General features: G+C 39.3%; 1 protein-coding gene and 1 long non-coding RNA gene across 3 annotated transcripts; one reads left to right on the forward strand and one right to left on the reverse strand.

Moving 5' to 3' along the window:
* Positions 1–3,568: 3,568 nt before the first annotated feature.
* On the reverse strand, positions 3,569–41,396 carry LOC307121536. Of its 2 annotated transcripts, none has more exons than XR_013815952.1 (6): positions 41,134–41,396; positions 24,529–24,670; positions 20,303–20,735; positions 8,660–8,696; positions 8,258–8,443; positions 3,569–5,326 (listed from the first exon to the last, which is right to left on the reverse strand). It is a non-coding gene; the product is annotated as an uncharacterized lncRNA (long non-coding RNA). The 2 variants fall into 2 exon arrangements; XR_013815953.1 differs by having other exon boundaries at positions 41,164–41,193.
* An 11,808-nt stretch (positions 41,397–53,204) lies between these two features.
* Positions 53,205–66,858, forward strand: dnajc24 (DnaJ (Hsp40) homolog, subfamily C, member 24). The gene is made up of 5 exons (XM_079809016.1): positions 53,205–53,297; positions 53,533–53,644; positions 60,287–60,425; positions 65,271–65,339; positions 65,425–66,858. Exons 2-5 carry the CDS (start codon positions 53,537–53,539, stop codon positions 65,556–65,558), a joined length of 450 nt encoding a protein of 149 aa, XP_079665142.1. The 5' UTR covers positions 53,205–53,297; positions 53,533–53,536; the 3' UTR covers positions 65,559–66,858.
* Positions 66,859–72,089: the final 5,231 nt, after the last annotated feature.

The following is a 72,089-nucleotide window of genomic DNA, read 5'->3' on the forward strand; positions in this document are numbered from 1 at the left end:
TTGAAAATAAGACGTGTTCTTCTTAAGGGGGAGTAGTTTTATTTAATTGTTACATAATATTTGTTTATATGTCACAGCAGTTAAATCTGTGTCTGTATTGCATGTTTAAACTTTAATATCATTTATATTAATAGGTTAATACAGTAGATGTTTTCTCCAGGAGTATAAGGGGTTTGTACATTTTAGAGAAATTCTTAATGCTTTACAATTTAACTAAACCCATAAAATTTTGTTTGTGAGTGTGTGCGTCTGAGTGTAGTGTAGAGAACAAGTTCTAACATCCTGTTAAGTTTTCTGATTAGTATTTTTCTTTATAAAAAAAAAAAAGATTTATAGATTTATTGTAGCAACCTGTGCATTTTCTGAAGATTTTTTACACTGAATTTGCACTGTCAGTTCTGTTTTTGAATAAAGGATTGGAAATGAATGCGAAAAATAATCGACAGATTAATCGATTATTAAAATAATCGTTAGTTGCAGCCCTAATCCAAAATCGCATGCATCCCAAAAAACAATACGATCTCATGAGAATGCGTATCAATAGTATCAATAGTACGAGGGTGCAATGTCGTGGAATGTATACGCCAAAATGAGTTTTTCGCGTGCATTTGATACGCACTTTTTGGCGTGTATATGACACGCTCTTGGGTAGGATGGGGGTGTGGGGTTCATGCTTATAATACGCCATAAAGTGCGTATCATATGCACGCGAAAAACTGCGTAGCATATGCATGCTAAAACTCATTTTGGCGTATACATTCCACGACATTGCACACTCGTATAATTTATACGCATTTTCAAAAGAAGTATGTCCGAATTCACAGTATACTCATAAACAGAGTTAGTAGATTACTTACAAATTGTAATCGGATACTGGTTACAAATGACATGACAAAAATTGTAGTTAGTAACGTAATCCATTACATTAGATATTTAAGATAATATAATCTGACTACTTTTGGATTACTTTAAGATTACTTTTGACCTAACTTGTTTAACACATTGATTTTAGTAGAACTAATCTTTTACCATATTGATATAAAAATACAAAGAGAAGGAAAATATATTCCATTCTTTGTTATCAACAACATGAAGTGCATTAAATATTAGAGAGATTATGCGATTTCGGATGCAGCCTATAAGAAAATTCGTACATATTATTATATTAAACTAGTAAAAATATTTGGAGTAACATGAATTGAATCATTTAAAAGAAAGTAAATAAAGTAAACAGAAATGTTGAAATCTAAAAGTCTTTTTTAAACAAAGTGAGCTCATGTGCCATGATTGTTTATACTCTCACAGTGAGCAAAATAACTTGCTATGTTACTTTAAGCCAGTGCAAAGAAGGATCCCTGGTCAGCGCAGTACTGCACGCTGGGTCCCTCGTGTCCCGGCTAATCCTCTTGTGATGAGAGCATCTTCTCCCCCTTTGGCGCTGATGTAAAGGGGAAAGAGACAGTGACAGGGGTCACCTCAAACTGAGATCAGGGCTGGCAGCTTATTAAGTCCCACAAACACTGAGCCCTGTCCTGCCGGAGAGGTGTCCCTCGTTCGGGTCTAGTAATTCCTTTCTTTCCAGCTGTGGTAGTTCTCTCCATCACTGTAGTGTGCTTAGCTTGAAACAAGAGGCCTACGAGGTAAGCGAGATGAGAACATGCATTAGATTGAGGATGTTTAGAGCCAGCTTTTGAAGGAAGTACAACCCCATCTTTTGAACATTTGTTTCAGTAGTACACAACAACAAGATTATGACTTAGATATTAGTACAAAAAATACAGAATTTTGCAAACAATAAATGTGAAGCACCAAAAAGTACAGTTTTTTTATGTAAACCCTTATTTTTCATGTAACCCATCTATAATTTTGAAATGACACAAAATAGCACATGCACCACGTACATGAGATAATATTTTCATCTAATTATCAATTGGACAAGTGTTCTCCTAGAAAGATAATTAATCAAATTAACAAACCCAAAGCAGAAATAGACTAATTAGCAAATGTTAAGACATTCACACTCTCTTACGAGACTAATTTGATTAATGCCACGTTTTCTTCTCAGATTTAGACAAAACATCAGATCAATTAACTGCTTGAAAAGACACTCAACATCTGTCCTAAATTAGCTTTGATTTCAAAGCAGTCAACCTTGAAATTTTCAACATTTGATCAAGAGTCTTTCAGAGCTTAGAGCAAGAGTGAAGTAATCTCGGAGTGCAGTGAATTACTGTTATTTTAAAGATAATTCCTCTGTACAAACTCTCTTTTCATTCGTAGTCCAAGCGGACTTCATGACAACTTCACAATTGTTGCCACCACTTTATTCATGAGTTCCAGGCTTCATTTGGCCTAAAAATTAAATGCATTAACATGTCAATTTAAAACAAATGCTGAAGCCTTAGTGACTGCATACATTGAATTTAATGTTACTACATGGATCACCCACAAACAGGGACTTATTGATCCTGACTTAATGCAGAGATCATTGTTAATGCAGAGAAATTAATCTTGACTTCATAAATCCGATCTGAGGGGTCTGTTAAGCTTGTGCAGCACAATAGAGGTTATAGAGATCAGGGCTAATATCAGTGAAGGTCTGGAGTAAAGATTAAACCTTCCTATTAATGTCACAGTCCAACAGCTCATGTTTAAACAGAAATATCTTCTAAACTCAACACAACCCTTTACATTCTCATATAAGGTTTGTTATGTTGTAATTATTGCAGGTCCACCGTATGATCTAAAGTTTAAAGTCTATTTTTGCTAGTTTAACGACGGGAAAAAGGGTTGGCCCTATTCTCTTAATGAGTCATGGGTGTGTTTTGGGCGTAACGTGCAGTAAACCAATAAGTGTCTCATCTCCCATTCCCTTTAAAAGCCAATTGTTCTTGCACCATGCCGGATTCGCTATGTACATGGCGGAATTTGTGAGCGGAAAGACTGAACGCTTCTCCAGAGAGGAATCTTTTTATTTTGAATATTTAAAAATGTTAATGTGCTGCTGCATCCCTGTGTGTGTAATAAGCAAAGTGTATGCACGTTGTGGACCCACCTATAGGTGCATATTACTAATACGCTCTTTAAATAACAAAAAAAATACATCAATATTGCGCCATTGACCAACTGAAACCTGGTGTAAAATGTCAATGGTTAGTAATATGCGCAGTCTATTTCAGTTGCCTATAAATATCAACGTGACAATGCGACTGAACACACCTCCTTTTCAGACCAGCACACCCATGGGCACACAAAATGGCCGCAAATGCATTTAAAACAACATGACGCAGGACGTGAAAATGATAACTGCGTTGGGCTGAAACTAGCAAAAAACACTTGCGTCGAGTGTATGATAGCGCCCAAGGTGTCATCCAGAAAAAAGTATAGCTTATGTAAATTACGTACAAGAACCATTGAATAAATAGTTTAAATGCGGATCACAACAAATGAATGTAAAATCAGATATGTGTTAATGTAAGATAAACAATATCTAAATAGCATAAATACATAAAGAACATAGGCTACTAATTTGCAAACACTGCACTGTAAAAAATCCAACTTATGTTTTGTATGACAAATTCAGCTTTTAAAGTTTATTCAAGTATTTAACATGAAAAAAGTTTGTGCAACTAATTGACCCTAAGTTGAGAAAACTCAAAAATGTTCTGCAGCTGGTTGCCTTAAACTTTTAAGTTTTCTCTACTTTTTTTTTTTTTTTTTACAGTGTGGGTGTTTCTTCTACTATGGGTATAAAAAGAAAAATATCACTTGAATATCTCTGTTAAATGTGAATCCACTTAGTGGAGAATAGTGATAATCTTACCAAATAGTGAGAGTGACAAGGTCAAAAGAGCCCATAGTTGAAGCAACACCTTGAGATACATCATTATTATTTTGCATATCTGTAACAGGTCAGTACATCTCTTCACTCATTTTCCATCATATTCAAAACAAAGATGTACAGTCAGAAGAAAGTGAAGAGAGTCCAGGCTTGAGCAACAGCATTAGGGGACAAAACCAAATTGTTTCTGGTTGGATGCTCAGCTCAACCTAAGGTGATGTACCAGGCAAGATGGAGGCCAGACTCCACACAGCTGCTTGCTGCTCCCTGTGGCCCCTCACTTGGGAACACTAACCCTCATCTCAGGGGCCATAAGCAAAGCCTGAGGGTCCCCTGAGACCAATTCCTGCCATCCTGTGGCCCATTTCCGGCCGTCATTCAAATTAGCAACTAAAAGAGTAGCAGTGTCTACGTCTGAAGTCATCAGATGAAAGCAATGTGATGTTTTAAGAGCGCAACAAAAAACATCTCCAGACCAAACAAAATATTGTTATGTCTGGAGCGTAACATGCATAACATGCATTCCTCACATCTAAACTTTAAAAACAGGAGGATCAAAGACTTTTTGTTGATATACGTCAGTCAAAATAGCAGGTGTTTTGCAATGACAAACATAATGTCAAAGTGCGACATTAATTCAAGTCAATAAGCAGATCATCATTAATCCTTCTAACATCCCAGGGGAAGACCATCACCGTTTCAGTGTTGCTGTCAAATTATAAACAATCAAATACGTGAATGTTGTGGAGATCCATTGCAACTTCTGGAAGTGCTTTCTCTTATTTTTTTGTGAATAAATACATGCCGGTTCGGACAAATTGCGTCCTCGGATATAAGCAATTTGCTTTAGCATACTTTTCAATTACTGCTCAGCGTCAGAAGGCAGAAGAGGATGAGAGGAGTGGGTCAGGGCGGCCCCAAAACAATGACAGGGCCCCGGAGCCTCGGGCCCCCCGCAGCTCTCCCATCTGCAGTCATTACAGTGACTAGTCAGACATGAAGGAAAAAGCCCACTCTCCACTCTCTCTGTCACACAGCCGTCAGGCAGGACAGCAGAGACAGACAGAGAGAGAGGAAAATGCCACTATGATTTCATATGCCACTCTGTGGGCCTTGCCCCAAACCATCCATTACCAAAGTATTATTGGCAGAGCGGTGCTCTGTGCCTGTTGGAAGAAACGCCAGTACACGGACAGTAGGACTCCCATCAATGAGCGATTATTCAGCAATATTACAAAAATGGTCGGCCCATGTGCCTCCCTCTAAGTTGCATAAACCTTGTACCCTTTCCGAGGGGGGCCAAGGGCCACTCATCAAACAAATAGTCAGGGGCCCGTTGAACTGTAGCCTGCCTGTGACCCCAGCCTCTGAAGGATTATCTGTGGAAGCTGGGAGGACCACATGACTCATCCGAGAGAGGAAATAGACTTTTCATAAGCATAGGGAGAAGTCACTCAACTCCAGCTCCAGGAAGAGCTCTTGAACCTATAGGAGACAGACACAGAGAATTATCATGTCAGAAAAACAGGCACTGTGACAAACCCGTGCTACACGAATTGAATGCATCTGACCAGTAGGGGGCCATAGAGGATTAGTATTGGGCTCAGCGAGGCTCTGACCTCATATATAATTTTATGAGCCTGCAGAGTCTAATGACACAAAAAGCTGCAAAATGGACCTTTACAGAAAACAGGCAGCTATAACTGTTGTATTTTCACATGACATTGAAAGCATTTTATTTATTTTGGATATGCTTTTTGCAATATCTCTCAGATGGGCATTTCATTAACATAATTTTACCAGTTTATTTAATATAGTTTGTATGTATATTGTATAATACACCCACATAAATGTTAAAATATACACATTATCATAGCAAATTTACCTGAAAGGGCCTGTTTAAATCCATCCACAGATAAATTGGTAACCCATAACCAGAAGTTAATCCTAGAAAAGTAGTTCTCCTCCTAACAAGACAATTTCGACCAGAGTTTCTCTAACTATATGTCATGCTTTGCAATTATCTTATTTATATTTATACATCAATAATCAAAAATGAATTTTTGAAAATACTTTTTTCTAGTGTTTTACTGTAATAACATACTTAACTCTTAAAAATAAAGATTCCAAATACGAGTTTTCACTGCAATGCCATAGAAGAACCATTTTTGGTTGAACAATTTGGTTACACTTTATTTTAAGGTGTCATTGTTACTGTGTAAAGCTATATTTAAGTACTGAGTAATATTAATGAACTGCATGTGGGTTACGGTAGGATTAGGGTTTGGTTGAGGGTTAGTTGCATGTAATAATGCATACTGTTATTACTATGGTAAGTACTGTAACACATGTAACAAGGACACTGTAAAATATAGTGTTTCTAAAACAATTTATTTTCCCCCTTGTGTGAATAACATAATCTAAAAGATTTTTATCCCACTATAAAGAACCTTTTGTGCAATAAATGTTTTAAACATGGATGCTAAAGATTCTTAATTAAATATGCCAATAAAGAACCTTATTTGTTGGAGTGTACACACAACCTTGGCGTGAAGCCAGTTTTATAGTGAATTGTCACTGATGACTTAATTGGCTTTATATATATTTTTTGTAAAAAACATTTTCATAGACCTCAGCCATTTTAAAATGCAGCAGGACGCTTTTTTGGAAAAAGGCTGAAACAGGCAACTTTGCAGCTTGAATAAAGCACATTTTTTGATGGAAGAATTATTACAAGTGCTTTAAAAAAAAGAACTGCACATTTCTGATTTTAAGCCCTCCAGAATGCTTTGCCCCATTGATCATTTTAAATGGATTATGCACAATATTTTTTTAACCCATAATACTCAGAAAAAAGAAGACCTGCTTGCTGATATTAATGCAGTTATAAATAACCAATTGCAGTGGTAAAATTACTGTTATCTGGCCATGCAATACTGTTAAATACAGTTTGAAAGAGGGCTGTTTTATTGCGGAAACTCTATGGCCCTCATCACTGCACCATCTCGGCGCTCAACACAAAGCAGCATCTGAAATCTCCAGCTGCCCACGGAGACAGTGAGTGAAACTAATACAAGCCCTCACGGCACTCATCAAACCACACGAAGGCAGAAAGAGACAGGGCTCCGCTTCCCACACACAGGCGACGGGAATCGTCCCCGCTCTGCTTCTAATTGAGAGGTGAGTGGCAAATGAAGCCGGACATACAGCTCTCTCCTTGGAGACCCAGCGGCACAGGTCAACGCCTACTTCACACCCTCTGAGCCCAGAAGAACAGAGGGAGAATGAGAAAAAGATGGAGAATCTTGCCTGGCATGGGTATGGATGTGGGAGTTGGGTCACACCCAAGCCGCCCGCCCAGCTGGCTGCTCTTATCGACTGTCAGGGCACATAAGGGTGTGCAGGAGAGGTTGGGGGTTGCAGGGGTGTTTGTGGGCCACCAGGGACAGTATGACACCCTCTGCGAACTTGTTTGACCATCTTTCACTTCGGTTCTGTGTTTTTCTGTTACACTAAGCTTCTTTCTCATTGGTGTTTCAAGGGATTATGGGTGTTTGATTGACTTTATGGTGGCAGGGAAAAAACTGGTAGGGCTAAAACCACACCTGGATCATAAGCATGAATTTAAAATACTTTTAGAATACTTTAAAAGAAATGACACACTTTTAAACAAATACTATTTCATTTCATACAGATGTGGATTTAACAATTGTGAATAAAATATAATATTTAAATATTTGCAAAAACTTTGAACCTAATAATGCTTAATGACGGTTTAGTTATTTCCTGCAACTGTTCAAGATCAGATCAATACAGTTTTTTAAATGAGTATCATTTTTATTTTCAGATAATTTTGTCAGTAAACAATTACTTGAAATACAAGAAGAAATATGACAAATCAGACGGATTGCAACCATAATAAAGGTTACAAAGTTAGTCAATTAAAAAAAAAAAAAATTATATATATATATATATATATATATATATATATATATACATATTTTTTTAAATTTTAGATTATTAATTCATAAAATAAACAGTTAAGTACCTAATTGGAATAAACATTAAATGGATAGAAATTTGAACACATGGCCACAGGAATACCATTCGATTTTTTGTATAAGATGTTTTACAATCTCAATTTGATCTGTTTTTCTTTGAGCAGCGTGGTTTGTTGATTTATTTGCCTGCTCATAAACAGCTCTCACCCTCTGTGTACTTTCTTTAATCCACTCACTGTCGCGGTCGGGGTACGTAGATCTGCTGGGCCACTTGTGGCTGACAAACTCGGCACTAGCAATTCGGTGATGCCCCAGTGCGAGGATGAGGCCTGCTAGCTTTGATCAACTCTAAAGTTGAGTGCTCTGTTCATACACACACACACACGCAGAGAGAGAGACATGCACATGTACACACCACCCCAGCAGTGTTTGAAGACAGTAGGAGAAGGAGCCTGCAGGAAAATGGCATTGCACAGCATGACGGTCTTGCTGTTGTCCAATATGCTCATAGTTTATTTCTACCGCAGCTTAAGACACCAGCGGTTGCCTGAAAGGTTCGTTCTCCTCCAGTTGTTGTTGTCATGAGCGCTCACCCTGACATCTGGAGCCAGAGAGGAGAGATACAAAAGCATTCAGATGTTGGACAGCTTCAAGATATGACTTAGGTTATAGGTAAGTGAAGTCCTGAGATGAAATTGGCCTCAAAAGTGTATGAAAAGGTTCACATGCAATTTTTTAAATGCAAACTTACATTTTTATCAGTTTAGTTACAACCTAAATTCAATACATTTTAGGCAATATTTCACCATTTACTCACCCTCATTTTATTCCAAACCAGTATGAGTTTCTTTCTGCTGTGGAACACAAAAAGAGAAGTTCTGAAGAATGTTTATGCTGCTCTCTTCACACAATGAAAGTAGATGGAGACCACAGAACTTATGCGCTATACTCCAAGTCTTCTAATCAGCAGACACACTGTGTCTGTGTGTGTGAAAGCGGGTGAAGTCAATAGATGATCGCTAGATATACAGACAGACAATGTGAATAATAGATAGACAGACTGATTATACAAACTATCGACAGATATAGACAGATAATGCGAACAATAGACAGAATAACAGATTTAACTATTCAACGCCTTTCTCAACCTCTTTCTGCAACAGAAGTAATTAGCGTTCACCTTGACCATTTCAGCCCAGCGCGCTTCATCATGAGAACGGATCGCAACTCACTAAGATAAATAAGCTCATTGTTTGGCGGGTCTTTGGGTGGCTTACGTGCAAGGTCCAATTGCTCTGTCTAGAGGGTGTGCTGTTGTGTGTGTGTGTATGTGTTTGGGCTCAGTGAGGCAGACAGAACTGGCCGAGCTAATGAACAGCATTGCTTTCATGGACAAGCAAAGCAGGACCAACAGGGCCCCACTGCTCAAAGCCTCCTCATTTCCCCCTCAAGTTCACTCAGCTACCAACACAACAGAACTGTCGGAATCAAACATGGTATGCATGAGTGTGGTCCTCATATCTGGACAAAGCCCAACAGCATCAAAAGGCCTCCAAAACAGTTCTTTGAGTGGTTTTGTATCATTGGGCTACTGTATTTGAGAGGTCTTTGATTGCTCTATCATCTGAGATCAATTCACTTTCTTTCCCTTCATTCTATTCCAATCATTCACCTTTTTTCTTGTACCATGATAAATCAATTATTCATTCCGAGGATGGGAGTGAAGCCGGAGTGCTAAAAATACAAGTCAATAAGCAACCAAAGGTCCATTGTTTTCGACGGAAAGAAGACTGTAGAAAATGCCACATCTCCAGAGTTCGACAACTGATGCTTCTCTACAGGTCCCTCAGGCTTCCGTTCCTACCATTTAGACAAAAATAACACATCGATTGTGTCGAACAGTATATTTTCTAAACTTCTGAAGCTCAAAATGCAAAGTTGCATTGAAGGTTACACTATGAAGTATTGTTGAAGAAAACTACAGTGGGTTAAACTGATAAGAGCTTTATCAAATATCTGGTTAAATTGAAACAAAACCATTTGGAAATTAATCAAATATAATATAACGGATACTACTAAAGTGGTTTTGACAGTGTAGAACCGATTCATGCCGATAGTCAAAATTCTAGTTTTGTGAGTTTAAGGGTGAGTTGGTTCGTTTGATTGCGTTCATATATCATTCGAACCGCAATCGCACCAGGGTTTGTTTTAATTGAACCAAACATGCCAAGTGTGAACACACCCTAAAACTAGACGATTGTCAATATGTTGACAACCAAAGGATGTTAAAAAGAAATCCCAGCACACTTTAATTCCATTAAATATGAAGTTTTGTGAGTTTAAGGGTGCGTTCACACTTTACGTGTGCGTTCACACAGTTTGGTTTGCTTGGTTCGTTTGGTCCGGACCAAAAAAAAAACATTTAGTCCTGGTCCGCTTAGCGTTCAAATTGGAATTTTTATCACCGAACCTAAAGGCATAGGAATATGTTCACAACCTAATTGGTCGGCTTTTATGACGTAGGTTGTTTGTACATGACGTCACGCGGTGGCGCAAAATTGAGATGGAGGGCAGTATGCAATTTTCTACATAGGAATCACAAACTCAAAATGCCTATGTTTTGCGTCATTTACGGTTGCTCAGAAATCAATCAAACCGAGAAATCACAAGGAGCTTTTATTGTTTTTATCTTTAAAGGTTTTCGCCTATAATGGCATCCAAAAGCAATGCTGTGTGCTGGGTCGCATCTTCCTGTTTTTGGTTCGTTTACATGTCTTTCATCCATGTTGCGCTCATATATCATTCGAACCACACCAATGTTTGTTTGAAAGCCCCATCTTTTCAGGGGTTTGGTCGGCTTGTTAGGTTCACACTTCCTCAAATTAACCGCATTAACAGAACAAATCGCACCAGGGTTTGTTTTAATCTAACCAAACATGCCAAGTGTGAACACACCCTAAAACTAGACTATTGTCAATATGTTTGCAACCAAAGTATGTTAAAAAGAACACTCTATTATTCCGCTGAATATGAAATGAACACTCTGTGATAATTGGCATGCAAGAAATCTAGAACTCCCCCCATCCACAGTTGTTTCTAGCTCTTTAGCGGAATTTCACAACACACGGCAGGCCCAAATCTCGTCGAGAGCAGAGGATTCGTCTCTCCCCTCGTCTCATTTGCAGTCTTCCAGTATGGGATGGCACTGAAATTGGAATGTTATGCATCAGTGGTCACACTCGAACTCCAACTGTTTTCTCTGCAGTGAGTGTCGAGGCCTGGGGAGCGGCAAGTAACCTGCTAAACTGAGGGTGTGACTTCACGGTCTTTGTGAAAGACCCAGGGCTGTAGAGAGGTGGGGTAGTGCCATGTAGTCGGTTTGCATTACAAAAAGAACGGCAATGTATTTTTTATAAAGATTTGATGGTGCCTTGTTTCTGCTGACAAGCAGAAGTCTGTCAAGCATGTTAGACTGATAAGCGATAAAAGCTTCCATGTACATCTGAGCAATGAACAACGGTGTTGCTCTGGGTAGCCCCACTCAGAGTGAAACCGCATTGGTCCAAAAAAAAACTGCTTGGCAAAACTGTACATTAAACATCAAATTTTAAATCAATATAGGTGTTACTCATATGTGAAACTAGTATTTATTGATCTATTCAATACATAAAGGAAATCTATGAAATTACCCCAAAAGAGAAAACAGCATGCCGCTTCTTTCCAAAAATGTTAAAAATGTAATTTCCTTCACTTAATATAATCAAACACATATAATTTGAATTGTGATGAAAATAAAACTATAATTGTTACCATGGACAAGTGCATGTGGGTTTTTCTTCAATTTGAATAGTTTTCAGACTAATTTCAGACACATTAAAACTACACTCTTAAAAATAAAGGTTCTATATCGGCATCAATGGTTCCATGAAGAATCTTTAACACCCATGGAACTTTTCCATTCAACAAAAGATTATTTTACTGGAAAAAGGTTCTTCAAATTATTAAAATGTTCTTTACACTAAGAACATTTTTTCTTTTCAGAACAATTCAAAGGTTCTTTGCGGAAACCAAAAAGGTTCTTCTATTTGGCATTGCTACAAAAATCCCTTTTTAGAACCTTTATTTTTGTGTAACAGACTTAAGTGAAGAAAACAAAAATTAAAATATTATTTAATTGTTTTCAAGGTACATAAAATGAGCTATGACATTAGCCATAGCAAGACAAAACAGTCTGTCATCCAAACATGTTTTAAAAACTAGCATATTTAAGACTTTTTATTAAAACTAACAAACTTAAGAAGCTATTAATCATATGCATTTAAGACATTTAAGACATTAAGACATATGCTAGCTGTGAAATTAAAATGTAATTTCCACCACATATTATCAAACACACAACATTTGATATGTGATAGAAATGAGACTGGTGAAAATGTCATGATATGGGAAAAAAAGAAAGAAAAGTATGCATGCTCACTGCTAGACATTATTAGCAGACAAATCAATTGAACTAGTGAGTGTGAAAAAAGTGTTTAAGAGACTTTATTTTAAAGTCCACAGGGCCAAAAGTAGCCGTTGAAAAAAAACACCCAAAGTCCGCAGAGAAAGAGCGCGGTCTACCATCTTGTCACTGATGGCGTTGCAGATTAGCTGTGGCCCGGTTGACCTGGGCGCGAGAAGAGGGCCAGACAGCTGTGATTGCGGTAGAGATTTCACACAGTGTAATTACCGCACTGACACCAAGGACTCAGAGGTAGAGAGAGAAAGAGTGTGTGTGTGTATATAAGCGATTGTAGAAAGTGTAGCAGTGGCGGAGGGGGGAGGGAGCAAAGAGAAGCAGAAAAAAGGGGGCTCTACAGGTTATTAGCACTAAACACTGGGAAATGAAACAGCAAAGTCAATGCGTAATTTGAAGGCCCATCAAGCCTCATCAGGAACAGCAGGGAGGAGAGTGTCTGACTTCATCAGCTCGCTCTCCTGACTTGTGTGGAAAATTACAGTAATTAAAAAGGCAGCTAAGTACTCCGCTGAGCGCAAGGGGATCCTTTCTCCCCCCCCCCACCTCCCGTCACCTTCAGCGTGGCCGGCTGCTTTTTGCATGACCTCTCCGTTCCCCCCGGCCCTTGCTGCCGGGCTTTGTGTGGAGCCGGAGGGATGGTAATTACCGCCTCACTGGTTGATGTCGTATTGATCAGCCGAGAAAGGTGCCGCAGCAAAATGAGAGTCACAACACAGTGGACTCGGGCCAATCGAAAGGTAATTCCAGCCCGCGCGATGATTCGGCCCTTCTCCCCTCACTCCGCCGCTGCCTCGTTCTCCGCAACCCTTTCATTAAGAGACAGCTGTGATATTGCCGAATCGATACCCAACGCTGCATTGATTGCACTGTCAGTGAGGCTTTCTGCACAAGGCTCAATCAGTGAACTCTGACACGCGCCCTCTGATCCTAATACTCTCTTCACTGTATTGGCCAGGCCATTCAAAAACGAATGGAAGGAGAGCGACCACCGTGCCCACTTGGTTTACAATGACACTCTGGCATCTTTAGCGCTCTGTCAATACTCCACTTATTTGCCAAATTCTAGAGGTAACATCTTTAAGATGGAGTGTTATGGGTAATGATATGGCTGTTGAGGGCTGCCAAAATGAAGTGGCCATATGTAGTAAATAAATAAAAGTATAGACAAGCTAAACGGCGAAAGGGAGGCAAACAGATCGATTACAAGAGAAAGCCAGGCAATAAGGTCGGGCTCAGAAGAAAAAAGAAGTGCTAGCCAGGTGACGATAAAGATAAGAAGTCTAACAACCTCTGTCAAAACATTACAGAGGGCTGCACCGGCTAATGGGAATCTTAATTATGCTGTTAAGAAAAGCAGTGTACTCTCTGCCAAGACAGCAATTAGGATCGCTCTGTCATAGACTTTCGATCACCTGCCCGTAACTCCTACAATGTATACGTTTCAGACGCCTCAGACGAGTCTGTTGACAGTCCAACTCAATCCAATCTCTTCAACTGAAAAAAGTTTTCTGTGAAGATAAATGGTTGTCGATGTTCAAAAAGTCTGCAAATGTCACATTGATGATGAGTTTTCTCCAACAAGGTGGTAATCAACAGGTCTGTTTACAACAGCCTGCCATCTGCCCGGTTTTTGTGCCTGATTCACAAAAGGAATTATAGAAATGCATGCTCGCACAATTTGCACAAAGCAACTTTTGCTTTGTTTTTGTTAATATTTCATTAATATTAGAGATAAATATACCGGTGAATTTTGTGAATATAGTGAGTCTGATTTACATAGAAACATGGTACTGAAATACATTATAGAAAAGTGACAACTCTTTAGTGAATCTGCCCCCATAGGGTTTGTTTAGTTTAAACTCTAGAAATTAAAGGGATAAACAAATGGGTTACAATGAGCCACTTATAATGGGTTCCATCTGTAAATTAAAAAAAATATGTAAACAATATGGATAGCACTTTATTTTACAGTCCTGTTCCGGTGTACATATTATAGATATTACAATAACTGGGTAATAACTAGGTACTAACCCTGAACCTACCCATGTAGTTACCTTATATTAACCAGCACTTTCTTAGGCACTGTACATGCACTGTAAAATAAAGTGCAACCACAATATGTGTTAACATGATTTAAGAGAGAATTTTTTTTTACTGTCCTTATCTGAGTTACATTCAATTTTGCAACTCCATTGCCATGACAATGACATACAGATAATGCAAATAATAAACATACAAAATATGAGCTTCATATTTCTGTGTTTAAATCTTCCATACATTGGCTCCATTCACTTCCATTGTAAATGGCTTACCGTAAACATTTGCTGTTTTTAAACAAAACGAAGGGCAAAATATAATTATTTTTTTTGCGGTTATTATGCCACAAATGCTGTTGTTTGAGCTAAACTTGCATTAAACTTACACTCGAAAAAAAAAAAGGTTCTATATGGCACCAAAAATGGTTCTTGGCTCGTAATCATAGGCAGACCTTTTTTAGTGCTATATAGCACCAATTTTGGTGCTTCAGTGGTTCTTCAGAGGTTCTTCACCGGTTCTTTGACTAAGGTGCTATATAGCACCTCTGAAGAACCACTGAAGAACCACTGCAGCACCAAAATTGGTGCTATATAGCACTAAAAAAGGTTCCCTTATGATTACGAGCCAAGAACCATTTTTTGGTGCCATATAGAGCCTTTTTTTTTAGAGTGTAGAATATCTATTTAACACTCCATCTTTACAGAAGAAATTAAGATTGCATATATATGAAGGAACGTACAACCATTGCAAGTTGACTCAAGCTTAAACTACCCAGTACTATAATTAATGGTGACTGGCTGTAATTGAGGCCAGCCGTGAGAGATGTTTGTGTCAAGTTTAACAAAGCAGTCATCATCTAGAAGGACCACTCCACTCTTGCACTTCCCGACGCTTTCATTTTCCCTCTCAATTTGGCAAAATCTAGAGGCTGACAATTCCTCAATTTTCTCAGACTGAGCTAAGGGCTCTTAATCGCCTACTTCAACTTAACACTTAAAGCAGGGTGAGGAGAAGTGCACGAGGAACACAGGTCACCACGGAGAAGAGGGTGAATGACAGCTTGGACTTCTTTATGAAAGGCAGGGCCCTCTGAAATGGCTGCTCAGGTGCAGATTTTGACAAAGAGAAGAGAATGGGAAGATAGGCCTCTACAAGGGTGTGGTGAACCTTTCCAGAGAAGACAAACTGTTGTCTTTAGAATTATTGTGTTGGAGAAACTTAACGTAATGACAGCAGTTAGAGAATTTGTGCGGAGGTCACACCATTTTTAAATCGGGGGATATGATCCCTTTTTAGCATCATTGGGTCATTATCCGAGCTAACAATTGAAATTCCCAAATAATGGAGCGATATTGTGCCGGTGCAGTCAAAAACAGACAGGCTCATACAATGCTCGTACAATGAAATTGAAAGGGATGAAAGGAAAAGCTCTGTTTCTTGTCATTTGAATAGTGAGAAAATTCAAAAGAAGCAGCTATACATGAAGCGAAGACTTATTGAAAACATGTACAATAGTACTGTTAAGCCATATTTAGGACTTTGACGAAGTTAAATGAAAGTAAACGGAGAAATCATGCTTTTGATGAACTATGAAGTGTCTGTTCAATAAGTGCAAATCGGCACAGTTTACTTCCAAATTATTGGAAAACACTTCATAATTTTTAATTCAAAAACTACTTCTGTGGAACATTATTTTTTTTTAATCCTTTTTGGTCAATTTAATGAAAGTCACAATGTTGTTTTGGACCAGCAGAAAGAAATGCATTGGGAGGTTTGGGGCTGGTTTGGGGCGACATTATGGTGAGTGTGACATCATTTTCATTTTTGGGTGAATTATCTCTTTAACCAAAAGCCAAGAAGCCATTTAGACAACTTAAATCGGCTATGGAATTATTCTGGTATGACAGTCTAGAAATCATCTGAAATCTGTATCCATCAACATTTTTGTGTGAACTCGTACTCAAGCATAGCAAGTTACTGCATTTGTTAGCGTGCAACTTTTTGAGCTATTGTGTGTTTGAGTGCCTGTGATATTGGTTTGCACTCGTTTGCTCATTGCTCAATTCTTTCTTTCCTCCGTACCCCCCGCCAGCCGCCACTAGCATGCATTGAGTAAGGCCGTGCTGTGTATGATTGCCGTGGTTCTCCGGCACTCTATTGACAACGTAGCAGGTGTTCGTTCCACATCCTCTCTCCTCTCCCTGGGAGACACTAATCCCCTTCAGGAGGCCTGGCTCCAGCCTCACCCCCAAGCCTCCCCCCATCCCTTCCCACCTAGGACAGTGGCACTAGGCTTTGATATCCAGCCCACAACCCACAGTCATTGCGCCTGACCGACGTGAGGGGCAGGTGCAACCGAGTCGCATGTTACATTCAAGACACCTCCGCTGGCTTTAGTGTGGGTTCCCAGACCTGCTTTGTTCTTTTTATCCCCCTTTGTTCAATTAGATAAATATAGGGTAAGGAATTAGGGTCATTGACACCACAGTCGGCGCAGTTTTTGATCATCATGGCAATACCAAAACCGACTTCCCCCCCAATTTCCCCCCCCCCAAAAAACTAATAAAAATGCACAGATTGCAAATAAAGTGCTTTAAGTACATTTAGCCAAGTGTATAAAGAAAAAAATCCCACAAATCGCCTTGCACAGTATGTTCCATGATTACCTGTTTAACTCTATTATAACATTCAATTCAGGGAGCCGCATGTTGCAGTCATATTCTTGTTCTCTGTAAAACCCTGCTGAGCTCCAGAGAAGCAAGCAACACCTCTTGTATTAATTAAACCCTCCACGTCTGCCGCAGCACCATCATCATAACCTGCCAATCTTCCACTGACGAATGTCACAAAACACACATCAAGGTCCCTAAGAAACGACACCTGTTCCACTACAACAGAAACAATTGACCGTACTTCAAATGTCCTCATCATTTGAAAGGTTCATCTTAATTCTTTTGGAAGCTGAACAGGGACCAATTAAAACTCGCGTCTGGCTGCATTTTGATTTAAAAGTAAGGCAGATAAGTATATTGAAAGGAAGAAAGTGGTGTGGCTAATGCGACACCCCCTTTAATTTGCACCCCTTGCTGAGCAAATATTCACGTTCCTTCCTCACACTTGGAAGTCTCGCTATTGTATACACAAAAAAGCCACTGTTAGCCCAACACGGTGCAGGTCAGGCAGTAGTTGGACTGGATTGTGACCTCTTGGCATGACATCTCAGTATATTATTAGAAAAGCCACACCTTCGTCTCTTACACAAAGGAAACCTGTGTTTACACTGCCGTGCCATTCGGGTTGTTTTACACCCCTGTTCTTCGATATCATTTACTCGTAATGAGTAGTATCCTATCTGCGAGAAATTATTGCTCACAAAGCTTTGGTGTTCGAAAGGCAAATGGATCCTGTGGTATTAACAATTCGAAGACTAGACTTTAAAGGGATAGTTCACTCAAAAAATGAAAATTCTATCATTAATTAAACACTCATGTCGTTCCAAACTTGTATGAAATCCATTCTTTTGCTGAACCCAAAAGAAGACATTTTAAAGAATGTCGGTAACCAAATTTTTCTTCCATACTATGGAAGTCAACTGTTTGGTTGCCCATATTCTTCAAAATATCTTCTTTTGGGTTTAGCAGAAGAAAGAAATTCATACAAGTTTGGAGCAACTTAAGGGTGAGTAAATTGTGACAGAATTTTCATTTTTGGGTGAACTATCCTTTTAAAATAACGCACTGACATCAAAAGGTAGCCTCTTCATCCGAGTATTTAGCCAAACGTTTGATGGTTAAATTAACATCAATCTTATTACCGGGGGGCTTGGTTAAAAGACACTAATAGTTAGGTTTGGACAAGGATAAAAAGGGTGGCACTGATCTCGGTGGACGGTTGATGGAGTGGACATATGTAAAACACACCAGAGCTGATTCATCTGACCCTACCAGATGAACTATGCTTAAACTCTTCTGTTCCTATTGATGACCCACTTGGTCGACGGCCAGACCTCAAGTACCCAGGGCCACGACCAGCCATCTGGTCAAAAGAGAAAGCACGTGTTATACAACATGACAAACATTTCATATCACAAAGCCTGAATTAGTAGGATGATGAAAAGTTAGCCAGACCTTACCAGCAAGTGCTCTTAAGGAACATACTGGTGGAACTTTCAAGACAACTACGGCAAAGTTATGATGAGCCATGTCACATGGTGGATGCTAATTGTTATTTGTCAAGTCTAACAAGCATGCCACCCCCTCCTGCTGCTCAGAGAATGTTTTCAACTTTTGATCCTGACACCTGCGTCTGCCTGGGATTCCACTCCAGCTCCATTTCTCTCTGATGTACCTCCAGGATCTAATGGATTGTAAAAAGTCTGGCAGGATGTAATCTACAAACCAGAGAATACTTTATGTGTGAACTGTGGTGTGGAGCACTTCTGCACAAATCTATGCTTTTCTGTGAAATGTCGGGAGAGAAGTTGAATTGTCAGAGAGAGGGCCAGTGAAATATGGAAAAGAACAATACAGACAGGTTATAATTCAAATCATTCAAAAAGCTTACTAAACATTAACTTATAACTCTTCCAGTTTCCAGTTATGATAATCTAAATCTTTTCCCATAACTGGTATGTTTTTACAGTAACATCAACTGACTGACAAGTTTTTTCTTGTTGTTGTAGCATTTAGACCAGAATCGACTTTAGATTTTAATTCAGTTGTTAACCATTTAAAGGTACAATATGTAATTTTCGCCTCTAGAGGTCGCTGATTCAAAACAAAGGCATAGCTTGATGACGCCTTGGTTTCACAGAATCATGGGAGTTGTTGTCTTCAGCTCTACAGCGGGTGTAAAAGAATCTGACAGGACTCGGGCAGAAATCATATTCATGGATGAGCTATTAATTTATAAATGTATTATTGTTACTGTAGTATGAAGCAGGGTGGGGCTGAAAGTTGTCAGAGCGGAACTGGAGCAATTGATAATGAGAGAAAACGCGACACATGGCTCGAGCGCAGTGGAGCTTTTATTATGCCACAGACAACCGCTTCCGCTTCTTCCATGTGTATGTGTATGTGGGGTAACACAGCACTGTTTTATCATATTAGATACATTGGAGTGTGTTGAAAGTTATGCTATAATGCTGCTGCGTTTGCTCGGCGGCTACTGTGAGACACTTGTTGCACACTGCAGTGAGCTAGATCGATATTAGGCATGGTAAAACATGGTACTCGCGGTAAATCAAGAAAGCGAGATTTAAACTATAAGACTAAATGTGTTGAGCTATATAACAATGATTAGGTTTCTGTCAATTAATGTCTCCAAACAGTTGCTCACCTGTCTAATAAAACACACAATATAATTAAGCCTTTTTGTTTTTTCCATGGTTTCTACAAAATACACTCTAAAAAAAAAGGCTCGTAATCATAGGGGAACCTTTTTTAGTGCTATATAGCACCAATTTTGGTGCTTCAGTGGTTCTTCAGCGGTTCTTCAGAGGTGCTATATAGCACCTTAGTCAAAGAACCGGTGAAGAACCTCTGAAGAACCGCTGAAGAACCTCTGAAGAACCGCTGAAGAACCACTGAAGCACCAAAATTGGTGCTATATAGCACTAAAAAAGGTTCCCCTATGATTACGAGCCAAGAACCATTTTTGGTGCAATATAGAACCTTTTTTTTTTTAGAGTGTACAATTCTCGGAAACCGAGGGTAACGTGGGTATGATGTAATTGATAGGCGTCATGGTTAGTTTCTCCGGATTTAAACATTCTTGGAAACATTTGGGATAATGCAAATTGCATGTTATAGTGGTTTTTGTATATTTTAATCCAAAAATCTTACATATTGTGCCTTCAAATTCAGCTGCAAAACCAATAATAATGTAGAAACTGTGACAACTTACCCCATATAATGTGACAAATGGACCACTTCTGAAACCACAAACAGTTTCCCGTTTCGACTGGCGGTAGTGGCAAGAGGCTGTTGTGCTTGGCCTGGCAGTAAAAATATGCCTGGTGACTTCTCTGATTTGTAGAGCTGGATTAGTGTGGTTGTCGGTGACATCGAGTGTTACGGCGCTGGAAAGCGTCCCCAGGCCCAGCGCTGCTCATGGCATACTGGGTAACATTGAGAACATGACAGGTTGTGTTTGGACGTTTGGACGGCCACAGCCATCAGGCAGCGTTATGCAGATTTCTGATGGGAGCAGCGGAGACTGGCATTCCCCCAGGTGCCACGGAGCGCCTTCTTAATAATAGGAAGTGACAAGAAGCAGACGGCCCACATCTCTTTGCTTGCCATGCTGTTCAGGACAATGCCACTTAAACGGGTGGCTGCTAAATTGGGTGTAAGGGAAAAAAGAAACATCAGCCTTTTGTTGTCGTCGTCTTGAGCGAATCAGACAATAAATCAGACAGTTGTCGTAGGACCTACATTAACACTCCTGTTTGGGTGACAAGCTAGTTATTTAGAGAAGGCTGAGATGTGGTTTGCGAGGGGCAGAATATGTCTCTGCTAGCACTAAAAGAGCAAATCAATCTGAAATGTCATATTTTTACTTGTCTATTAAATCACAAGAAAGGCATTTGGCTGCCTTGCTAACGACACCTTCTTCACCGTTTCAGTAAAAAGGCAATAGAAATGGGCACTGTTTGAAATCAATTTGGTTCTATTAAAGCAATAAGCCAAAAAGCATGAGTTTCATATCAATTTTACCACAGGAAACGTGTGTTCCTATAAAGCCTTATCAATCACTACACTCCAAAAAAAAAGGTGCTATATGGCACCAAAAATGGTTCTTGGCTCGTAATCATAGGGGAACCTTTTTTAGTGCTATATAGCACCAATTTTGGTGCTTCAATGGTTCTTCAGTGGTTCTTCAGAGGTGCTATATAGAACCTTAGTCAAAGAACCGGTGAAGAACCTCTGAAGAACCGCTGAAGAACCACTGAAGCACCAAAATTGGTGCTATATAGCACTTAAAAAGGTTCCCCTATGATTACGAGCCAAGAACCATTTTTGGTGCCATAGAGAACCTTTTTTTTAGAGTGTATAGACTCAGATGACTTCTACCAAACTGGGGCAACAAACACATTGATGAACACAGTTCAATTTTTTATTGGCAGTTATCGGAATGTATTTTTTTCTTAATAATACAGTTCCTAAAGGAAAGTTGTTTATTGTTGCCCATCTGGCCATTTTAACCTACAGTAGAATATGCGGTCAAAGTTATACATTTTTTGGAATTGTGCAATAGCTTCTAACGTGGTGCATCCCATCCTAATTCACTTGGTATTATCAAAATGTCATGGTTTACCCTCTATTAAGTTTTGCATTTTAAAATCTATATGGAGGAACTCCACTTACAATAACAAAGAGAAAGATGGTATTATCAATTTCCATATCTTTTCTGATTCCGCTTTCTGACATGGATAAACCGCATTGTAAACCTTAGCAAGGTCCCCACTTAAAAAAAACAATAGTCACTCTCTTCTCACCGTTTAAGACAATATCGTTTTGTTTTGGGCCCTGCAGCTGGGGGTGAAATGACCAGTGAAATCCGACGGCTGGTGTGTTATTTCACACCCTGGGCGGCGACTGTATGTATTTATTTTCACACAATAGAGATGCAGCCAGGCTGGGCGCTCTTTCATTTTCGTCCACAGGGGTGTTCGCTCTCTGTGGAGCACAATTAGAAGCTCGTCACCGCTCCAGCCATCCTGCGCCTGTGAGGGAGCACTGCTCAGATGCCCTAGCCTCCGCAGGTCCTGACATTGATCCTATAGAGCAGCTCGTTGTGCATGGGAGCTTCAATTAAAACCCCACACCACAACTGCTTTATGCGTTTTTTATGTCTTGCTGACACCAAGGAGGGGAATTACAGGCTATCATTCAAGATGTTAAAATAAAGATCCTGGTGTACTAGAAGGAAATATAAGGAAAGTATACCTTTTTCATTATTGTATTAAGTATGCTCACCAGTGATTTTTAAGCATGTGAAAAATTTTTGGGGGAAGGGACTTTGGAGACAGCTTATATGGAAATGAAGTAAATTAAGTTTGTTACACTAATGAAAGTGTGGTTTAGTTGCTTTAATTGGTTCCAAAATAACAATTCTCAAAATGGTGGTTTCTTTCACAAAATGTAATTTTTCTCGTTGAGACAATTGAGACTTTACATTTTGTAATTTGCAACTTCTCATAAATGGCAAATAAGTCACAATTATGTTGTGACTAAAAGGTAAAAATTAAATGAGAAATAAACTTCATATGGTGAGAAATAATAAGTAAATAAACAATTGCGGTAACACTTTAGTTTAGGGTCCAATGCTCACTATTAACTAGTTTATTAGCATGCATATTATACAAGGATATTGGCTGTCTATTAGTACAAATAAAGCACATATTAATGCCTTATTCTGCACAACCATATTCTACATCCCTTAATCCCAATACCTAAACTTAACAACTACCTTACTAACTATTAATAAGCAGAAATTTTGAGTTTATTGAGGCAAAAGTCGTAGTTATTAGTTAGTTAATAGTGAGAATTTGACTCTAATCCAAAATGTGACCATAATTGCAACTACATATCGTATAAGGTGACTTAATTTCTCATTTTGAACTTCAACATTAAGAAATTAGCTTCCATTATAGCAGTTCACGACAGAAAGTAATCTTTGCCCGACATAAAAAGTTATTTTCTGACATAATTTGCTTGGTACAGTTTGTACATAAGCTGGTTCGGGAGAGAGAGCAATCGAATAGGAATTTTCCACACGGCGACAGGACTGCTGCATTCTGACAGGTGCCTGTTGGAATTGGACAATCTCAGGTTGCAGAGTGTTATTGTCTGTGAATTGTGTGTGGGTGTACTGGACATCACTGCAGGGCTTCATAACTCCAGACAACAAAAGGCTGTAGAACTATATAAATCACATAAATTCTGTAAAGTTTCTTACGTGTTTTGAGGCCTTTTACAGAAACAAGTGCCCCAAATATGTCAAAGTCATCTAAACAGATTATACTGAATACAGTTTTCTCATAATTTCTGAGAATAATTTCTGACTTCTGTTTCCCAGACTTTTCCTTTTCTTTTTCTACGCACTAATGAAGAATTCAGTCCAACAGTCACTAACATCTCCAACACAAAGCTCGCTCTCAAAACAGCCTTGACATTCTGATGCAATGCAAAACAAATGCAGACATTTCCATACATCATTAGGTGGTGATATTCACAATAAAGAAACCTACTGTGATTGTCTATCCTGTTGGGGACAAACCTACATGTGGTAGGCTCACAATAACATGCAACTGCTTTAAACCACATTCCCAAGTGCAACAGCTCTGATCTCTTTAGACGTATGAAAATCAGCTCCTCAGTCAGCCTCATGTTCAGTGACATTTCACAGTATTGCTGGAGATACACAATTGAACCCCAGCTGTAATAGCACCTACGTTGTAGAGGGTGAATCAATATGACAGGGCAGGCCAGGGTTACACTAAGAACATCTGTGCCAAAACTAACAATATCTCATGAAATGAAACTATAGTGCCATGATCTGACACAAAATGGAATCTAACTTTAACATCAAAATTAATACAATTTTATCAGAGAAACTGTTGAAAACGAATGTGCACTCGCAAAGGAGATTTTCCAGAATACCATATTATGGAATTAAATATGACCCTTAGCGATCCTTAGTGGAAATCATTTTTCTCATTTGTTTTTCTGATATCAGTGTTCAGTGAATGAAGATATGATATTAGAACTGGTTCAACAAATTACATCAATTGACTTAAATCTGATTAAAATATTGGTCTTCTAAATTATTTCTGATGTCGGTGCATGGACATGCAAAAAAAGTTGCACCAGCACACACACATCTCAGCTGTGCCGCCCATCTCACCCCATCCAATCCCACCAGCACCCCTGTGGCTAGTCTGCTTCCTGCCCATAACTCTTGCTCTACAACCTGGCTTCAACCAAACCAGATCCCCTCCTGCTCCATCTTCAAAGCACCAGACTAGACCACTTCTCTGAACCAACTGATCTTTGATCCCAATGCGGGAACCAGGTTTCCTGGGGATCATGGGCTTGCACACAACACCCTGTCCCTGCCTGACTCACCTGGGTCATGGGAAGGGAGCAGCTGGGTTGAGGGTGTTCAGCAGGCCCTCCGCAGATGGATGGCTAGATGCGCAGTCTCGCTCATTAGTAGTTTGGCACACCTGACAGGTCTGTGAATCCCTGCGAGGCAACGTCATCTTGCCTGCAATCAACAGCAGTTTTGGCTTGATTTGGGGGTTTTAACATATAACTGTGAGATAAACATAATAACTGTAATTGGCAAATACAAACACATTTCATTGAATTTTGATAAAAACTTTACATCTACCACAATTTTGGCTATTTATTTCTAAATAGTCAAAAGCTTTTTAAACTGTACTAAAGAGGACACTTTGAATATATGTTAGAGTAACTTTTGAGTAAGTGGTGTTTTGAGCAAATTATGACCACTGTTTCAGACTTAAACCAGCAAACAAATTTCACTCAATCTTCTGAAGCTCAATAACAGTAATTTACTTCTAACCAACCATGTTTTTTTTTTGTTTTTTTTCTAGTTTAACATTGCCAAAGTCAAAGAGGAATATTTTGGGTTGAACCACTGGGAGACAATTGGCTAAAACCATATAATTTGACTGCAAAGAGAAAAGCACACAGAGTTTTTTTGTTATTACACTAGGAATTCAATTCGGAATTCAAATAAAACCACCATGTGTTGTAGCAACAAAATGAACATCATCCAAATGTGCTCCTGTCCATAGAGGGGTGAAAAAAAGGTGGGAATGAGTGCATCTGTCTCCGCTAAAAACACACACGCACAACCACACACACCAAGGCAGATTTCTCAGGAATAGTCATCAGTCTCTAGGTGGCAGTGTTGTTATGCCACCCGAAATATGGATGCCACAAACCTGAGAAACTCTAGAGATCTACATTCTCTTATTTAAAAAGCAACGAAGCGCAATGCAATGAAGTCTTTCATTGATCACAGACATCACACTTTTTTCCCCTGTCTTTCTCTCTCAAACCTTTTCTTCTTCTCCTGTCATGGCAAATATTCACCTTACCCAGTGAAGCAAATTGCTGACACCTTTTTAAGAAGTGACAACTGTGTATATTTCATGATAGCAAATTCCATTTTCATATCAAGCGAGACGAGAATACAATTTTCACTTCATTTAATCAAGGTGGGGACGTCTATGGGTTATGGCACTTAAAGCTGTCAGAAGTTTAAGATGCACTATTGCTGTCAATCTCACACCCTGATACTTAATGAAGGAATTAATTCAAAAACTTTCTAATTAGTGCAGAGAAGGTGAGGCTTTGCGTCATTAAAATAAAGTACAGGGCTTTTTAATTATTAGTGTGTGTTCTGAGCTATACAGTGTATAGAATTATATCATGATTAGTTGATTTAGCTTGAATAGTACCAAGATAATTTGAAAAGATGGAAAAAAAATTAATACTGAAAATATAAAATGTCTGATTTATTTCGGACAAAAAGGATTGGGAGTTCAAAACAAAAGTTCAAACTATTCATAAGCATTATAATTAAAGTATTCTCTCTTTTAATGGTGTGAATGACCGTTGAGTAGATTGGGAGGGGCAGTAGAGCTGGCCTCCATCATTCAGTCTGAGAACCCGTTCTTTCACATCACCACATCGCAGGCCTGTTTGTCTACAAACACTGACTAGCAACTCCCACAATCCTGTTCTGTCCTTCTACACCCCACCCCATGATGCACACACTTGTACAATCACTCACATATATACTTGGTCAGTCACATGTACGCGCCATTACCATTCTAATGGTAATGTTAATTTGAGAGGACACACCCGTCAACAAGATGTGGTAACTGAATTGAACTTCCCTTCTAAAGGCATGAATATGTGTAAACACACAAGAAAGATAAGTGATAAAACTGACAGGAATGGGGTAGTGAACTTGAGGTGAAAGTCTGGTTTTGGAAGACAGCATGTAATGGTAAGAGAGTCTGAGCTATCATACCAATAAAAAAACAGTAGTGAAACCGAAAAGTCAGAAAGAACAGGTAGAGAGAAGGCCACGACATACAACTACATAATTAAAACAAATATATATACAAACATTTCAATTATATTAGAAAGAACACAGTCATCTGAATACATCAATGTTTTCCAAACTTGGCTGACCTTCACTCTCAACCCCCTATGCACAAAATTACCAAAATTAAACTGAAATTACTTTTGGGCAAGAAGATTATTTAAATCTCAGAACGGTCCATTTTAAGTTCTTCTGAACTTTGAGTGAACCTGGCCCTTCCCAGCAGGTAAAAAAGCTGATAACAGTTTAGACATGTCAGTCAATGGAAGGAATTCCAATAGACAGTTGAGGAATTCCTTTAGGTTGCAAACTTGAAATTCATTTAGCTCCTTTCTATTTGTGTGGGAAGAACACGTTAATAATCGGTGAGTGAGATTGCAGGGAGGCAAGAAAGAAGAAAAAGACACCTGTCATGCCAGTGAACCATATCCAAACTGACGTACTTCAATCTAAAGTAATTAGACAATACTTAATTACTCGGTTGTCAATCTAAAAGTAAAACCGTGGCAACATCCCTCAGCCCACACAATCCACTTACCTGTCTCAGGTGTTCCTGTTGTCCCAAGAGACCCTCTCCAAAGGGCCTTAGTGAAACCCTCACACAGACACCCATTTCCGAGGCCTCCATAGATGCCTCCAGTGAAAATACTGACCTCCTCAACGGTCCAATACTGAGACATGCAGTAAAAGCATCTTCTCACTCCCATACTCCACACATTCTGATCCATTTAACGTCGCAACACCTGACCTGTCAACAGAACGAAGCTACACTAAGGAACCGACATCCAGCTCCTGCCCGAGTGTTGGCCACCATCAGGACTGTGTACGTATATATAGAGGGCCCCCCCAACGTCAGGACTCACAGGCACACCTGAATGGGCTCGAAGTGTGCCTAACTAGCTGCACACCGTGTCATGGTGTGCTCTGATTGCCTTATCTTCTCATTTATCACAGATGAATTGGAACCAGCCTTGCTGAAAGCTCCTTTCATTGTTGGGGAATGAAAAACTGTGTGAAGCCCGGTGTGCATCTGAACAAGGGGCCTTCTGTCAACCCCGAGTGGGTGAGGAAGAAAGGTGAGTGGAGAGGAAGAAAAGAGGGAGGTGGAGAAAGAGAGAAGGAAGGGAGAGAGAGGTAATGAATAAATGTGAGTGAAAAGCAAGATTATGTCAGCCTCACAAGTTATTGAGATTCCCCAAAAGGTAACAGTGAACCATGATGCTTAACAACGCTGCTTCACACTAACCAACCATGGGCCAAGTGAGCATGTTTCCGCCAAGTTAGCGCCCTGCCAAGCTCATCTACCACAGATCTGGTCGGTGTTAAAATGAAAACAACAAATAAACAAAAAAGTGAGGTGTGTGTTTCTCTTAACGGAAGACTTGCAGCACTCATCAGTCACACATACGAATTTGCAAGTTTTGACATGAAATGACGCCAACCTCTGCTGCCAGCCTCTAGTGTCGGATTGTAAGTACAAGAACCACTAACGTTACAGCATACAAGATGCGCGTCGCATTCAGTTGTGGACAAGTTGTAAAGAGGACCCTACCCAACACCCAATGTTTTTAAATCTACACCCCACACACACCTTTAGTTGGTCCTACAGTATATGACAGCTGTCCTTCCAAGCATTGACACTTGGCCTGGCTGTCGAGGCTTGCTCTGTCCCTCAGGGGCCTGATTTAAACCCTTCTTCTAAATATCGGTGCCTATCTGAATTTGGCTCACCACGGTACTGAGGACAGTGACAAGTGCACCGCTGATGAACTTTAAGCAAAATCTCTCACAGCTGCTTTGCTCTGCATTTAATTGACAGCGCTCACCTGAGGGGGTGGCCAACAAAGTCTGGTGATTTTGCACCCTGGAACCTTAATGGGACATCTTCACCACGGCCATGAAAAACTGTTCAAAAGAGGCTGCCCCAGCTCTGGAGACAGGTACTTCCAAGATCTTGAGCGATGTTTTAATTGCCTGGATAAGGTGCAACGCTAAAATGGATGGTGGCAAGGCAATTGAGAGTTCCTCATCTTTCCCTCCCCCTAAATCAATGCACACTTTTGCAGAATAGCTTGTGAGTCATGGCTGCCCTTATATAAAGTGAGGTAGCTGTGCATTAGATATGCTGCCGGAATCTTCTGCTTGGGCGAGTGGACTGAGAACGATGTGAATTGTTAATGCCTTTCTGCCTCAGTTCACGCCTGCTGATTGATCAACTCGCAACTGTATCTACTCTTTCTTCCATGAAATCCGGTGTTAGTGTCTGTGTATGCGTGCATGGGGGAGACGAGACAGAGAGGGTTCATCAGATTTCGGGTTAAATTGAGAGTGAAGGAGGTTTGCTGTGTAGATAGAGAGAAGGGGGGAAAGACATGTTGGGGCCCAGCCTCCAAGCAGCATGGGCCCTAAAGGAGGACATTCAGAGGCACTCCGCCGATCACACGCTCCCTGAACTCCAATGGGACCCAAATTGCATGGGATGTGTGGGTCTTTTCCCAACATATTTATATCCTTTACTCTTTACAAATCCACTCAAACGCGCATGCTGCTGACTGGCAATGGGGTGGGTGACAGGGTGGGTGGAGGGTTAACAGAACAGTGCTGTAATACAAGAAGGCTTATTTGATTTTGGATGCACACAGCACAGGCTGCCTCATAAATAATGCATACTACTGTACAAACAGGGAGCTATGCTGTGACTTGTTGCTTTGTGCTTGATTCCGCCAAGATGGGATTATTCAGTAGAGACAGAATCAGTCCTGTGAAGCTACTTCGTCTTTATAAGAATACAGAATTTGGCTCTGCTTTGTACTTCCAAGTGTCAATAAAACTAGAGTCCTTTGACTTGTCTTATTGGGAACCAAGTATGCCTGGAAAGAAAGGGAAAAAATATTGAATTAGACTCAGGACCAAAGCAGGTGACAGTCAAAGGAGGTTGAGGTGCTGAAGTGTGCGTATGCTCGCAAGTGTGGGTTTGGTAACCACAATCACACTTGGCTACAGTGTTGTTCTCCACAGTAAAGGTTAGTGACAGACTGGTCCCCAGTGCTCCAAGCAATCACTGCAAAGGTGTCAGAGAGGAGATCTTCTGCATATGAGTTACCAAGGATGGGGTCTGCCCTTAGCAGGACGCAGTGGTGAATTTAACACTGTTTAAAATTGAAATATATGTATTATTCATTTGCATATGCATTACTGAGAATTTGTTAAAGGAATATTACAGGTTACAGGTCATCTGAGCAAAATGTTATATACCTGCCAAATGGATTTCTACTGCACAACTGCCAACGCATCTTCTGTTTGTTTTTTCCAAATGGAGGTATGAATTTTTTTTTTTTTTGTGGTTACCAGTTGTATATAGACTGTAACTTTTATTAAACCCAGAATATCATGTGATAGTTTCTTATCTCACCTAAATGTACTGTTAGAAGAAAACGGGTCCAACGACACAATTGTTAAGGGATAGCAAGACCTACAATTGACTGTAAGACCATACTCTAAGGTTTAAATCATAGACCTTCAAACTATCTTTACAAAACATGCACATAACGCCTTATATGTACATTTTGTGATACACATCCTCTAGGAAGCTGCAACATGATTCATAGATCTTAGACTAATCTCTATGTGATTAGACTGACATCTTTGACACAAAGAGGAATGACGGGTTGTCAGTCACTTCACGTTATTACATGCCAAGTCACATTATGGTGGCTCTGAGGACCTGGCACCGCCGGGTGAAGCCCGTCATTCCCCTCAGCGGCATCCACTTACACTCCAGGTGCCAGCACCGAGAGGAAGCAGGCTGCCCACACAGCCTGCCACCCTGCAGGGAAGAAATAGTGAGGGAGGCGAGCATGTTAGCATGTGGAAACTGTCTTCCCTGTCTTCTCTTCTGTATTGCCTGTCACTACAGTATACCAGATCACACAAACATACCTATCAAGACAAGGACAGATCTGATTGGACCCTGCTGAGATCACCCAGAGAGATACAATGCATTTGATGAAGGCTAATATTGTCGTGGTTATTTGAAACATTGACAACATTTGTGACAAAGTTGTGCATTGGCGTTTCATGCTGTTAGCTGGAAGGTGTAAAACTGAGGCCAGTTATAAGACCATTGCTCTAATTCCCTTAAAGGTGCTGTATGTATTTTTTTTTTTACTGTACTAAAAACAATGCTACAGCCAACAATTCTACTTAGAAATGTACGTTCCTTGTCTGACTCTAAATGTCTTTTTTTTGTTTTAGTTTGTGTGATCCCGTCCACTGCCAATTTACCCAATAGTATTTCAACACCCCTGGGTTGCCAGGTGGCAGAAAACACTGCTCATTGCAGCCATGGACGCATGCAAACAAACAGGGCCAGAGATCGTATATTCTACCCAACCTAAAAAGCCATGGCATCCATCTAAAAAGCTCTATGACCAGAGGCACATAACGCATTAATAGCGTATAAATCAACTCATCAACTTATAGTTTTAATCCTGGGACACATCAATCCAACAATTGGCCATTGGGCAACGTCGGGCCGTTTTTGAGCATCGGCCGACTTCATTTTTCCAGTGTGTTCCGCACCATTGGCTCTAGTCTGACACATTTTTTGGGGGGACAATTCATGTAGAATCGGAGTTGGTCCGTCCGTGAGAGAGAGAACTCTGATTGGCTGTTCAGCTTAGTGAATGAGTCAGTGCACAAGAACAATAGCAAGCAAAGAAGTCAAAACGGTATGGATAGAAAGCTGTTCTAGTTTCCCATCATCATACCTAAGTGTTCTTGGGCAAATATTTTAATATTATCATGGGCGGAGTGTTTACAGTTTGTGTATCTGCTGCCTGAAGCGTCGGTTTCCCTTTTTGAATGACGAATATAGATGAAAATATCTGCAGAAATGCACAGAATGCTAGTTGACAGTCTACCTTAGTTCTCTCTGTGTGTTCAAGTGCAGCTTTTTTGCCCTAACGCAGGCGACGCGAGGCAACAACACAGTCGGTTTTCTTCAGCGCTAGTTCTTTGGCGTCGGTTTGGTGTGTCCCTACCTTAAGACCAGGGGCATTTCCTCCAAGGAGGCAAGGGAGGCAGTGCCTCCTCAAAAAAACTGGATGAGAAAATAATCGATATTACAAAAATAAAACAAAGCAAATAGTACAAAATTTGACGATTACAACTGTAAAAGTCACTCGTTTTTTTAAAGTAATACTGTCCAACAGCGACACCCGCAGGTGAAGTTACAGCGGGAGGCGCGCCTTCTCTGTCCCCATTGACTTAAAGGGATAGTTCACCCAAAAATAAAAATTCTGTCATCATTTACTCACCCTCAAGTTGTTCCAAACCTCTATGAGTTTCTTTGTTCTGCTGAACACAAAAGAAGATATTTAGAAGAATGTTTGTAACAAAGCAGTATTTTTTTCCCTACTATGGTAGTCTATGGTTGCTCTCTCTGCTTGGTTACAAACATTCTTCAAAATATCTTCTTTTGTGTTCAGCAGAACAAAGAAACTCATGCAGGTTTGGAACAAGTTGAGGGTGAGTAAATGAAGACAGAATTTAAAATTTTGGGTGAAATGAAGCTTATGCGCAAGTTCTGGCAGGAAGATTCAATGTTACGTCACTTATCACATTCAGACCTATCCAATCAAGTCATAATTCTCAGAGTATAAAAGATCGGTAATTAACACATCTGAGTTCACAGATGCTGACCCCAGCATTGCCTCCATCCTCCCCACCACCACCAGGTCGGTCCCTGTCTATGCCCTCCTGGGGGTCGGCTGCTCCACTGCCTTCATCTTCAGGCAGGAAATGCAGAGTCCGTTACCCTCGTGACGAGCGTTACGGACGGGGCCTACGCCAAAGAACCTCTAATTTAATACTTGCTGGTCTGTTAATAAACTAATGGTGTTATCATACTTTATCTGGTCTCCCGAGTCTTCCTGGTAGAACTATCCCTTTAAAGTAGACACCCTAATGCGTGCTGTGAGTTTTGTGATGGGTTATAATTGGATATGATTGGTTTGTGCAATAAATCCCGCCTTTTGTTTTTGTGTGCGTTTACTGATCGGCCTGAATGAAGACAATAGCCGCGTTTCCACCGCAGGAACTTTCCCCAGGAACTAGGAACTTTGGGGTGTGTTTTGACTGCAGGAACCAGGGTCTAAATGAAGTTTCGGGTAAAAATTTCCGCCTCCGAAAGTCCTTGCTTGTGAGGTAGTACTTTTTCAAAGTTCAGGAACTTTCGGGGGTGGGACTTGGGCACTGAACATGCTGATTGGTTGAGCTCATGGTGCAGCATTTTATTTCAACTGCCATTTTTAAAAGTCTATGGCGAGGATCGTTCTGCGTTCAGCAAATATCGGTCTTGCTCTTTCTGTCTGATGGCACGTGTTCATCTGAGCCATCTCACGGTCAATGTCCGTAATAGCTGATAACATACGTTGTCTTATTTTAAATCAAGCTTTACGAGCTTTCAGAATACATTTTAGTATCAGTGCTCATCTCTTTTCTGCAGTTTTGTTAATTACCTCTTTAGTAAACCAATACATAACCAGCAAAAGCAGCACAGCTTGAATCTCAGTCGCGCACAGTCCTACGTCACAGGACTAATTTGCCTAATCTTCACGGTACTTTAGACCGCAGTGGAAACGCAGACAGTAGCAGGTCTGGGGGAAAAAAGTTCCAGTAAAAAAAGTTCCTGGTACAAATTGTTCCGGGTAATTTCAGTGGAAATGGGGCCAATGTTACTGAGAAAACTAATGAAAAAGTAAGTAAACAACACAGTCATTTAGATATCACCGCTTTATGTCACGTCAAAATCAAACTTGAAATGACCCGAAAACATGATGACTGTGGGGTTTTTAGTGAGCAAACAGCTTGGGGAAATTAAAAGTGTCTGTGTACAGTGTAGCCAACAAGTACAAGCTTTATGATGACTGATGAAAATAAGTTGACTATTAAAAAGAAAAGCTGTACATTAGTTCACAAATAATATATATATATATATATATATATATATATATATATATATATATATATATATATATATATATATATATATATATATATATATATATATATATATATATATATAGTTTAAATTGTTACTGCATTTATTTATTATTTTGGAATAAATGTAAAAATGTGTACAAATAATAACTTGATTAAATGTATACTTGGTTTTAATAAATGGAACATAACATAAAGATACAAAATAGAACTGTATTTGCTCTCTCTTTTTTATTTAATGTTTATTTAACCAGGAAAATTAAGTGTAACGTGGACATACATTTACATTTACACTAGCTGTCATTATTAAATACTGCTCCTTTAAAGCTCTAGCATTGCACAAACACAGTGTTGAACTAAACATAAAAATGCGCTATAACATCACCTTTTTAAAATCATTTTGCAAAATAGGCTCTCATGACACTGGAGATAACTGTTCACTCATAGTATGGAAAAAAAAAAGCTGTAAATATGGTCCCCCTTGTTGCGTAAATTATATTTCATGATAATCAAGTCTGTAATAAGTCTTAGTGGCCCACTCCAAATGACCATTTTATAGTTTATGACCATTATTTCTGCCACTGTCCTGTATCGTTGGGAATAAGTTACACAGGAAACCGGTAACCCAGTTACCAGAGAAGGACTGAAATATTGAGTTTCTGGGTTTCAACTTTCTCAATGGAGATGCAGGTGACAGGCTAGCATCAGCTGTAGTATCCCTGTCTTCCAAAAAGCTGCACTCATTGTAACATTAAATTCAGTCTGTGCATTAGGGTATAAAAAACACTTCAATGATCTTTTGAAATTCATATAAGGTTGAAAGAGGGAATTACATATCATGAGAGCAGCGAAATAGCTAACCGTGTGCATCACATTCCATCAAACCATCACACAAGAATAAAAACAGTCTAGTCTTGCAGAAGGAATGTAGCATGCCACATAGCCGGGTTCAACAGAACAGCGTTGGAGGGGGATTTTCTGTTCAATTTTAAAGCATGCTGCTGGGGATTCTTCACAAAAGGTGTTTGGAGAAGCTCTCTGAGGGATTGCGGTAGAAAGGACCTGAAAATTGACTAGCGAAGGTTGGGAAAATGGTGTGAAAAAGTCAAACACCAAGGCCCGCAAAATGAGCAAAATCTGTTCGTCACATTTGTAATACATCTCCGCCAAGAATATACAGTAATAATCATGGTACAGAGGATTTTCTTTGGAAATAATTACTAGATTTATTTTCCATATATGAGGTTTAGATTATAGGCCAATAGCTGCAGTATATTGGTTATCCAATCAACTGGCAATATATAGGTAATAAAGGTAATACTCAACAGACAAGCCTTAAGTAGACTGGCCCTATGCCTGCACTGAATGGTCATCTTGCTCCTGTGTATCACAGGTATGGGGAGCAGGTTGCTTGGACTGATAGAAACCATAAATCAGAGCTCCTGAAGGGAACAGATGCTGAGAGCATGTGGGAATAATTTCACAATTTAGCCATAATTAAAATTCACCTTAGCACGGCTCTGCCACTTATCAACTGATTATTTCCTTCTGATTCAATATCGGTCTTCTTACGGGGCTCCCGGCATCTGCCCTGCTGACCTTTCCTGTGCTAGTTTGTTCAAGACATTTCGCATGAACACATCTTCCCACCTTTTAACATCACATGAACAGATGATCAACAACACAGTAGGGAGTTAAGCTGTGTATGTGTAATGACTCCTGATGCATCTCTCTATGGTCTGCCCTGTAATAACCAACGCACTGTGTTTCTAAACCATGAATGACCAGTGTCAGAATGAACATTTATTCTCTCAAAGGCCAGCTTCTTTTAAACGCTTCAAGACAATTCTGAAGCAACATTGGAGCAAAGCCTCAATGCTCTTCTCTACTAGTGGCATGAACCAAAATGAAACTTCTGACCGATATTGATAATCCGCTAATTATTTTCATTTTATGGCTGATAACAAAAGTAATCTAAATGTACAATAGAAAGAATGAGCATGCGATGAAATATCCAATATCATTGTAAATCCCTAAAAAATGGCTGCCAATAATGTTTTTTAAATCCTTTTTTTCAATCTAGTCAATTGCAGGAAATACAGATTAAATTAATCACATACTGCATCAATACTTGCTGACTTGCCAAATTCCAAGTCATTACATTATTGTGGCTGACAAACACCCTGAATAGACATTACAAAACATCATTTTAGAAGTCCACATATTGCTTGTTATACTTCTGTATGGTTAAACATAAGTCTATCACTGGCCTAAAGTCCAAAAAAATCCATTTCGCAATCACGTTTGTCAAGTAGCATTTCAGATTGTACTAGATTTGGTTTGTACAGTGTGTTAAAATAGTATTAAACACACAATGGAAGCTAAAAGACTAACCCCATTTATTTGTATGTATCTATGTCTAAACTGCATATGCTTCAACAAGACTTTTAATATGCATTATGTGTTATTGATGGCCTCAAGGCTGTATCTAATGACTTGGCATTGGTGTCATGTGACAGACAGTGCCCTCAGATAGGCATTATGATCAGTCCATTAGCTGTGCCAGTCAGCTTGTCAGAGCTCAGAGACAAGGCTCCACAGAGACGAGAAGCCCACACACACACACACACACACACACACACACACACAACCACACACACACAACCACACACACACACACACAACCACACACACACACACACACACACACACACACACACACACACACACACACACACACACACACACACACACACACACACACACACACACACACACACACACACACACACACACACACACACACACACACACACACACACACACACACACACACACACACACACACACACACACACACACACACACACACACACACACACACACACACACACACACTCCTGCACATTCCTAAACAGCTTCTGCCCAACCTGTCCCATGCAAAACAGCCCTTATTTTCAGATCATTTACATATACATTCACTATTGATTCCCCTGCCTTGACCTTCCCTAAATCCAATGATATAAATTCATTATGGTTATATCAGGGTAATGAACACTACAGCTGTTCACTTACCTAAAGTCCCCATGAAATCAAAATTGAAGTCTTTTGGCTATTGGTATGAATATATTACATTTAGAAAATATACGCATTCAAAACTTACAGTCTCTTACTTACACAAATATGGATATATGATTTTGATGACATCACTCTGCACTTCAGCTTCTCATCAGATTTTCTGTCCAATCAAATGCTCTCTAGAATCTAAATCGTCCTGCCCCCTATAAATAGACGCTGAAGCTGTGGCTAAAATCAGTCACTTGTTCACACATTTAAGATTTTCTACATGGTGAATGGCACTAAGTGCACTATATAGGGGATAGGGAACGATTCCGACAGTGTCAATATGCTTTTCATTGGGGCAAATGAAGTCTGGTTAGTGTCATGTGTACCACCACAGCGCACACACACAGTCTGCTCCGGTCCAGAGACACGATAGCACAGAGCGGATCATATGCGCAAGTCAGCGCAGACCAGAAAACATATCGGATCCATTTGAATTCTTCACATAATGCTATATTTTAAAGCGATATGGAGAGGATTATGAGGAGAAACGGTTAGAGATTAGGAGGAAACTGCAGCTTTACCGAGCTCAATGGCTCTGGCTGAACTGTGATATAAACTTAACGCTATTGGCTATTTTTTTTTAAAAGGAGGAGCTGTTTGATATGACCCGCCCTGTCTTCCAGTTTCAGTGGAAATTACATCAACACATTGAATAATTCTGTACTTTTCAAGGCACTTCAGTGGGCCTAAAACTATTTTACACAGCAGCATTTTGCTTACTATTTTATAATTACATTTTGCTTTAAAAATATCAATGCAAAGTTTTTATATAGAACATATTTGCACTAAAAACATTTGTCATACCATTTAAAACAAACTAGTGAAATCAAAAAGGTTATTAAAAAGGTGAAAATCTATGTGACTCATGCTACCAATTTAAAAGCGCACTTAGTTATTTTCTGTTTGTCGCACCTATCATTGCAGAAGCATCACATAAAAAGCTAGTTTTCAGGTACTTACACTTTATATTAGGTGGCCTTAACTACTATGCACTTACATCAAAAAATAAGTACAATGTGCTTATTGTGTTCATATTGTATTGCAAAACACTTTTGCTGATATTGAGGTGGGATATGGGTAAAGTTAGGGACAGGTGTGGTGCTATGGGTACGTTTAAGGGTAGTAATTACATGCAGGTATTTTTTTTAATGGAAGTACAATGTAAAAACATGTATGTACACAATAAGTGCATTGTATCAAATTAGTAATTTAAATGTTAGTACATAGTAGTTAAGGCCACCTAATATAAAGTGGGTCCGTGTTATTTATCGGCAGTATTAATTTTTCCGCCAATGAAATAATGTAATAACGGGGGTTACAGAAGTAGTAAGTACCTGACTGGTCATGTGATCTCATCATGGTGGAGCTGTTAATTTAGGGTTCAAGTCTGACTTGGGTCATGGATTCTAGAGTCTTTCTCCTCTTTTTTTTCTTTCAACTATCCCATAAATATTAAACCAAAGAGCAAATATTTTTTAAAAGATATTTAAAGGAACACTCTTTCCCCGTTTTTGAATCCATTCAGCTGATCTCCAGGACCGGCAGTAGCACTTTTAGCATAGCTTAGCATAGATCATTGAATCTGATTAGACCGTTAGCATCTCGCTCAAAAATGACCAAAGAGTTTCTATTCTCTCTATATTTTTCCTATTTAAAACTTGACTCTTCTGTATGTAACCCCTCCTGTTCGAACCGCCCGCTCCAAGCGGGACTCGAACCCGGGTCCGCCGGCATGAGAGTCGGACACTCTAAAGGCCTGTTCACACGGGACGATTTTCGCACGCGTTTATCGCCGACATTAAACGCCTTGTGACTAAACAAAGGGCGCCAAAGCGAGTGCAACGCGCAAAACGGCAGGCTTAAAAGCGTCATTTTTAAAATAACGCCTCAGGTTCGTTTTTTTATTTTGACGCAGCGCGTTAAAAACTGACCGACCAATGAGATCAGCGCTTTTGTTCACGTGGCTGGAGCTGCTGAAGTGACAGTAAAACACGACTTGGTGGCGCTCAAGCACAAAACAGTCTTGACGAGCACACATTGATACGACGAAGAAGTAGTAAGTAGACAAAGAAGAAGATGAACTGCTAATGCTGCTTGCCAGTTAGCAAAAAGTGTGTGAATGGTTTTGGCCATAGACATAATATATCTATGGTTTTGGCAAGCACGTAAATACTGTTTCTCTTCTTCTTCTGTGTGACATGCGAGTGTCAGAAGCGTAAAGTGCCGCAGCACCACCTTATGTACCGGGAGTGCTATCTATTGAATTTGCACGTTCACTCAGCGCATTGCCAGTGAAAATCGCTTGGGTGTGAACACTCAAGACGCGCCAAAAAACGTCACGAAAAACACTGACGATAAGCACGCGCGATATTCGTCCTGGTGTGTACAGGCCTTAACAAGGATGCTAAAGGCTGCAACCTCTAGTGTCAGTCTCTAGAACATCTCTTGAGATCAGAGGAGTGAGGTTTACTCGCACAGCGACTACTAGCTGGCCTCCTTTACATAAGACCGACGGAAAAAAAGTTGCGATTTTCTAGGCTAAGAACTATACTCTCATTTCTGTGTAATGATCAAAGAACTTTGCTGCAGTACCATGAATGCAGCGGTGCAATGATATTACGCAGCGCCTGAAAATAGTCCCCAGCTGTGCAAGCAGGTTGTCATGTTGGTTATGATTACGGAAATTAGCCTATTTTCAGGCGCTGCGTAATATCATTGCTCCTGCTACTACACCCATGGTACGGCAGCAAAGTTCCTTGATCACCATATCGGCCAAGAAAATCACAACTTTTCATTTACCGTCGGTCTTAGTATACAATATATGTTTAATATGTATGGGTTTTTTTCTCTGTACTTTTGATTTGTGATACTGTATCATGTCATACTGGCTCTTAATCAGGTATTAATAGTTTCTTAATTTATCTGAGTTAACTGTGTGTTGAGTTTGTTGGTTGTATTGTCGAAGTTGGTGGCAAATCAGTTTCCCTAACGGGATTAATAAAGTTTTCAATCAATCAATCAATCAATCAATCAATCAATCAATGTAACTACAGAAGAATCAAGTTTTAAATAGGAAAAATCGAAACTCTGGTCATTTTTTTGAGCGAGATGCTAACGGTCTAATCAGATTCAATGATCTATGCTAAGCTATGCTAAAAGTGCTACCGCCAGACCCAGAGATCGGCTGAATGATTCGAAAACTGTAAAACTCAACTGTTTAACTCTAGGGGAGTTGGAAAATGAGCCTATTGAGTTTTTCAAAAATAACAGCCTATATTACAGCTTTAATAAACAGCTTTAATATCTGAAACATTTTAACAAGAGAAAAAATGCCCTTTTAAGAAAATGAACCATAGCCATTCAGTCATTAGCCTAAAAAAAGTCAAGTGTTCAGTATGTCTCTTTTGTTTTTCTTACATCTTTGTTTAATTACTACGAATATAAGCTATTTTATCAGCACCTTCTGTTAAAGAAAAGGGTCGTGTGAGTGAAGTGCATGGATGTGTGTTTTTAATCACGCCTCACTGGAGTGCTTTGCCTTTCTCTCACCGAACATGCATGTCGAACTGTGCAGGTGGGAACATTCCCGTTTCCCCGTGCTTCATTTAACAACAAACCCGACTCCTTCTGAAGTACAGAAAATGACAGCGCAATTACACGCGAGCCCATGCTTGACGCAAGGAGGAGTGTTAGCGCGCTACCTGTCTCCGCCTCAGTTTCCCGCGCTCCGTCGAGAGGAGTCAGCAATTAGACGGATGTAAACCTGTCCTCTTCCGCCCAACAAACAGACTCGTGCCAGTCACACCTCCCAGTGTCAATCACAGCCCGTCACAACACATCAGCTCCGTGAGCAAACAGTGGAAAACGCGGACTGACAGCTCGGCCTTTTCTCACACCTCACACCTGTGGCGGGCTCGCGTGAGTTTTCTTCCCACACGGTTCATGAGAAAGTATAGGAGGTGCGTTTTTATTTGTGTGCTAAACAGAATGCGGGCGAACCAGCTTTGTTTTGTAGAACAAGAAATACAAAGATTTTTTATTTAAAAAATGATTAGGTCTGAAGGACAAAGTATTTTTTGACAACAAAACAATTTAATAAACAATTATTAAACACATCATTGTTTTGGCCAACAAATGTTATACATTTATAAAACTCATTTGAAAACTTGCCCCAGCCTGATTTGTCCCGAGAACAGAGTCCAAACATTTAGTTCCTTGATTTAAAGTATGCCACTATGGTTTTATTTAGATCACAACTGTTTTTAAATGTAGCACCAGTCTCCCATGTTCTGAAACCACTATGAAGGCCAAAATGGAAATAGATCATTCACACAAGGCCTCTGTCGGATTTCGTGTTAGACTAGCTCGAAACCCTGGTTATCAACACCTATAGCGTTCCCAGTTTTCCCCTCCGAACCTCTGTGGAGTAGAGAGCTAAATCTGTGCGGTGGGTTCACCTCTCTGCACTGGGCCAGGCCTGGGCTCACCTAGCGTCTCCTCTCTCAGCAGACAGGCCCCATCTGCCACCTGCTCCGCCTCTCTGTCCCAGTGACAACTGTCGAGCAGGCACGCAAGATTGATTATCAGTCAAAGCCCATAGCGCTAGCAGCAGATTTCGCTAGGTAAAGCTTGCTGATCCAGCAAAGAGCCAGAGCGCAAAGTTACGCTGGGCCGTGCCAACCGCGCTCTGTGTCGGGGCGCTCAGAGAACAGCCGTGCGTGTCGCCATGAAAGCCAGCCAAGGAAACACAGCTGCAGCACAGAAGTTCCGGCCCGTAAAACTTGGCACCCAGCAAAGGACTCATAAATAAACATGGCTGTAAGATGGCACCATTTTTTGGGCGTCTCCTGGGCCAGGATAAATAGCACATGATCTCTTGCACAACCCATTTGGAGAGGAACAACTCAATATAACAACACTAGGATGGAAGAGAATGTGAAAGAATGCATGTATCTTATCAGAAGCTTGACTAATATGTTTTCTTCTTTAAAGCATTAAAATGTCATATTTTTATAAAAGAAATTGGAGCACTTTTCAGTCTTGATACAAATAGGACACACACACACACACAGGTTTGTTTTGCTATCTAAGTGAGGACATATCATAGGCGTAAGGATTTTACCCATCACAGGAAACATTTAGCATTTTTACATTTTTAAAAAAAACATTGTTTAGTATGTTTTTAAAGCTATCTGAAATGTCCTCATATTTCATATTTGTGCCGTAATACCAGTGTAATACCCGTGTCATTATACAATTTTTGTGTCCTCATAAATCACAAAAATACACACACACACACACACACACACACACACACACACACACACACACACACACACACACACACACACACACACACACACACACACACACACACACACACACACACACACACACACACACACACACACACACACACACACACACACACACACACACACACACACACACACACACACACACACACACACACACATGCATATTAGTGCTGTCAAACGATTAATCACAACCAAAATAAAAGTTTGTGTTTACATAATATATGTGTGTACTTAATTATTATGTATAAATATACACACATGCATGTATATTTAAGATAAATGTGTTAAATTTTTATATAAAATATTTATATTTATATAATATATAAATTATACAGACATGCAAATATTTATTTATATATATATGATACAATATCTGTAATATATATATATATATATATATATATATGTGTGTGTGTGTTTGTGTGTTAAATATATGTATTTACTTATGTATTTACTTTTATTTTATTTTACTTATCTACTTGTGTCTATTTTTATATTATTATATAACAGTATATGGCCTATGTGTATATATTTTAAATAATTGTTTAATATGTATATATATATATATACTATGTATATATAACACTACAACATATGTGGACCTCACCACATAGACTGACATGTTCTCCTATAGTTTAGTTTAATGCCGCAGATATTTTATGTTTGGTATGTTTATGTTAATAATGAAAAGCTCCTCCCATGACACCAAAAAAAAAATAATTATACAAAAAAATGTGTCCACTTCTCGATTCAAACTCAATTAAGTGAAAACGAGTTGGAGAGGAAAAGGATTATGTGGTTTCCACTTGCTCTTAATTGAATAGAAAACACCCTTTCTTTGGTAGAGTTTCTAAACAGTACGAATACTCCCAAATGTCTGTCCTTTCTAAAGCTCTTTGACTGCTTTCCCCATGTGGTCGGCATTCCCATTGAAAAACAAATACGAGCGCTGAGTGCTTCTGGACGGAGCTTACCTCCTCCAGGAAAGCTCAGAGCCTTGGGTCGGTTGGGCGGCCCACTGGTGGGGAATTCACCTCGAGGATAATGACGGTTGGCAGGGGTGCTGCCTCGCTTGTGGCTCCCTGCCAAACTACTGTCGGTCAAAGCCCCTTTCGTGGGGGAAGCCATTGTGGTAGATTTGCATTAACCGGCGAGGCCTTGTGAGTACAGTGTGTGTCGTGCTGAGATATAACTCTTTAATCCGTCATCATTCACTTGAACTCCTTTCAGCGCTGCGTTCCGCCGCGGTACCTCCGTGTCATCTCAGGTGCGACACGCATCCACAACAACATTCATTATCCGGGACCACTTCCCTCCCTGAAAGTAAACCGTGTTTGATTTAACAGCCAGAATGAACCGAAAGGCCCCCCATGTAGACTGAGACGGCAACCCTAAAGCTTGGCAGCCATTCAAGGCCTTGAATTCCTCTCTCCTACCAGGATGTCAAGGCCAAGACATAGAGACTGTATTTTCCTTTCTTCTCCTGGATCTTCTTTTCCCTTCCTTTCTTTCTCACGTCTCTGCCCGTGCGTTGGTGGGGGCGCTCCGTTCAGACTGATTTAGGGGGCATCCGTGTCGACCGGGAACAATCGGTGAACCGAGGGACAAAGCTGCCCGCTCTACTTGAATTACAAGTGGTTGGTACTCATGGAGAAGAAAGGGTGTTTCAATGCACCCTTCAGGGGGCAGCGTAGAGCCTCACCTATGGAAATGATGCGTACAAGCATACATCCACACACACAAGGCACTCAAATACTTCCCTGATAGCCACTGGAGTGCTTTGCAAACAAACATGGGGATAATTTTCATACTAATGACCAGATGAGGAACCTAAGCCTTGAACTTCTGATTGGATCCTGTTTGTGTGTCACAGTTGAAGTAAATAAAAGTTTTTATGGTGTGTAAACATTTTGCAGTGAAAAAAATGCTACCAGTAGAGGTGTTGGTGGTGTAACTGTTTCAAAGATTCTGAGATGCAGACAACTTCCCGAAAACACATTTTTAACATTATCACTCATTTATTTGACAACTCTTAATGTCCCAAAGTATTTTGCATCACTAAATAATTAATGTCATTTTTTAAATATATATATACACACACACACTATTTTTACCTTGCTTAATTTGACAAAAATACTTGGTTGGTAATGATGCACAATACAATATTATGTTGACAAGTGATATTTTAAATTTTTATTATTATACATATATTTTTTACATCACATCTAAAAATTTAATACAAACAATTATCACACAATAATGATGTTTATAGGTATATCTCACACTTTAATTAGATTATTATTTTTAATATATATATATATATGTTAATGTTATATTTTTAATAAAATACATTATATATTATTGTTTTACTATTAATTAATTACTATTATATATGTAATACTATTAATTTATATTAGATATTTTAATATGAACATTACATTTAAATTATATTACACATACATTTCCTATTTTAAAATAGAAAGTCTATAAAGGTAAAGGTAAGTCTATAAAATATATAAATATTCATAAAAAAGACATTTAAGCTAAGTTTTAATGTGACCATAACATAAATTGTTAGTTTTAATAAAAAAGTCCCTGTAGTTGACGAAACACCCTTATTTGGTTATGGAATAAATTATTGTAGCTGTATAATCTCAGTTTTATGAGATATGTAGAGGCTGTACGCTATATGCAAATATAATTATAAATATATGAAATGTTCAATACAATGCAGCAATAATAAATCATTGTTTTAGTATCACTGATGTAATGTCAGTTCATGTTTATGTTATTTCAAGTGTTCATGTTTTTAGGTTTATATGTCTTTAGCAATCTTTTATCGTTGGCTTTTAGCTTTTATCATTAACAATAATAAGCTTGGTTTGAATGTCAAATTAGTTATAATACTGAGGACGTGCATGGAGTGATAGAATATTCAGTACATTGCTTGTATCATTATCTTTAATTAAGACTGTTTGACCTCAATAGGTTCAATAGTGTAAGCTCCATTTTCAACCTGCTATTACAGACAAAAGATTGGCCTTCATCTCTTTTAATTAGGGCCTTGGCATTGCAAGAGTCCAGCCCACGCACTCTGGTGAAGATGAATATGTTAAGAGTGTGCAGGGCGGGGGGTGAGGCGTGACTCATGAGGGTAACATTGACTCCTTCCTGTTTAGCCCCTACACTCTTAAAAGTCCCCATGAAAACAAAAATGTACGCTTTTTTTAGCTTTTAGTATGAATATGTTAGCCTTAAGGTTATAATGTGCTCCAAAACAATGACAAAATTCACATTTAAAAGGTATAAGCATTCAAAAACGTACAGTCTCTCACTTCTAGCCTGGTCCTACCAGACTCATACATTTCATTTGTACAGAGAGTCTGGCCACTCTCCATTGACAAGCGTTTACTTCCTTGAATGCGGGTACTCTGTTGAAGTTTAAAACTATTGGATCTGCCCAGAGCCACTCTGGATCTGCCATAACCAATCGCTAACGTTTGGTCGTGACGTATGTCATCTCAAACTAGCGCACGACATCGACGTCATCATCATTCTCAGCCACTCCCTCTGTTCGCTGATTGGACCGGTTAAAATTTTATCGGAGAAAACCAGAGGATATACCGGAATCCCAGACGGAGTACTGAAGAAAAATGAAAATTGAGCGGAAGTACGTAGGAGGGCGGAGCCAGGCTCTCTCACTTCCACCAATATGGATCAACCATTTTGAAGACCTCACTTTGCATTTCAGCTTCTCATCAGATTTTCTGTCCAATCAAATGCTCTATATAATCTATATTGGGGATAGGGAACGATTCAGATAGTGTAAACATGTTTTCCATTGGGGCGAATTAAGTCTGGTTTCACGTTAGTGTCATGTGAACCGCCACAAAACATATCAGAACTATTTGAATTCTGCCCAGAATGCTATATTTTAAAGCGATATGGAGGAGATGAATTGCTCCGCCTCCAAAGCTCATCTTCCAATCGTAACTGCCCTACTCCAAGTCGATCTTGAACTGGAGGACTAAACAGTAAACACTGGATTATCAGTCATCAGCCTGCACAACTCTCACTAGCTGGCCTCTGTTACACACGCAATGGAAGAGTGGATGTCTATTTATCATAGTAGAAACGCAATGTAGTAGAGTTTGTTGTTATGGGAAGAAGAAGGCGGGAACTTTAATCAAATAATAAACACAAAAAGCCCCTCACGGACGACTGCCGTGCACACACACACATAACAAAACGTAAACAAAAAACAGCGTAAAGTCCAGGCCTGGTCCTCTCTTGTCCTTCACTGTCGTCGCTCCTCCTTTATGCTCCCTTCACTCCTCCTTGAGACACAAGGCCGATGTGGCACGCAGCTAGCGCTCACCATCCTTAATGACCGCGGCCTCGTCCCGCTCTCACGGTCCCTCAGCCTCACTGTTCGCCACACACAACAACATAATGCTTAATGAAAAATAAAGTGAAGATGATAGACGAACGACAAGGAAGCTCAAAAAATGAACATACAATACAAGAGTAAATACAAACAAGAGTTTGTTGTTAGTTGCCAACAGCCCAGCAGCTCCAGGAAAACAACTCTCAAAACCAGTGTTACTCACGTATGGAGCGGAATTAAAGCAACCTCTGTGTCTTTTTTCAGGCCTTCCCGTTTAGCTCTCTCCAGCTCTGGAAAGCTTTTCTATTATTAACACGGGTCCTAAAGCTCTTTCCTGATCATAACCATAGCTGTCAACATTGAACATGGAAAATAAGGGAGATTTCCCGGAATCCATCCACAAAATAAGGGATTTTTTTTTTTACACGATTCTTACCCACAGACTTTAAAAAAAGAGTCTAAAGAGTTTATAACTACACAAAATATTTTCATTTTATATATATAAATAACATCATTGCACATCACACTCATCTACCTAATCTCCTTGAAGTTTACTTCCCGCTACTTTTTCCCTCTTCCTCCCGCCCGCCCGCGTCTTCTTCTTCTTCGATAGTAGCCTAAGCCAGTGTTTCCCAACCTTTTTTCAGTCATTTTATCATACGTTACGCTAGGGGTATAACGGTACAGAATGCTCACGGTTCGGTTTGTATCACGGTTTTAGGTTCACCGTTTCGGTACGGTTCAGTATTTGCTATGTTCAGGGAAAAAAGGACTACTGTCAAATAAAAAAAAAGAAAATAATAAGAACAAATCATTTATATACAAGCAGCAGCACAAATAAATACTATCGAGCAAAGATACTAATAAAATAAACTATGCTTTTCAGGTTTTTCAGGTACGTCTAACATTAGTTTTCAGGTACAGAAATTGATCAAATGTAAAATAACATTGCATATTTGACTGTATAAATTAAAGATTAATCCTATTAAACTTACAAAAGCTATTCAATCAAGAGCAGTGAGTGATGCCCTTGTCTTTTGTTTGACATTAAACAGACAGCTGTAAAGGCTACTGCCCCTTTAAGACCTCGGATATGCGTCGTCTTTTCTGGACTGTATAAAGTTTACTTAAGCCATATGCAGACTATGTCTGCCTGAATACTCATCAATATGGACATGTTGACATACTTTTTGCGTGAGTTCCCTTACGAAAGGAAAATATATTTACCAATATATTACTTGAAATATATTATAATATATTGTTAATATATTGATGGTACATATATACAATATATGTAATATATTGCAGTATATTGCAAAATATACAAATGATTGCCGCTTTCAATATATTGCAATATATTGGAAAATATGAATATTAAATCCCATATATGGGAATATATCGCCTTATGTATTACATGATATTTTCCAATATACTGCAATATATTTTTGTTTCGTAAGGGTTTGTCCGTTCAAGAGCAAGACCTGAAAGAGAACTCAATAGCGCTGAGAGACGTGTGCGCGCTCTAGGATAAGTGCACAGACAAATTTTCTCACAGTGCGCGCGACTTCTCATTCGCGTCTTCTGGCACTAAAACAGATAGTTGCGTGTTCTGAGTTAACACAATCAGAACGTAAAAATACGGGATATTTTACGGGAAAATACTAAAACGGGAAGACAGCGGGAAAAGAGCTAAAATACGTGAGAAACCCGGAAAAAACGGGAGGGTTGACAGCTATGATCATAACCCTTTATTTTCCAGTGATATTCTAATGAGCTTTTTCCTTTTGTAATGTCTCTCATCCATCTCTTTCTACAGTCTTTCTTCAAATCACCACCAGCATATGCCCCCTAATGCTGATTGGCTACATGTTTGTTGTTGTGTCTGGTTGTGTCAGTCCGACTAACTTTCAAACAGCGTTTTTCAAATATCGATTATTCCACCTTTAACAGTTTCACCTTGAATCCAAAAGTGTCATAAGCTGTCAAATACGGCTTTACCAAGCTCAACGGCTTCTGAGTGTTATCCTGGTTCCCTGTTTCTTTCTTCTTTTTGTATCCTCGCTTGTGTCCCTGTATTTCCCTGTTTGCCTGTGTCTTGGACTTTGTTTTATGTTTGGACTGTTTGCCTGTGGTTTAGCCTACTTGTTTTATAGATTACGATTATGGATTACCCAAAAAAAACAAAAAAAAAACAGTTTGTGACGGATAGAAAAGAAAGCCTTTGAGCTTGTTAAAGCCACAGTTTCCTCCTAATCTCTAACCCTTTCTCCTCCATATCGCTTTAAAATATTGTATTCTGTGTAGAATTCAAATGGGTCCGATATGTTTTATGGGCTGCCAATAAAGACTCTTTATTTTTAAGAGTGTGGCTGAAAATGGACAGCAAACCAATACAAGGAGAACCAAAAGGTCATTTCGTTTTGTTGGTAGAAAAACAAAGAAGGTTTAGAAAGTAATGCATACTGGGAAGCCTGTTTATGAGGTTGTCATCTTTTCCCGTAAACCAAAATGTTCTTTATTTAGAGCATTTAGCAACTTTTCGAGGTACCCAACAGCTTCTTTGGCCCACAGTTTAAAAAAATAAATCTCTGGAGTTATGGACACAGCAGGAACAGCCAGTTTCCTAGAGCCAAATTTCAGGGTGAAATTCAACTCTGGGTCACTGAACAAACTGATCACTCATAAACTCTGGCTTCAACATGAACTGGCTGAAATGATTTGTCTTTCATGAAATTTCATTTCATGGTTTGCAAAATACGAACCATTCAAAACTGATCGGCTCTAAACATGAAGCTCAATCACAATTTTATAGATGTCTACACTTATAATACCTGTTAGCATTGCTTAGGATCATTGTTGGGGAAAGTTACTTTTTAAAAGTAATGCGTTACTCCCTAAAAAATAACTAATTGTGTTACTTAGTTACTTCTTATGGAAAGTAATGCATTGCGTTACTTTTGAATTATATCGGGGCTCGTTTGTTTGTTTTTTAATAACAAAAACGACTGAATTCGGACACTGCTTTTGCATAGTTAGCAACTTAGCAAACTGACTGTTCCAGTAGTAATGCAAATATTTAACTATCTTGGAAACTAGCATGCATAAACCTTAGTTAAACAATTTAAGAATCAATTAAAAGCGGAATTTATACCTGTACGATATTACGCTTTAGCCACATTAGACCAGCGTTTTGGCAAATGGATGGATGATTCAGCTGCGGGCGCCATATCTTCTGGTCAGACATGGGAATTAATTTGCTGCACCCTCACAATGCATTATGGGTATCCTCTAGCCGTTGAGTGCATTTATATACATAATAAAGGCTAGATGTCTCGTCCGCGCTGCTGGCCGATGGAGGTCGATGTCTGCACCTGGCGGCCATCTTGTCACAGGCAGCTCGCTCACTCGTAACATTGTTTTCAAGGTGCTTACACTTTATAAATAAACATAACTTGCTCAATGTTGTACCGATTTTCAAACTGTTTGGTTTGTTATAAACGTCAGCGATGTAGTTATACTGCATACTTATGAAAAATTATTCATAATTTGTTCAAGCATCCATAATTATAGCCACGTTAATAACGTTTGTAAGAAACCAAACCATTTGTAAATCCGTCAAGATTTCAGTGAGATAAGAGTATTTGTGTTCATGCAGATCACTCGCCTTACGCAGAGCCCTGCCTGTGACAAGATGGCCGCCGGTGATGACGTTAGAGATTCTGCCATAAGACATCTAGCCTTTATTATGTATATCTATGGTTGAGTGAACATCAGAGTTTGTTCTAAGCAAGCGGCAACCTCCCGCAGTTTCTCTTGAAGCCAATACGGAAGTGACTTAAACTGAAATTCCTCGACTGACCGCTAGGGACAGGCTCCAGAAGGGAGCAGAATCTCATTGAGCCCCATGTTAAAATGCCCAACTTAACAGCAGAAAAAAACATGTTTACAGCCTGGTACAAATTGTGGTTTTTGGTCTATACGGGTAATTTTACCCTTCATGACAACTGTGAGGGGGGTGAATTTTTTTATAACTCATTCTTTAACATTATATAAAGCTTTAAAGTCCTGCATAATTAAGGGCGTGGCCACTTTGAGTGACAGGTGGATAGCCATTTATCTGCTGTCTATTAGTCACGCATCACCTCAGCTCCACCCACGTCCCGCCTCTTTGCCCATTTTCTATTATCCGGGAGTGACGCACGATGACGTGCTGACAAGATGGCAACGGCCAGCTCATCCCTACTTTGCGCTTCAAAACGGCTCTTCAGAATCCTATGGGTGACGTCACGGACACTACGTCCATATTTTTATATGGCATGTTTATAAAAGCTGCTTAAATGCCCTAATTGAACTAAGGCCTAATCTAAGCCCTGTCTGTGGAACTGGGCCATAATTACCTTTGATGGTAAAATTCGTAGACGCCCGTTTCACCTTCCGACGCTTTGTGTGATTGTCAGGAATTTCTCCTTTTAAGAGAAATTCTTGAATTTGTACATAAAACGCAAAAGAATCCATATTGAATCAAACTTGAGTTTTCGCACATGTACAAATCGTGACATTGACATTGTTGTCGTAAAAACGTTGGCGATGACGATGAAGTGGCAGCAAAACTTGCCTTTTGTATTTACGGTACGGATCGAGTAGTGACAGTACACTCATTATTGCGGTGCATTATGGGATATGGCAACACTCTTACTTCAGCAAAAAAAAACAAAATGAAACAAATGAACTAAAGTCATTTTTGCTTATTCGTATGGTTGAATTGGATCATCAAAGTGCTACAGCAAAGACATTGGTTAATAAAGTTAAATATTGCAGGTTTGCGTTTCACTGTTTTTATTAAATTCGAGGAATACTGAATCTATTTTTGTGCAAGTGAGATGAGTAAATGCATGCTCACATTTATTAGAACGACAATAGCCATCATTTTCACACAGCGCACACAACGCCTCTGCACTACTCACGATTTCTCTCAAAATGGGGACAGAAGAGCTATCAGTCAATAAATGGAAAAAAACACAGTAACTTATTACTTATTTGAAAAACTAGATTGTGACATTTTCCCCCAACACTGCTCAGGATTATGTTTTTTTTCCTACATAAGTTCATGAAGAACTTCCTTATTAAACTAAAGATAATCAGGTTTAATTTATGACCTTAGGAACTCAAAGAGATGCGTTTGCTCGTTTGATCATCGAGTGCTTCAAGGATTTATGCATCACACGCAATACACAAGAACAAGGCTGAAACTAATCAGAATGCCATTTGCTAATTACTTTGTTTAATTCTAAATCAGTAATTAGCACAAATAATTATACGTTAGAACTGTTGCACAATGTCATGGTAAAGTTTGTTCTGTTTGCTTTGTTAGCTTTTCAGTTCCAGTAATTAAAGTAATATGTGAGTGTCGTTAGATGTACGCCAGTCAAAAGCTTTTCTCGTTAACACCTACAGAGTCTGTAAATAACAACAGCAGTCGAAAAGTATTAAAGAAACTATACAGCAGAAAGTGTTTGACATGAAATTTTTATAATTCTGTTAAAATGTTTTCTAAGTGACATCCTCCATATATTGAATATACAATATCTGCCTTTTATATAAAGGGAAGCAACAAATTAGTGACCTAATGATAAGCGTAAAGTCTAGTGGCCTATTATCCCTACAACTTTTAAGACTCCAACAGCACAACTTTTCCTGCCCTCAAAGAGTCGAAGTACAATTACACAAACGAATTACATGCATCAGTAAAACAGGAAAACAAACAGCTGTTATTGTGCCTTATACATCTGAAATGTCAAACAAAAAAATCTGTACATTTCATCATGGAATTATTAATTGCTACATAATAAACCTAAATTGAGTAAACATGCCTCGACAAACAATCTGTTTTCTCTGTTACATGTGGCATCTTTCACAGTGCTCATTAAAGACTTTGTTAATTAGCAGCTGGAGACAGTGGCTGAGGTGTGCACAGTGTGATTTCTTTTCTTCTTCTTTCTTTCTTTTTCTGCCCTCTGTAGATATGACACGCTACGCATGATATTTTAGATAATTCCCAGCACAATTAACAAACATCCACCAACTTTTCTCGCATCACATGTCACAATCACACATATGCTACCAAATGGAAGTGTTGTGTTTTGTAATTTTGTGAAATATCAGTATTTTATGACATCCCATTATAGTATAATGTCTCAATTTTTGTATAGCTCAGTTCTGTATTTGAACAAGGGGTTTAAAAGATGTGCTTTAGGATTTTGTATCATTAGAATGTATGGTAACACTTTACAATAAGTTACCTTTAATATTTGTTGAATTTCAATATTTATGTCTGCATGTCCAGTCATCTGTTTCCACCCCTAACAATCCCACATATCAATCAATTAGTTAGTTTTATACTTAATCCCAATAAAAAAACGTGAGTAAGAAAGAACCATTGTGGAATACATTTTTGTTATACATTAAATTGTTCAAATTAAGAAGTGAAAAGGGTCTAATTTAAATACATTCTGAAAAATAGCAGCCGTCTCAAGCTGTAACTAAAACGCTGGTTTGCCTCCAGCTCGCCTCTGTTTCCATAGATGCAGCAGCAGCGTGCCCGCTCTCGTGTTGTTCTCTAAAACATCCGTGTAGAAACGTTGGCTTGAGAAGTTCCGCTATCTTCGAGAGCAGTGAAATGCTCAAACATAGACATCAAATTGTTCAACTACAAACATAAGTGAGAATTATTTGTGATGTTACGAAATTTGGCTTGTTCAAAACACTGTCTGGTTATAAAATATGATTTTTTCAAACCATACGTGTTTCTGTCAGGACGTTAAAGAGCGAGGCAAACCCTCACACGGGAAGCAGCATGGACTGGAAAGGCCAACGCAAATGACAGCTGTATAGAATCGGAGAAACGCCTTTATATTTGGTTAGGAAGCGCGACAGTTCTCTTATACGATATCATCCTACACTATATCTATATCTTACTTGTTATGCTTTTCAGTAGTTAAATGTGACGTGCTGTACTCATTACTTTTAAAGCGTAATGGTCAATATGAATATGTAAATGTTATAAATGAAAAGTTAGCGAGTCGTCCTGCACTTACCTGTTGTTTTGAACAAAAATGAATGCCTTCTTCTACAATTCTGTTTGTATTCTGCAGAATTATGGCAGATTCCCGTTGTCTACATAAAGACTGGTACTCAATACTGGGGGCCTGTCCAACAGATGACATACAAGAGCTGAAACAGAAGTATCAGAGGCTCATCCTCATGGTAGGTGCTCAGCAAATGTTCCCATACATCAGTGGTTCTCAACCAGGGGGGTTGGTCCCACTGAAATAAAATATGTTGCATTAAAATAATTAGACATAGCTGAAAATCGAGCCATGGGCATTCAAATTGTACTCTGAACAGGTTCAAACTGTCCCTGCATCCAATTGTTTTTCTTGCTTAATTCCCATGCTGCCTGATCACTGAAAGATGTGTATCATATGACATAATAATTTATAACAATAATATACATTTTATATATACAGGGACCAAATCTCTACATTATACATTATGGTATACACACACACACACACACACACACACACACACACACACACACACACACACACACACACACACACACACACACACACACACACACACACACACACACACACACACACACTCACATACACTGCCGTTCAAAAGTTTGATTGGTAAGATTTTCTTATGTTTTTAGAAGTCTAATACTCACAGAGGCGGCATGTATTTTATTAAAAATACAAAAAAAAACAAAAAAAACAGTAATATTGTGAAATATTATTAAAATGTAAAATAACTTTTCTATTTGAATATATTTTAAAACGTAATTTATTTCTGTGATGGCAAAGCTGAATTTTCAGCACCATTACTCCACACTTCAGTGTCACATGATCCTTCAGAAATCATTCTCATATGCTGATTTGCTGCTCAAGAAATATTTGTGATTATTATCAACGTTGAAAACAGTTGTGTTTTTAGGATTCTTTGAAGAATAGAAAGTTCAAAAGAACAGTATTTATCTGAAATGGAAAGCTTTTGCAACATTGTACTGCTGTTCAAAAGTTTCGGGTCAGTAAGATTTTTTTGTTTATTTTTTGGGGGAAAGAACTTAAAGAAATTAATACATATATTCAGCAAGGATGCATTAAATTGATCAAAAGGGACAGTTAAGACATGTATAATGTTACAAAAGATTCTATTTACACAGAGACATAACATTATGACCACCTTCCTAATATTGTGCTGGTCCTCCTTTTGCTGCCAAAACAGCCCTGACCCGTCCAGGCATGGACTCCAGTAGACCCCTGAAGGCGTGCTGTGGTATCTGGTACCAAGATGTTAGTAGCAGATCCTTTAAGTCCTGTAAGTTGCGAAGTGGGGCCTCCATGGATCGGACTTGTTTGTACAGCACATTGTTCATTGTTCTGATGCTCACGTCGGCGTGCCCACTGTTGGCGCTTTCAGTGGTAGACGGGGTCAGAATGGGCACCTTGACTGGTCTGCGGCTATGCAGCCCCATACGCAACAAACTGAGACACCTTTCTATCAGAACCAGCATTAACTTCTTGAGTAATTTGAGCTACAGTAGCTCGTCTGTTTGATGGCCAGCCTTCGCTCCCCACATGCATCAATGAGCCCGCCCATGACCCTGTCGCCGGTTCACCACTGTTCCTTCCTTGGACCACTTTTGATAGAGACTGACCACTGCCGACTGGGAACACCCCACAAGAGCTGCAGTTTTGGCGATGCTCTGACCATCGTCTAGCCTTCACAATTTGGCCCTTGTCAAACTCACTCAAATCCTTGCGCTTGCCCATTTTTCCTGCTTCTAACACATCAACTTTGAGGACAAAATGTTCACTTGCTGCCTAATATATCCCACCCACTAACGGGTGTCGTGATGAAGAGATAATCAGTGTTAGTGTCATAATGTTATGCCTGATTGGTGTAAAATAAATGCTGTTCTTTTGAACTTTCTATTCATCAAAGAATCCTAAAAACACAACTGTTTTCAGCATTGATTAATCATCACAAATGTTTCTTGAGCAGCAAATCAGCATATTAGAATGATTTCTGAAGGATCATGTGACACTGAAGACAGGAGTAGCGATGCTCAAAATTCAGCTTTGCATCACAGAAATAAATTGCATTTTAAAATGTTACATTTTAATAATATTTCACAATATTACTGTCTTTTTGTATCGAATATTTACATTGTGGTCAGGAGTGTGCAGACCAAGAAACTGTATTGGAAAACATAAATAATTTAATACACAATAAATGCTCTATGTTATGCAGTGCATCATGTCTACTGAGCTTAGAGTGATAAAATTCATACCGAGATAAAGATTATGCAGATTATGCTCGATTCTCCCATCAAAGTTTCCTCCAAGGGCAAATTGTTCTTGCTAAATACGAGCTTTGAAAACATATGCACAATTAATCAATGGCATCAGTATTTCTCATTAATACACATTGCAGGTTGATTTATCCCAGTCAAGTTATACTTAAGCTGATTTGTTTAATCCCAAACCCATTTTAATTACAGCAATCTCATAACACCAGTCGATCAATCAGGATGTGTGCCGTGCAATTTGTAGAAGCAGTTTGAAGACTCCCGTCCAATGCTTTACACAGTATACAGCAGGAGAGTGATTGGTAATGAAATTGACGATAGTTCAATTTTTTTAGTCAGTCAAAGTCAAACGAATCCGCATCTTGTGATGGAAATGACATCGAATATTGGTTTCTTCATGTTTTGGGCAGGAGACTGTTTACTGATTCAGAATTCAGCATTGTCATTGTAACCTCAGGCTTAAATCAATCTATACTGTTTGCAGAGGGTCCTCCCTCATTCATTCTGAGATCAGCCTGACAGTAGGTGGCAGTAGTGTGATGGTAGTAGCCTTTGTGCCCCCAGTCTCTCTCCTCTCCTCCCTCTCCACTGAAGCAGAAAGCGGCTGCAGGCAGCACACCAGAGCCCAGCGGAGGATGTGGCAGTGCTCCCTTCGCAGCCTCTGAGAGATGATGATGTATTGTTAGAGCTGGCGAGTGCTCCAAATTGCCCAGCCCTTTATATTGTGTTCCTGCTCTCCAAGCTCCATTAGCCCCAGTAAATGAATATTTTACAATGCGTGCAAAGAGACAGCAATTAAAGCGTGTAACTCCAGAGGGGCAGGAGGACGGGCTGCTCTAACAGAGCTCCAGCCTCTCGTTGTGTTATGTATTTATGACAAGTACCTGAGCTATACAGACTGGAAATTGTAGAGTGACACTATAGTCAAATGTGTGATAACCTCATTAGTGTTTGTAACATTGAGTCAGAATACATCTTAAGATGGCTTTGGAAAACAGTATAGTAAGCATTAACATTCAAATGTGAAATCTGATTGGTTTTCATAAGGTATATTTATTTGAGTGATGTGACAATCGGATTTAGATTTTTAAAGGATGGGCCCAGATTCTGAAAGAAACAACTTTGGGATTTAATTGTGTGTGTATATATAACATATTTTAACATCACTACAGGTCAAAAGTTTGGGATCAGTAAGATTTTTTGGTTACACTATATTTTAAGGTGTTATTGTTACAGTGTAATGAATAATGATATATTTAAGTACTGAGTAATATTACTTAACTGCATGTACTTACTATAGGGTTAGGGTAGGATTAGGGTTTGGTTGAGAGTTAGTTGCATGTAATTATGCATAATTTACTGTTATTACTATGGTAAGTACATGTAGCATATGTACATGTAGTATATGTAAGGACACTAAAATTAAGTGTTACCTATTATTATTAGGGCTGCGCAATATATCAAAATTATCAAAATATCGCAAATGTACCTATCGCAAGGGTACGCAATATCTGAATGATTTTAATATGCTACTTCAACATTGTGAAAAGTGTACATTTTAGGTTGACGCATATAGCAGAGAATAGACTAGGCACATGACTGTTACTTATGTGACTTACTTGACTTTAAAAAGAGTTATTAAACGCAATAATTAGCAAAAAACAACTCCTTGCAGTCTTGTGGTGTCTACTGTCTGTCTGACACACACCGAAACGTGCGCACAAGCCGTTCTTTTTTTGTGTCTTGATGAGTATTCATGTAGACATTCAAGAAATAGATTTTACACACTTAAAACAATATTGTATCGCATATCGAATATTGCATTATATAACAAGGGTATCACATTTTCTTAAATATCGCACAGACCTAATTATTACTATTATTACTATTATTTAATTGTATTGTTTTCAGCAAGGAAGCATTTAATCGATCAGTAAAGTGACAGTAAAGACATTTGTTACATCATTATTTCAAATAAATGCTGTTCTTTTTAAATTTCTATTCATCAAAGAATCCTGAAAAATAATTTATGATAAGAAAAGTTTCTTGAGTACCAACTCAGCATGGATGATAATCTTTCAAAAAAGTCCAATAATATTGAAAAAAATAATGAACCATGCCTAATACAATGAGGGACATTTTAGAAATTAATATAGCATTTTTGCACTGTGTTTAAATGTTGTTTTTTAGATGCCTAAGCTTAGAGGAATTACAAATATATTCATGCATTTTTACTTTTTAAAATATCTTGCTCTTCAAATTCAGCCCAGCATATCTTCATCTCTCCATCAGACACTCAATCAAACGCTCTGTTACTACAGACCTGAAACTCAGTTCACAGGGACTGTATTTGACAAAAGACTACCCAGGGAGATGTTTGTGGAGCAGCGGTATGTGCTTGCCAGGGATAAGCTGCACTTCACACCTGTGGTCCTGACTCCTCAAGCTCACCTACAAAGAGTAGAGGGAAGCAAAACCCTATCTCCGATTCCGCCACTGGGGAGAGAGTCTAATTCTCTAGCAGAATCTGGCGTCCTGCTGGAGGTAACTGAGAAATTGTGCTGCCAAGCTTGCGCAACCATTCTCAGGGTTCAGGAGAGGAGCTGTTTTTCCTTTTCTGTGCTGGCTGAGAATAGATGTTGGACATATTACTTTGGGAAAGGTGATGGTTCAGATTGCCACACCACAGAAATAAAAAGAGCAATTCTGATATTTAAACATATAGCTAGTGTAGTTTTCGCACATGCAACTTCATTACACCCCTTACAAATGGAGATTGCATGCGACTTTCCGTGTTGTGAGCATTCATTAAAATCTAATTTTCAAACTTGAAGCACAAGGCTTAGTTTGATATTTTATAGATACTAGGTTAACACCGGGTGCATTATATTATACTTATTTATATTTCCAGCATTATTCTACATGGCTTTGCTGATTTAAAGTTTCACTTACGGCTCAAGTTTTCACTTTAGCTATTTAGCTTTGGTCATTCTCTCATCCTCTGATCTGAAGCATCCTAAACACAAATCGATTTAATCCTCTTAGCTGGTATCCTGTGCAGTTCCTAATCTTAATGTCTTTTTTACTCTGGTACTTTTAATTAAACCGAGATTTGAGTGAAAAAGGATGCTTTTATTGCATTTTACCAACTTGAAATTCTCAGAATCCAATGACGGCGTGTGAAAGTGCTAGTGCTGGAGTGAATGCACTCCCAAAAGCCTTCCATCAATTGGATGGCCACAATGAATGATTTACGTCAGTATATTTAAGGATCTTTCAGTTCCCCTCTTTACCATATTTGAGAGTGGGCTGCGAGGCGGCAGAGCGCTGTGTCCTCTTTCAACCGCACTGGAAAAATGGCAAGAAATGGTTAATGATTCTCTCAATCAGGAAGTTAATTTTTGGCTTGTTGCTGCTGTTGCTTTTCTGTTCCTCTTCTCATCGCATTCTGACCGCCCATTAACAAAGTGAAAACAACAACAAAAACACAAACAGAAAGGGGCGAGGAGGGAGGGGGGATGAACGGGAAACAACGGAGAACGGGCACCCTTAAATTTTAATTAGTTTTAAACGTAATTGCTTGAAATGATTAGTTGAATTCAGTCTTCCTGTTACTTAAAATTAAAAATATAATCGCTGTGGACAGTAATTGGCTTGCCCCAGATTGTCGGTTATTGTAGCCCAGTGTCACCCGATGCATCATTACCCGACTTTGGCGGAGATGCGGCTTCTGAACTATAGCGACCATACAAAAATACAAACACATACACATGCAATGCTGTGCTCGCCTGTGCCAGAGCATAATCAGAGTTTGGTTGAATGCCTGCTCGAAAGGATCTAAGTTGTTTTCCATTTGCCCCTTTCAACCTTGCTCTTCTCCAGTGGGCGAATGAGGTGCCCCACGGCTCAGCTGACCCTCGACCCCCATTAATCGATAGTCACAGCCCACAATCCGAAGATTCCTCAAGGAGAATGACTTTATACTGTAAGGATCTGTCCAGGCCAGAAGGGACTGTCAAAATAACCCCTAAAACTCCCTTTAGGGAAGCTGCATCAGACTTCGGGGTAAAAAATATTTATTTTGGTGAAGTTGTGATGTTACGGTAAGATCTGTCATATTTTAGGACACAAAGTGGGGATTGCATTAGTGTTTTTGGCTGGAGGAAAGAGGCGGCCTTTGCCCTTCTAACTGTCTACTCTGCCCAGTCTTGTCATTGAAAAGACATATCTGTCCTAACTGATATATAGCTCGCCTTTTTTTGCACCATTGTCTGTGTTAGTGTCCATGGTCTGCCTTCTCTGGTAAATTGTCCAAACACACTGCAAGTCCATCAGCAAATTGCCCATGATCTTTGCGTCAAGTTTTGTCATCTCGTGTAAATTTTTTTTATTATTCTACCTTTTGTATCTCCAATCATATTGACAGTTTCTGTATTCTGACTTAATTACATAATAGTTTCAATCAAGCATGACTGTCATTGGTTATCATTTCTGTCTTTATCATCACTCTGCATTTTGATTGGCAGTTTCACCCGGACAAGCAGAGGCCGGACGTTTCAGAAGGGGAGGCGGAGCAGCACCTGCAGAGATTCATTGACGTCGACCAGGCATGGAAGATATTGAGTAATGAGGAAAGCAGGAAGGAATACAACCTCCAACTACGTGGTACGTTCCTTCCTGTCTATCCTCTTGTGCACTTTCAGTCTCAACCTTCTAAGTACTGAAACTACTACAGTGTATTTGAAGGAGTTTTGTTTAGATGGGTTATGCTGTATTGAATTTCATAAATGTTCAGTAAATGCTTTTGCTAAGTGACCACACTAAGGATTTTTGGGGGCCAAAATATCAAGTGGGATTTGTTTGGTAATTGTTCAACTAGCAACACCCAAGCAATCACCCAGAATACTCTGGAATTTTCCGTTTCATTCAGTATTGAAACTACTGTAGTACTGTTTTTGGAAGAATTGTTTAGATGCAATGACCCTTCATTGTATCGAATTTTGGAATCTGCGCTTCATTGTGTCGAATTTTGGAATCTGCGCGATTGGGAGTTTCATGAATGGCAAAAAAGTTTTCCACGCAGATTTTGCTTGTTCAAGTTGGTCGAGTGAATGCGCCATGCTGACCAACAGAAGGCTCTTTGTTTTGGAAGTGTATATTGTGCGAGCGGTGCTTCATATATTGCTACACTATGGACAAATGTAGTCGGAAAATCTGTCGAAATAGTCCCTATAATTATGTTTTTTGGCTTTTAGTATGAATATGTTAGCCTTACTGTTATCTATAAGCTAGTCTGCTCCAAAACAATGACAAAATTCGCATTTAGAAGACATAAGCATTCAAAACTTACAGTCTCTCACTTCCGCCAATATGGATCAACAATTTTGATGACATCACGCTGCACTTCAGCTTCTTTTTGAAGAGTCCCGCTCCCTACATTATTAATAGAAGCAGTGGCTAAAATTGGTCACTTGTTCACACATTTACTATTTTCTACATGGTGAATGGCACATAGTGCACTATATAGGGGATAGGGAACAATTCAGATGCTTTAAATATGCTTTCCATTGGGGCACATTCACACAGTCTGCTCTGATCCAGAGACACAATAGCTAGTGTTATCAAAAGTACCGACAGTGATACCAAGTCGGTACTGAAATTAAAAAAATGTGACGCTCTGAGCACCGTTGAGCGGAATTGTAAACAGCTCCGATTGCCCATTGTGCTCACATGCTCATCAAATATGTCTGTGATTGGCTACAATGACCAGCGTATCAAAAACATGTTATAAATATACATCAATGACGCTTTTCACAGAGCGCTTACACAGATACACACGGGAGCGTTTGAATGCAGACGCCTATCAGCCTACCGGTCTGCTGGTTGACGCCTGCTTGTGCTTTCAAATGCTCTTACTTTCAAAACACTTTCAAACAATTCTGTGTGCTTTCAAACACTCCCGTGCGTTGATCATTGTAGCCAATCACAGAGACATCCGATGAGCGCGTGAGCACAATGGCCAGTCAGAGGTTGAGCTCAACAGCGCTCAAAGTGTCACATTTTTAAAATTTCAGTACCGACTTGGTATCGCGGTAGGTACTTTTGATAACACTAACAATAGCACATAGCAGATCTTATGTGCAAGAACATTTGAAAATGTATAGGATCCATTTGAATTCTTCACATAATGCTGTATTTTAAAGCGATATGGAGGAGAAACGGTTAGAGATTAGGAGGAAACTGCAGCTTTACCGAGCTCCACGGCTCTGGCCAAGCTGTGATATAAACGAAACGCTATTGGCTTTTTTAAAAAAGGGGAAGAGCTGTCCGATATGTCCAACCCTGTTTTCCTGTTTCAGTGGAAATTACGTCAACACATTATATAATGCTGCGCCTTTCAAGGCACTTTAGTGGGCCTTCAAAAGTGAAGAAGCGATCGTATTTAGGGACCTTGATATCACGTGGAATAGGCACTTTTGACTTGATAAATAGTCATAGCAATGCTATCCAGGGCTGCGTTTCCCAAAAGTATCGTACGCCTAAGTTGTTTGTAGAGAGACCATTGGTGGAAATTGTTCTACAATCAACTTAGACTTACGATGCTTTTGGGAAATGCAGCCCAGACAAGTCTAGCACTGATGAGTACAGCTCATGTTTACTCTGAAAAATAAAAAGTCATCATTCATTGTTGATAATTTATTAAGAGCATAAAGCAGATTTGTCACTAGCCCTTTGGCAACCTAAAATTGTCTGAAATATTTAAAATACCAAAGGAAGGAATGAGAACCGAGCTGTTGTCTTTGGTCTGGACAGATGCTTCCTTACAGAAGAGCGTAGCTAGAATTGTGGGTACTAGTGGAGGAGAGGAATAAAGAGAGAGAGCGAGAGAGAATGTAGGTCAGGTCTGTCACACATGGCCAGTTCTTACATGAAGTGATAGTCTGCTTCTCTCCTCTCTCGCCTAAGGAACAAGCTCCCCCTAGCCCTCCATTAGGACCTTCAATAAGTGTACATCCAGGGTCCTGTGCGCCATTAACTGGGGAGCTGTGGCATCGCCTTTGGGGGGGAACACTTTGCACCGCTACTTGCTAACGCGGATCGCCACAGCCACAGAATTGACATTTAGAGAGCGTCCAAAGAAAAGCCAGGCCTCGTCTAGGCTGCACATGCAGGAGTGATAGAGTTGACCTCCTCATTTAGATGCAGTGACTTTATTTCTGATATCAGACACACTTTTTTTTTTACTTAATTTGCAAGTATTAGATGATAGTTTTTTTTTTGGGGGGGGGGGGGGGTTTCAAAACAAATATTCTTTTAGATATTATGATAATTATATTAAATGATTCTCAAACTGTGTATATTATAAATTTAGGCATACAATTCATGTAAAGCCGATGATTCAAACTACACAACCCTCACATAAACAAGTTTATTTCCTATATAGTAGAGCTGCACGGTTCTGGATAAATTGAGAATCACCAATTAATAATAAATGATAAATGAACCTAAAAATAATAAATCTAATTTACTAGATGATCTGACAAAATGTTAATTGATGGAGTCTATTTAAAATGTTGGATTAATTTGAATGATTTATTTAAAATTTTATAATTCAATGACTCGCTCATAAAAACAATATTGATTAAGGACTGATATTAAGAATTTATTTATTAATATTTTTCTATTGTTGTTAGTCCATATTGCATGTATTGACTGATGATATTTAATTGTGTGTGCTTATTTTCCCCTATTTTTATATTAAAATTGTCTTGGCCATCGTCTAATGCTAATGTTAAAACTGTAAATTAAGATGCGATGGCTAAATTAACCTGTACCATTTAAAATGATTAATTTTATTTTTAGGTAATATAGTATATTATCATAACATGAAAATAATTATTGGTTTGTCGGTATTGGTACAAGCAAAGTCTACACAGGTCATAGAACATAAACTGTACAGTTCATAATTTAATGGATGTACAAATAATCTCAGCTCTCAATTGAAGTCTATGGTCTGTTTTAATTAAGTTTGAGATTGATTCTGGCCAGCTCAAAGGATACACTAATCCCTATCCAACTTAAGTAGCCTGCCCTGCAGTCATTAACTGGACAACAAAATGTGTGTCAATATTGACCAGACAAGGTTTGATGTCAAATACTGTGGCCTCTATTTAAAAGGCCACGTCTGGTTGGGTTTAACTTTTGCAGTTGCAATATATATATATATATATATATATATATATATATATATATATATATATATATATATATATAGTATTTATAAATATTCATGCACTCTACTTATCAGTAATGTATTCAGTCTTGAATATTCATGAACAGGGTCTTATTCATGAGATATAAGTAGAGATAGCATTTGACTTATGGTTACTGTCATTGGAATAAGTCTTTATACCTCTTATCAGTTTATGCATCTCTGATTTAATGACTGAGCAGAAACGTTCATAACTGGAGGTTATTCTGGGGTACTCTATAGTTTGAGGTAATTGAATCAAGTTGTTGTGTTGCATAACTGTAACCCATCAGTTTTCGCTTTTGCTAAATATAATATCCGAATGTTATTCATATTCTTGAGGTGAATGAAGACATATCGGACTACTCATTTTAAAGATGGAGTTCATTTCATTGTCAAGTTCTTTTTTTCTTTTCTTTTTTGCACCTATAGGGAATGAGTCGCCAGAACTGAAATGGCACCTACTTAGGACATTCCTTTAAACTAATTAAACGAAAGCCTGATAAAACGTTGCATTCAAACCTGTTAATTGCCAATATCTCAGACAGGCTGCCAGAAAGGGACAAGAACCGTTACTTGGAAGTGTCGCGTCTCTGATTCCTTAATTCATTAGGAAGCAAAGAGATCTAATTTCATTCTCGGCCTCTTGACAATTAATTGTCATATTGCACTTTTTCACACATGGTTTTAGTTTCAAATTCACTTATTAGCAGCCTTTAAAGCAGAGCATTCCCTGTTTTAATATTCAATGAATATTTTAAGATGACTCATTTGTGTGTATTCATAGCAGCAGTAGGAGACATGAAGGCTTCACTAGGACACTCTAAATGACCTCAGACGACTTTGCAGCTTCCATTTTTCTAAATCTCTTATAAGTGGAACAGCGGCCCAGCAATCCTCAGTAATTATTGCTTAAATATTTCAGCGAGCAAGGATTGCTCTGGAAACTTTTTGCAGATGCTTTGACTCTTCCAGACACTCTTGTGAAAGCTGAAAGTTTCAGGTTGTGGCTTGTTTTCTTGACACAAATTCAATGTGGTAATTGAAACACAACTTTCAGAGAACACTTAAATATATTATTATAGTATATATATATGTTCTTATTAGTAAGTTTTTTGTCATAATGTTTTGCATTCCCCAGCGTTATTGTAAAATGCAATGCTAAAAGGACTGTGAAAGAGAGCATATTGTCTAATTCCTTGCTTCATCCTGGATTGATCATCAATTTGACTTCATCTTCATATTACATTTCTCTGCAGCACATGAACTGAAACAGAGCTGGCCAATGGACGCTCATATAACACTAGACGACATGAACTGGGATTGTGGTTAGTCAGAACTCTGTTCTCAAGCAATTTACAATTATATGTTATAAATATGGGTTATAATTCTAAAGCATCTCTTCTTTTTCAGACACTGAGTGTTATACGTACGGCTGCCGCTGTGGAGGAGAATTCATCTTGGAGAAGGATGACACAGAAGAAATGGAAACGGTTGTGTGCTGCAATTCCTGTTCGCTCAGCATTGAAGTTAAGAAGGTTACATGACACTTTTGGATACTTTAGGCTAGTTTCTTATTGGACTATTATTTAACTCTTTTCTAAAAAGGGACTTCTATGGACACGTAGTAGATTTTAACAGAAAGTCAGCCCCATTCATAACTGAGCCTGGCACCTATGAGGAAATATAGGTTTTTTTTTAAGGAACTGTCCAGATTTTTTATCAGATGGATTCAAATTTCACAGTATACACTAAACATTTTTTCTTTTTTTCAAATCATTTCTTTCTTAAAGCTATTTTTCAATGGTCTCCACATAAATCCTTAAAGTGACCACAAACCTTCCCATTATCCTTTTTTTTTTCTTCTTGTGTAAGGATGCAGCATATTTCATTCACATGTACCTTTTAGCAAGTGCATCACCAAATAACTGTTTCCAGAATTGGGTCACACTAGACTCTCACTGTCTCAGATAGCCCTTGGTTGTTTCCTCTGAGCTAGACATGCTCTTTTACAGACCAGACGTTTACCGAAAGAAAAAGAAAAAAAACATGCTGTTTGTTCCCCAGCCCCCTCCTTTCACTCCCCTGTGTTTGCGAGGACCAGACGGCTCACTTTTTTAAACTTTGTTTGCATGCAAATAAATGCACTTTTTCCTCCTCCAACAATGAAGTCACAAACTCCCTCCACACATCACTGGTCAAAAAAGGCCTTCTTTCGAGCATTATTGTTCTCTGGTCCATTCAATTTTCGGGGATCCGCAAGGTTGTGGCATTGGAATAGGGTCATGGCTTTATTAAACTTCAAACAGTCATTAGGCTGTTTGCTAAAATCTGTCGTCCCATAGTAGAAACAGCTTGATCGGGGCAAAACCACGCTTTTCATCAATGTCCTGAGGCCTGATCCGAGGCTAGACCTGCCAGTGGACCGGCAATGGACCGAACTGTAATTGACTGTGACATCAATTACAGATAATCTCATCACTTTTGGAGAGTGGGCTTGTCAAATCTCTAATTAAGTCCTCAGTTCCCCCTATATGTGCAGACAGGATCAACAACACATTATAGTGCAATGATGGACATCATCATTCTATTCTATTTTTGAGGGGATCTAACTTTTAACCTTGCGTGCACTTGTGGTTCTGGCCAGTCAGTTGGGCAGCTGTGTTTCTTTGAATGAATGTCCCTTTATGTCTGTTACTGTAAATTAAAGAATCATAATAATTCATAAAGATTTACATGGTAAAGATTTCTTTAATGTTCTAGTCATTACTTGAGTGCACTGTGATTATGTATCGGTATGTTGGTCAACCAAATTATTTCAGTGTTCATAAAATAGATCAGAATTTCAATTTATGTATTTCTATTTTTTTAATATATTTTTTTAATGTATATATTATTGGCTATTGCAATTGCTTTTTTTGCTAAATGTTTGGAACAATATTTAAATATACACTGATGTGTATTTCTGGGAGAAATGACATAACCATTTCAGTGGAACCATGACTCTTCGTTGTTTGGTGACTGTTCTCACGTTATTTTCCCTGTTGACATCTGTGTGAACGGTAACCCAAAACCTTTGTCTAACTAAGCAAGACTTTCACTGATCCCGGTTCTTGTTCGCAGGTAGCTTTGAAAAGAGTTTCCTTTAATGCAAACCCTGCGCTCCAAGGAGCAGGAAGATAGGACCCTTTTCTTTGAATGAACTTTCATCACCTTTTTTGCTCACATGGTTTCTCATTTAATGCAGACAGTTGGAAAAATGTTCGCTCTTTTAACTCATCTCAGCTCAAACCTTTAAAAGGTTAGTTCACCCAAAAATAATTATCCCATAATTTATTATCCCCAAAATTCTTTCAGCCAAACACACAATTATATTAAAAATATCCTGGCTCTTCCAAGCTTTATAATAGCAGTGAATTGTACCTTAGATTTTAAAGCCTGAAAAAGCACATCTATCCAGCATAAAAGTAATCCACACGGCTCCAGTGGGTTAATAAAGGCTTTCTGAAGTGAAGCGATTCGTTTTTGTAAATAAAATATCCATATTTATAACTATATAAACTATAATCACTGGCTTCCGGTAACGGTCGTACACGAGTCTAGTTCCAGCGGAAGAGTGACCTATGTCGGGTCAGAGGTCACTCTTCCGCTGGAACTCAACTGACGTACGGCCGTTACCAGAATCCAGTGATTATAGTTTATAGGTTGCATATTTGCCTCTCATCTCAAAAGTGCCCTGTCAAATTTTCAGAGGGACCAACTGGTGGGAAACCTTGCGGAAGATGCCGGAGAGCATTATTTTTTTTTCTTACATAACATTTTCAGAATTCCTTTTTAGCGAAATGCTTTAATACATTTGTATTAATGTAGATATGCATTTACTCTTTTACAGGCTTTTTACAGAATTGTATGTTCATATTGATGTGACGACCTGGCCCCCAAATAAGTGATTCGACTTCAAACACATGCCATTGGTTCATGCAGAAGTTAACATGTTCGTCTGCTCAAACAAACTAAGCAGTATTTTGAAATTGCCACAATTTTTTGCCTCTTCGAGATGTCAATTAAACTGGAATAGGAGATATTTACGTTTAAAATCACACACTTCACCTTTAAGGTTGTTTCGTTTTGGCTCTATTTTTGATGGATGACTCTACTAAAGATGTTTGCAGGAAGCTGATGGCTCCATGCTTGTGTTGTGGTTGTCTGGTTTGTTTATGACTGAGAGTCTTTCAGAGAGCCAGAGGTTTACTGCCTATCCCATCATCCTATCCATTCAATTGGCAATAATGCTAACAGCCCTCGTGCAATGCTAGACCTGTTTGTGTGTGTGTGAGAGAGAGAGAGAGAGAGAGAGAGAGAGATAGCCAGAGAGAGAGGGATACAGTTATATTAAGCCAAAGTATAACCTCTCAAAAAACACAGATGAATCATTATAGGTAAGTTTTATTCTTCATTCCTTTGTTGTAATGTGTAGAGCTGAGCTATACTATCTACTTGATGATATGAATTGGTGTATTTGAATCATGACTGTTTTCTTTTAAAGGCTATTTACACATTTGTTGTGAAAGCAGTTGCCAAGGGAAGTCACAATGCCATAGCGTCCCCAATGTGCTCATAGACTGAGCAAGTGACAGCACTGGGGCACCCATGAAGCCACCAGGCCCTCGGGTGCCTCCACCCCGCCGTCGCAAGCCCGAACATGTCAGGACCTGGTTTTAAAAATAACTACTCCTTGTTAATCAAGCAAACCCGCCCCCAACCGCTACGCAAAAACACACACTGTCCTCCCTTGCCGATAATTATGTCAACCTGCTCGTCACACACCTTCATTTGCCTGTTTTTTTAGTGTTAGCATGTCATACAGGTTGGCAGACAGATGCTTTCTGTCTTTAGCCAGATAGACTGAAAAGGCACAGCAGCGACGTCTCAAAGGAGGCGGACTTGCTAATAAACGACTCCAAGTTGAATTTGAAATGCAACAAGGAACCGCTTGGCCACGCACAGCTTGCTTGGAGATGCAACTTCTTTGTTTGCCAATCTCTTAATTGGTTATTGGCCTTATAGCTCTATTGAGGGAAACCCACTAATTTGGAGTGAGAGGCAGTGGGTGGTAATTGCAGACACTGTAGCTGTAGATGTGTCATTTCGAAGTGTCCACCACACCTGAGCTACCCGTGTTGTTCCCCGCCCTTCTCTTTAAGGAAGTGAACATTTACAACTTCCGGGTCTAAGAAACCCATCATGTGGTATTGATTCCAAGTGGAACGGGAATGCCTCCATGTTATAGGCCATGGCTGGGATAATGAGCTCGGCCCTTTATTCCCATCGCCTGTCGCTCCTGGTGATGGAATTAGCTTGAAGCAAGCAGAGCGGAAATCACTCGGCTTTATGAATGACATCCCAGAGGTGGGAACGGATTAGTCTTCTCCCTCTCTCCCTCGGTCTGTGTGTCTGTCTGTCTCTCTCTCGCTGCCTCTCTTCTCTTTACAGCACCAGGTGGCTTTTTTTCGGGCACAAAGGTGTTTCGCTTAATCCCATTACGCCAGTGCTAAGTCTCACCAACATCAAAATTACCCCCACCACCACTAGCCTTCGTATCTCTTTGCTTCTCCCACCCCCGGTTCGGTTTCCATCCGCTCCCTTTCCGAGTGACTGAAGGTGGTTTCACCTGAAAGGAGGGCGAGATCTGCAGGGCAGCTGCTGTTTTAGCAGTTGTTGTTACCATTGCTGACTCACAGCGATTGCCAATCCTGATCCAATTTCGCCATGCTGGTGGCCCCTTATTCCCTTGTCCAATAATGTGTCTGCTGGAAAAAGTCCCACTGCTCCAAATCAAGTCTAATCCTTGCTGGAGACCTCATGTCAATCTTGTCCTCCAAAAGGGAAAAAAAACAAGACAAAACCATACATCTGGACCCGCCCCAGATCTCTCTTTCTCTCAATTTCTTTGGCCTCTAGGGATGGCTTTTAAGTCCCCCATCTTCTACAAAGAATAGAGTAGGGATCACGCAACATGACCTACCAGAACCTTGATATCACAATATTGCCACCCTTGGGCATTGGGACATAGGTGCGGATTAAGACTTTGCATAATAAGATTACACGCTGACTGAATGATATCAAGGGACGATCCATATGTGGCAAGCTGGCTCTCTGTCTCCGGCTCAGTGGCGGGTGGTACAGCTTTTGGAGAGAGGTGCCTGGGAGAGCCGCTGGGAATCAAATGGGATTCAGATTGTAAATGAGTTGGCCATTTGCAGTCATAGCTACCAGCGATTGGATCTCTCGTCGTCCCACATTTAAATGTGAGAGGTTAGATCAGCTGTCCTTTGTGCGATTAGCACAATGACCTGCAATGATGCCCAATTTTATTGTGAGAGTTTTACAGTGATTTGTATCTTCCGATCGCAGCTGTTTTACATCACTTGCTGGGGTTTTCAGGGAGCAATCAAAGAAAGTGAGATTTGATTCGACAACTAGCTTATGTCTGTCAAATGCACAATGGTCTTCATAAATATTCCCAAATTCTCACCCTAGATTCCTTCTCGAAGAAATGTCAGAAGTGGTCAAAGCTGGTAGAAGTTTCCTTTTGTCCATGAATACTTCGGATGCCATAGTTCAACAGTGACAGCCCCTGCTGACAGAGCCCTCCATCCCAGGAGCTGCTTTTCTCTCAAGAATCTCACCATTCATGGCTCCCCATTCCCGCATCTTCAAAGCAACATTCCAAGAAAATCCCTCACATAAAAAGATACCTCTCCTCATGAGCTGATGATCTAGGGGTGTCAAGCTGTTGTTCCTGTCCCACTGTGTGCTGTGGGAAATGGACGTGTCTGTCGGCTGGATGGGATCAATAAGCACAAGGCCACAACATCGACCCGCTGCTCTCCTAAATGACTCCATGAGTCCTTGTCCGCTGTGCTGGGCAGTCAGGCACTGTGGGGAACTTGGAGAAACTGGAAATGCTTCAAACCAGGGGGTCCCAAACAGAAAAACATACCCGCTAGTATTAAACAACACCTTCCAAACTGTATAGCAAGTACAGACCGCAACGCTTTGCGAATGAGGCCATGTGCATTGTGTCAAGTTGTGTCAAAATGCTGGACAAAAGGGAAGTTGAATGATGTTAACTAGTCTTTTGGACCTATATGGATTTGTGATATATTTTAAAATGACAAACATCAGTTAAAATCAGTTCAGTTAGGCTAAATATAGAATGCATCCAGTGCCTTTACTGAGTTAATGTTATATTAGTCTTTGGTAAGGGTGCCAAAATATTCACATAAAGTTAATCTTTAAAAATACTCAATTTAATAACTTGCTAATGCAAATCTCAAATTTCCATACTGTACATTATAATGTTGCGATGTCTACATTGACGTGTAGCATTTAAAGCATTGATTTTTAGTTTAGTATTTCATTTTGAATTAAAGACTAGATAGATTTTGTCCATTTACCGATTATCTTCCGAAATGTGATGATAATTATTGGCACTGGCCAGAATTTAAAATAGGTAGTCATCGGTTAACTATGTTCTTTTTCCCCTCCACATTTGGACCAAATCATTCGCGCTGTTTAATCTTGTAAATTTTGTTCCAATCTGACCCCAGTGGTAGAAAAGCGGTATATATTAATGCATTGCAGTCATTGTGCATTCATTATTCGTCCCTCAAAACAGAGCCTCCATAGAGGGACCTATTCCTGCTTAATGAAAACATATCCGTTATCAGTGTTAATAATGGCACCCCCAGTCATGATTGTAGACTACGATCACAGAATGCGTGACACCTGCCTGTCCAGTATCAAAGCTGCATGCCGCTTATGCAAATATAGCAAGATAGTCCTGTAGATCAGTCTATGAGGCCCCACCAGTCAGATCAGACTTCCCAGGAGGTTTGTGTCACTGATAGCAATCACTGCCACAGAAGCATACAACATTACAGACTCAAATTAGCGAAGCACAGGAGAGAGAAAGGGGATTAGAGAGATCCACAGCCCCACCGGCCCAACTTACAAATTAGATATGATAATCAAACAACAAGATCACAATGGATTTGATGACAGGGGGTTTAGCT

This window comes from Gobio gobio, assembly GCF_949357685.1.
Source record: "Gobio gobio genome assembly, chromosome: 25".
Classification (NCBI taxonomy): domain Eukaryota; kingdom Metazoa; phylum Chordata; class Actinopteri; order Cypriniformes; family Gobionidae; genus Gobio; species Gobio gobio.

What these genes read in the sequence shown, in the direction of transcription:
- dnajc24 (XM_079809016.1), top strand. Translation starts at nt 53,537, where the DNA reads ATGGCAGATTCCCGTTGTCTACATAAAGACTGGTACTCAATACTGGGG. An exon ending in ATACAACCTCCAACTACGTG is followed by an intron (nt 60,426 to 65,270) that starts GTACGTTCCTTC and finishes ATTTCTCTGCAG; the next exon opens with CACATGAACTGAAACAGAGC. An exon ending in CGACATGAACTGGGATTGTG is followed by an intron (nt 65,340 to 65,424) that starts GTTAGTCAGAAC and finishes CTTCTTTTTCAG; the next exon opens with ACACTGAGTGTTATACGTAC.